Here is a 68,789-nt window from a genome sequence, read left to right as displayed (position 1 = left end):
AGACTAAGGGTTAGTTATCCGGCGGCGGCGACGTTAGCTCTTGACTTAAAAGCTTAGTATTTCAGAAGTTAGAAAATCTGGATGGTTCATACTTTGTATATAGATGCCTTATCTTACGAACTTTCCATCTGTCATATGATCAATGACCTTGACCTCATTTTCATGGTTCAGTGACTATTTGAAAAGAAAGTTAATATTTTTTGTTATGTTAGTTTCTCTCTTATTATAAGTAATAGGATAACTATATTTGGTATTTGCGCATCTTGCAAGGTCCCCATGCCTGTCAGACAGTTTTCACTTGACCTTGACCTCATTTCATGGATCAGTGAACAAAGTTAAGTTTTCGTGGTCAAGTCCATATCACAGATACTTTAAGCAATAATGTCTTCTATATTTGGTATATGGAATGGTTGTAAGGTGTACACCTCCAACTGGATGGTGTCATCTGACCTTGACATCATTTTCATGGTTCAGCGGTCAAAGTTAACTTTTTGTGTTTTAGTCTATTTCGCAGATACTATAAGTATTTAATCAATTATATTTTGGTGTATGGAATGGTTGTAAGGTGTACATGTCTGTCTGACAGTAATCATCTAACCTTGACCTCATTTTCATGGTTCATTGGTCAATGCTATTTTTTTTCTTGTTTGGTCTGTTTTTCAGATACTATAAGAAATAGGTGAACTATATTTGGTTTGTGGAATGATTGTAAGGTGTAAATATATGTCTGGCATGTTTCATCTGACCTTGACCATATTTTCATGGTTCATTGGTTAATGTGGAATTTCTCTGAAATTTTCTGTTTTTAACTAACAACTCTTTAAAACTGCCCTTTTTTTCATATTGATGTAAAAATGTTTTGACGTTTTATATACAGACAGTTCAAACTTTATGTAATCAATTTCCCATCTACTGCACAATGAGTTTCGTGTAAAAAAAAAAGTAAAAAAGAGTTATATTTGTCAGCATGTTATTCCTAAATTTACTTGATTGATTTGGGTATGATTAACCCATTTTTTAGAAAGAAGTTACATATTCCAAAAATGCGTCTTTTGTCTCTTTTACAAAAGTATCTTTGACATTTACATGTATAGAATAAAGAATTGAAACGGGGAATGTGTCAAAGAGACAACAACCCAACCAAAATATACAAATCAACCCAAGGCCACCAATGGGTCTTCAGAACAGCGAGAGGCAGCCCCGAGCTGGCCCCGAAACACAATGTACACTAGATCAAGAAATTGGACGCCATTCTATGCTACGAAACATATAGATGAACCAAAATTAAAAAATACACAAGACCAACAAAGGCTAGAGGTTCCTGACTTAGGACAGACGCAAAAATGCGGCTGGGTTAAACAGGTTTTATGAGCGCTCAGCCTTCACCTTCATCTCAAGCTAATGTAGACATATATAACTTAAGCGTCCACAATTTTGTGTGTCACTGCCAAAGAATAGATTTTAGGGTCCCTAACAAATATTTCCTCTGCAGCTGCCCCAAAGAGCCCATTCTTAACGAAATCTGCAGAAGGGGTCTTTTACATATATGTACTACAGTTTAGTTGCTATCTCCCTTTACGTTTAATAGGACGGTGCTAGCTATGAAATTCATTAATAATTAAACTACAAGCCATCCCCTGTATTTCAAAAGGCTATCTGTTTCTTCAGAAAATACTTTGCGTAGTGATTATGTAAGCAATCCTTTCATTTTTTTACACGAGACTCAGATGAAGTCCAAACAACAAAAAGAATCTTTCATTTATTTAAATTCATGTATGATAATATATAGTATGTGTTTGGAAGCAGCGGAATAAAAATAGTTCGTTAACAAAGACTGTATTACTAATAGACATATACAGAATTTCATCAAGCATCATACATCTGACACACTGTCAGGCTTTATTAAGATGTTTTTGACTTTTTTCGAATTGTTGGCACGTTTCTTTTATAGAAACTATATATTTCTTTACTCCTTGATATCAATATGCCGGCATTTAGTAAGCAAGCTAGTCAAGCTAGCTACTTAGACCTATAATTGTTCACTTTTTATACATTGTGTTTGGATGGAGAGTTGTCTCATTGGCACTCATACCACATCTTCTTATTTATAGTCAGTGCATTCAGCAAAAGACGTCATTGGTGTTGTAATGTTCCACTTTCACTTCAAATGCTGGACATCTCTGGTCATTTAAACGTTAAAAAACAATATATACCGTACTGGTATCTAGAAGTTCTTGTTGTACATAAATGTGATTCCTATATATATATAACTTTTTATGTCTTAGTCAACTATTTATGATATTGCACTTTTAAACTTTAATTTTAATTTTTACCACTGTTACCAGATTGGAAATAAATAATTATAAGATTCACACGACGTAATGCTCAGATGAAAACGAATGAACGGAAAAACATACTTTACTTAGTCCAATTATATGCAGAAGAGAGGCGGAAGATACCGAAGCATTAATCAAACTCATAAGTCGAAAACAAACTGACAACGTTATGGCAAAAAATAACGATAACGTCCAAAAGACAAACAACAGTATACAAAACACAACATAGAAAACTAAAGACGTCGCAAAACGAACAATACAAAACACTGGGTTGATATCAAGTGCTCTGGAAGGGTAAGTGTAGCAGGCTCCCGGTTGGCACCCGTCGTGCTGCTCATGAAAGTACAAACTTGGTGATAAGTCTAATTTGGTGATGACACATTAGTGTTATAGTTCCTTGAAATCCGACTACTCACTTACATTACAAGAACATAGTTTATCTTAGATAAGCGTTATGTTTTACTGCAATTAATTTCGACATTTTAAATTGTCCCGTACTGTGTTGCAACTATTGTGTTTCATTGTTTGTCTTTGTATTAACACATGTACAAGTTTCTATATTTCTATCTTTTATTTTAAATTTCCGTTTATGAAACATCAGACAATATTGTAAAAACTATTTATTTTTTTATAACTATTTTCACATTTTTAAGACGATGGAACTCGCTGTTTATACATGTTTTGCTATCGAATGACCAGATGTTTGCTCAAAGCTTTGTTGAAGGTCGCCTTTTGGCTTACTAAGTGCGCATCTAAAACGCCGCGCAAAACTTTTTCTACCAACAGATTGACAAAGACAATGATGGATTCTATGAGAGACTGAGTACGGCGTTGAACAACATGGTTAATGTTCTAAAATGGGTTTGATGATTTACTAATGACGTCCTCTTTTGCTCGATTCTAGATTAAGATTTTGTTGATGATTAAAAAAGAAAGATCTAAGGACAGCGCTACAGTCATGAGAACTAACTTTAACCGATGCGAACCTAAAAAAGATCTTGATTGTGACATCATAAAAACAGTAAATAAGAAAACAATCTTGACTTTCGTTTGAAACACTATTTTTTAAAGTTCTAGTTTAAAAGTCTATTATGATAATATCAATTCAGGGTGACAACTTTTTAATAAAATTCGAAGATCATTATCTATATTTGATCATTTTAACATATTATTCATTCAATCAAAAAGTCAAGTACATAAGAAGCTAAATAAAATGGTATCCCCTACCCCTACACACAGACACATTATAAGTTGTCTTGTAATTGACAAAATATATCTTGCAACGTTCTGAACTACTCCCCGTCGAAATTAATCATGTATTTCTCATTTATATCATCATACATGCTTTCTTTTTTATTTTTCAAGTTTTCTTTTCCAAAGCTTAAATTTGGTTCCTTTCTCTTCCTCGTTGCATTTTCCATGGCAATGGTGGTTGGTTTTCGTCTACAAACTGCTTCTCTGTTCTTCACGAATATACCACAGATGACAATTAAAACACTTCCAGCTGCTACACAGATGACGTAGATAACAACAGTACTGTTACCATTTCCTAGAAATCATCAATATATTATAGGATTAAACACATTTTTCTTTAGGTTATTGAGGTGTAAACTGGGGCGATTACATGTAACTCACAAACTGAATAAATGTAAAGTTTGTGAGTCAGCGGCCAAGTTAACTTTAGGATTAAACATATTTTTTTCTAGAGGTTATTGATATGTAAACTGGGGCGATTAACTCACAAAGTGAATAAAAGTCCACAGGACTGTTATGTAAAGTTTGTGAGTCAGCGGTCCAGTTTACACATCAATAACCTCTAGAAAAAAAATGTTTTTATTCCTTATAATTCTTAACCCAAACATTTACAACTTTTAATAAACATTTTATTTTCATTGGCATCTATTAACCGTCAAATCCAGTCGTAACTATAAGGAGTTAGCCACCATACTGACTGGCTGGAATCCATAAATGTTCAATTAATGCAATAAAATCGAAAATGAAGTAACACCTACCTCAAAAACGCCATGTTAATGAGATATTATCTGAATTTAAAAGCGTACAAGTAACAGAATAACCTTCAGCTTGATAGTTTTCATTCGTATGAGTATTTTCTTTAATTATAATTTCATACATTTTTCCAAGCTCTTATATATATACATTATTTCTATGTGTGATGCATTAAAACAGGAATAACAGTTCTGTAGTGTTTTTGTTTCAATATTTCAATTTCCGTAGAACCCCAGGATCCCAAGAAAGAAAGAAGTTTCGGCAGCATCTTCTATCGAAGTGTAAACCAAGAGAACAAATTCTAACGGACCAATCCCATTTAAGTACACATGTATTTAAAGATATGCAAATCAAATAAGAATTATTTATATCTCTTATTTATAATATTGTGAAATTCATAGAAATTGTAATTTACATTAAAAAAAAAACGGCCAATGTACCCGGCTTTTGTACTATCTATTTATAATATTGTAAAATTCATAGAAGTTACACGACGTATTCATTAAGAATGTAATGTTATTATAATTTATATAAAAAAACGGCCTATAGTATATACAAATGTATATGATCCGTCTGTTTGAACTTATTTATTTAAACGATGTTGCGAATCAGTTTTACATTCCAGGTGCAGTCGGCCTATGTTTCATTTCGGAAAAATAACTCTGAATCCCTGCCGTGTGGTACTGTCTCGTGCTCTGAACAATTTAGTAAGTATTGCTGCTACTAACCAGAACAGATTAATTTGAACCGTGTAGATTGATACACTTAAAAATGTCCTTACCTTTCACAGAACACCCACATATTATTATGACAGTACAAATGTAACTGCCCGAATCATTTACTTTGTTTGTAATAAGATTTTTAGGCTAAAAGTAAGGAACCATAATTCAACTATCCATTTAACTGAATACCAAACAAACGATCTGTCTTTCTTTGAGACTTGAGAAAATCTGCATTAATATACACGACGTAAGTAGCAAGACATACATGTAGTCCTCATACATATCATACAAAGCTTGTTTTTTTTTTTGCGTGCAAAAAAAAAACAAGAAAACAAGGTTTACTGATAGAAAATTCCTCTCTGGGAGATTTTAATTTAAGCTTCGTTTGCTTAAACAATCGTGAATTAAATCATACAAATAAACAAATGATTAGCTTACCTGCAGTCTGACCGCCAGCATTTAAGCCCGTCACTGTCTTGTCTGAATCAATATAAATAAACTTTTATTTTGATGAATTATGTTACTCATAACTTAATATACAACCTAGAAACTACGTAATATACAGTACTAAATAAATGAAATAATCCTTGAAATATTTTGCTTTGGCTTAATAGACGTATTGATAAAGTTATAATCATAATGCATTTTTTCGATCAATTTTTCTGCTACTAGTATTTTTTGTAGAAACGAAAAGGTTAACTTCACGCTAACTTAAAGTCTAATACCTGTATCTTCGCATTGCACAAGGTCATGTTTTTCTTTGACTGTTATTGACGTCTGAATACTAAATCCATTGAATCTTGGATGTGTACTGATTGATAATTAAAAATTAGATGCATGATTTTTTTATTAGTTGTTATTGGCGTTGAACTAGCTGTCAGTAACTGCGAATACTCTCAGAACTGTACTTAGTGTCTTTTTGTTGTGGGGATGTATAAGTACCCTGCCACGCCTACTCGATGTTTTTGTTAAATGTATTTCTATTTGTAGTCCACCTGACGAGTTAAGCCTTTTTCAACTGATTTTTATAGTTTGTTCTTATGTTGTACTGTTACACCACTGTTCCAGGTTAGGGGGAGGGTTGGCGCCGTTAAACTAGCTGAACCCCGCCACATTCTGTATGTGCCTGTCCCAAGTCAGTAGCCTGTAATTCAATGGTTGTCGTTTGTTTCTGTATATCATATTTGTTTTTCGTTCATTATTTTATACATAAATCAGGCTGTTAGTTTTCCCGTTTTAATTGTTTTACATTTGTCATTTTGGGGCCTTTTATGGCTGACTATGCGGTATGGGTTTTACTCATTGTTGAAGGCCGTACGGTGACCTATAGTTGTTAATTGCTGTGTCATTTGGTCTCTTGTGGAAGTTGTCTTATTGGCAATCATACCAAATCTTCTTATTTTTATATAAAGCAATACTAAAACAATGTTTAGCTTTTAAAACTGCACACAAAGTGTACCGTGTATGGAACATGGAACATCTTATTTTAAAACTCAGACTTTATAAAAAAAAAAAGTTGTAACATAATCCAAGCAAATTAATCTACAATTAAGACAGCCACATATTTTGTTTAAATTAATTAGTATAAATGTACGGATTTCTTCTATTGTACACTATTTATCAAGGGAGTGTTTTGAAACTGGTGGTGAGTTTTTTAGCGTAGGTTCCGTGTTCTGAACCTTGGTTCATAACACACTAGATATTTTATAAACTGGGAAGTGCTATGAAACTCCTACACAACAGTAAAACCCTTGTCAAAGTGGGGCATCCGTTGGGCTGTGCGAGATGTAAAAATACGCAGCCAAGTCCGGTCAGAATGGAGATGTTAATTACAATGCCTCGTGTAGAGAGAGTGTCATGCTCTCTGTTCGTTAAAACACCTAGCAATAACTCGTTGAGGGGCCCGGAGGGGGCCTGTTACAAGGCTAAATTGCTGTCCCTATTCAAAATACACTTATTTTCCAGGCGCATTCCAAATTTCTGGCCCTTCAACTCGGTCGACCCATATTACAGGACCTACTTATTGTATTTATTGCTTATTTGTTCTAGTCCTTAAGATGCATGAGATATTTGCAACTGGACATTAAGCAAACAACAATCAATCAATCAAATCTGAGAAGACGCACACATGTAATTTCAGAGGAGTTGTGATAAAAAGGGAACGTCCATAGAAATGAAAGTATTCCCTCCTTTTCTAATAGCATGGACCATACTGAATAATTGTTTGATTGTTAATTGCGTAACGTCAAGTGATCAATTTGTAAAGCATAATCTGAAAGACCTCGTGTAAAGTAAATGGAAAGACTGAACATGTAGGGGCGTATATTTCTGAATGTGTATTCTGTACACGACGAAACTTTGAAATAAATACAGGTTCCCCACAAAAAGGATGGGCGGAAACCCAAAATCTAGATGTGTTTGTGATAAACTTCACGTTTCTCCTCTATACAGTTTTGAAAAATTTAAAATTCCGTGGAAATTTTATTATTGAAAGAGATTATAGCTAAACATTGTTTTATCATTTTACAACGCAGCCGACATCAAATATTATATTGACGAATGTTGGTACTGCTGTCGGGCATGCTAAATAGCTAAGGGATAATTTAACATTTCGTTTTCGTAAATTTTGATCTCGGATTTTCTAAAAAAAATCCTTTCAATCGTGTCTAAAATTCTGCACTCTAGTTTTATAAAGCATATCGTTCATCTTACAATTTTTAGCTGCATGTTCCACTGTACATCGGTATCAAGTGGCGATATATTAATTAGTTTCTGGTTTAAAACAGCTGTAAGGGAACGATCAATGGCTTTTGATTTTCTGTGCGGGGTGAAGGCCGGGCAGGAGAATTTTGAAAATGAACAACTTGACCTGGTAAGAACTAAAAACAAATAACTTTGCACAAGACAGGATGAAAATGTATATTCTGCAACAGAAAATGCAGGAAACACTGAGTGTACAAAAGTGAAAATAAATGCGTAGCAACAAATGTAACTAAATGACCAATCCGCAAAAAAATTACCCTGCCCCCTCCCAGAATTATAAAAAAAGATCGTTCCCTATGTAATTTCGATTTTATTGTTTGTAGCGCTGTTTTAGAAGATGAATACAAACAATACTCGTCTGCAACCTATAGAGTCGTGAATGTACACTATGTACAAAGGTACGGTCCAGGGTGGGGTAATATTTTATTCATTTTGGACTGTTGAAAATCAAATTGTGTATACTAGTATATAATTTATTGACCAAGGTCACGGCAAATTTGGTAAACAAACTAATGCAACAGAATCAGTGAACAGCGCAATATCATACTCCTCACTTTTGCATGGCAGCATAGCATCTACTCATAAAACTCATTCTGTGAAATATCAAAAGTTGCGTTCTATATTTTGAATGCATGATTTATTCATAATTTAAATTAACTTTGATTAATTTGATTTTTTCAATTTTTATTTGTTTTCTGTTGTTGCTATAAAATAAGAAGATGTGGTGTGATTGCCAATGAGACAACTCTCCACCAGAGACCAAATGGCATAAAAGTTAACTACTCTAGGTCACCGCACGGCCTTCAAATATGTGCAAAACCCATACCGCGTAGTATGTTATAACAGGTCCCGAAAGGAAAAGTGTAAAACAGTTCAAACGAGAAAACTAACGGACTGGTTAATGTAGAGAACAATAAACGTAAAACAAATATGATATACAGCAATAAACGACAAATACTGAATTACAGGCTCCTGACTTGCATGGGACAGACTCGTACAGAATGTGGCGCGGTTAAACATTTTAACTTTGCTATTCAGACAGAACTTTATACGTAGTATTTAAAATTCAATCGATTTTGGTTCAGGAAAGACTATGTATAATGTTTTGCTAAATTTATCTATTATAATTTACTAATGTGTACAAAAATATCATTTATTCAAAACACGACGGATACACATGTACTTGTAGATATCGTCAAGAGGTCAGATTGTATTTCGTTTTATTTTTCCTAATAAATTGATCGGTGTTCTGATTTACAATTTAGTCTACATGGACGATTGTAGCAATTCAATATTTATAACATTTTTCTTCTTTTTAATCTTATTTTATATTGTTTTTAAAGATAAAAGCATAGATCGTCTTATTTTTTAGAAATCATTTAAAGATGTAAGGTAACAAGTTACCGATTGATGAGTTTTGATTTACATGTCTAAAATCGATGTGAATCTCTGCCTGTTACCGTTCCGTATATTACTGTATCTGACAAAAGCGGTACAAGATCGTTTCCGTCGGGTTTACTACAAGATGATAAGGGTCGGTTGTACGGTGTTAGTTGTCTACACTCACTAAAGTATGATCATGCATGCGCATGCAACGAACACTTACATGTTGTACGTCCATCTACAGCATCTACAGGAATGCATCCCTTCACATTATCACACCTGCGCATGGAAAATAATAATGAAACAAATTCCTAACTTTCTATATTTTTATTTATAAGCAATAATATCTGTAAACACGTTCTTTCTGAAATACGTGTTCCGTATACCATATTTTTATGCAACCAAACGACAAAAAAAAATTAAAGATTCATATCAACAGGTAAAATGTACGGACAATAGGCTAGTATCCACAGTATATTTCAAGCTCTCAGATCTGTGATCAACACAAAATATCCAAACAAACCAAAGTAAACAAAAACAAAAAACAAAGAAAACGAAATAAACACACAAAAAACATGTATATGGTATAACTCGAGGGTATAACGTGCTTACAATACACTGAGGTATTCAGAATTGGGGTAACAACAAATTGAAGCAATTCCAGAGGCAGTCCTGACGTTTCCAGTTTGGGGTTAGCTTTATTTGCTTTGTGTTGAGGGTATCAATCTGCTTGTAGATGGAGAATAGCTAAAAAGCACCTTCTAGGTTTTGCCCAGCTCGTTTTAATATGATTGTACCTGGTATAATTTAATTTAAAGTGGTGTTTCACTTTGATATTTTATGTTGTATCATACATAATTAAACAATTTTTAGGATTTCTCCTTCAATTTTTTCTTTACATAATTTAAAAAATTGAAAACAACACGTTTTATAATTTCATGCGTCCGAAGCGCTTTTCTGGATTTACCTTCATCAGGAACGCTCAAAGTTAAACATTTGAAATCCGAGGGATGTATAAGTACCGAAACAGTTGAAGAGCTATATGACAAAAATACCTAAAACAAATAGCCAAATCCATCTAAGGTCAACTTTGCCTGAGGGAGTTGAAACCTTAGTTTCTTTATAATTTCAAAATTTATAAACGGGCAATTTTAGAAAAGTTTGTTATAAATCATGTCAGTACCGAAGTACTGACTACTGAGCTGATGATACCCTCGGGGACTGATAGTCCACCAGCAGAGGTATCGACCCAGTGATGTAAAAAATTGAAAACAACACGTTTTATAATTTCATGCGTCCGAAGCGCTTTTCTGGATTTACCTTCATTAAATGACACAAGTAAATTTTGCTATTTATTGTTTATTCGCCAAATACAACTTAAGAGTAGGTTGGAATTTCCTCAGACAAAGATGATCTTGGTTAGTTTGTGCTGTAGTTTTTTTATACGATTAGTTATAATGCTTTGTGTTTTTCCATTTCAAAATGTTGGAATGTGTTTCTAGAACAAATTCGGCAGGAACGTTAGTGCCCTAAATCAACTTCACTTCCTGTTTCAGGCGTATGGATATCAGTAACATAGTTTTCTGCTACAATTGGGCTGTTACTGCTGATGATGTAGTACCAGTCTTCGTAGTTACATTGTGCCATCAAGCCCGATAGCCAATGCGCTAGTCCTAATATGATTGATACATTTTTATCCTGCAATCGACCATTGTAAAATACAAATGCAGGTGTATCTAAAGGTGAAGCGCCAGAGTTAATAATGTTAAGTATCCGTATATAATCTCCTTTCATCTTGTTTCCTCTTACGAGCGCGACGAGCCTTGATTGTCTTCCTGTTCAAATAATAACAAATCAGAGGTTTGTTCTATAATGCTTGAACATTGTATTTGTCTCTCTTTCTTCCTGATTAACAAAGATCAGAATCAAAATAGTTTGCTTTACGGATATTTCCAATTGAAATAGTTCAAGCATTATTTACATAAAATCAATTTTGATATATATTTTTCCCGATCTACTATACGTTAATATCATAACAAATATATTTAATATTAATTATCTTGAGACCTTTCCGTGCTGTTACATCTGCATTGCTCTGCGCATTTGATACCATATCGTTCGTCAATGCATTTTGTACAGTTATCACCTTTCGAAAAGTGACCAATCGGACATTCTGAAAGAAGTATTTAAATTTTAAAGACACAATTTTCATTTGGTGATGCGGTATTATTTAAGAGAAAACAAAAAATTACGGTCTTATTATCTTCAGTGATATTGGTGGCAAGTGTTGTTTCATTTCTTATTTTAGTAAGAAACAAAGTCTTTTTTAAAAAGTTTCATTTGTATGACGTTACAGACTGTTCTAAAAATGCAAAATATTTTTCACGGAAAAATACAAACTTTTTTTCTTTTACAGTTTGCTTCATCACGACAATTAATAGAGCAAATTGCCCTCTTATATGTTCAATTTGCTATAATACAACATCTTCAAACTGATAACCATGTCTTATTAATCAACGGTAAATATGTAATAATAAATGGACTTCTGGCTTTATATTATAAGATCGAAAGTGTAAAGTCACAGAAATGTCTTATAGTATGTGATGTGTACATGTAATCGTAGATCAGTGGAATATAACGACTGAATTATTCGGGTTATTGAACGGTGTGAACTTACCACTTATACTATACACCGTTACCGCATACACAATTCCCCGAACACCATATATATATATACACTTTTCTTTTCCCCTTCCTTTGGAATCACACACGATTTGCATCATTCAAAATTATACACAGTTTAAAATGTTTGACGGAATCGTAAGATTCACTATATCTTTTATACAACGAACCTTTTTCAGATATCATAGCAAAACAACTAAGCATTATTAATAACTATAATCTTAGAATACAAATATTCCCGTCCCTATTTAGACTAGCGAGTGTAATTCCTTGTTTTTGGAAAAACTATAAAAGCAGACTGAACAATTATCGTTCAATATCTCTTCTGTCTAACATGAGTAAAGTTTTTGAACGATGTGTATCTAAACTTCATCATGACGTGTTTTGACTTTTGAGCACAAGTCTTGTTTCATGTCTAGCGATTCGACCAGAAATCTAATTTTATATTTATGTCTTATGGACTTAGTAAAGCTTTAGGCTAAAGAAGCCTTAAAACACGATATTCGATTTGAGTTTGTTTATATCAGGAAACCTTTCGACTGTGACACTATGATCGCTCTATAACCTGCAAAGGATGGGCATTGTTGATGACCTTCTCCTAAAATGGCTAAATGATTACTTATCAAACAGAAAACAGACGGTTGTTATAAATGGTTAGCATCTTCCTAGGCTGATGTGAATGCTTGAGTACCACAGGGTCCAAAAAGTGGCCCCTTTCTGTTCCCCATTTACCATTCACCAACAGCATAACGAAGTCAGCTGTAATTATTAATTTGTTCGCTGAAGATAAAGGTAATTATGCATATTTAGATAATCCACTATTTTTGTCGATATCTCTTCATAGCAAAATCAAAAGTCGTCGGATAAATGGTTGGTAAACTTAAATCCATCCAATTTCCAAATTGTGTGTGTTCTACAGGAAGAGCGAACGAGATTTTAATTCAGAACTTAATTTGAATGACGTCATAATAAAAAAAATTGTCCAGATAAATAAGCACGCATGATTAACTTTCTCAAGTGATGGTACATAGAATCATCACATTGAAAAAAAATAGACTAAAGACGTTACCACCACTAATATTTCTGATTCGCCTAATTAAAAATTGAATCTTGAACAAATAGATATATTGGGTGCGTACGCCCATTACTAGCATATGGTGATTTGGTGATTTTGTATTTAACAATTGTAATGGTTATTAAAAAAACAGGTTGGATATATAAATAACAGTTGCTGCGTGCATCGTTAACAAATCTCATCAATCTACGTTTATTTTTGGAAGAATGTGGATTGGACAATCCCAAAATACGAAGAGACAATCATAATCTACTACAGTAACTTGTTAATTGAAAAACCCCATGTTGCTTAACCGATATTCTTCCTTTTCAGTTTAAAACCATACACCAATATAGACTTCGTAACGCTATTCATTTCTAGTCCGTTCCTTCTTGAACTGCAGTAACTTATTATTTAAATAGCTTTCTTCCATTAAAAGTTCGACTCAGAATAACCATCGATCAAATTTAAATGATTTCCCTCTCAATAAAAATTCGCAATTATTGAACAAAACAAGTTAAGTTTTCACAGGGCAACGAAATGATAATAATTTGAACTATCATCTAATATCAAAACTTATATGTACCAAAGGTATAAATATACGGACATATTTTTAGATGTTTATATTTTCTCTCTAATACATTTTAAACTTACCAACACATCTTTCGTCTATTTGGTAATAATTGTTGCAGCAATGCTTTACTATAACAGTCGTGTTAATCATACCTTGTTGTACTCTGAATTAAGAGGGATCTTTTTTAGTTCATAAATATTTAATTGTAATAAAAAAAAACAATTAAGAATTGAATGCTTCTTTTTGTAAATTTATTGGGGTGTAAAAGCCTTGACCGAAGTACATTTTGTATGAAGCGCGGAAGCGCTTCATTCTAAAAATGTACGCACGGTCAACGCTTTTACAACCCTATAAAATTACAAAAAAAAGCATTCAATACTTATAATTACATTTGTTTGCTAGGATCATGAATACACGATTTCTATCAAGTTTTTCTTTTATTTACCTGTGCACTTTAATGTGGAAGCTCGTGTCATTATGAATGTTACATTTCATTTTTAAATGAAGGTTAATTTGAGGAATGACGTGAAATTGCTGTTAGCCAATTAAAATAACGTATTGTAATGAAACATACTTGGCCGTACGGTGACCTATAGTTGTTAATTTCTGTGTCATTTGGTATCTTGTGGAGAGTTGTCTCATTGGCAATCATACCACATCTTTGGCAATCATACCACATCTTCTTTTTTATATTGTAATGTAATTATTAGATTTTGACACAAACGATATAGCAACAGTGGCGGATTAACCGGGGGCATAGGGGGAACGTGCCCCCAGTCCAGGTCACCAAAAAAATTTCTAACAATTTTATTGCTACTTAATCTGCTTATCTTGAGCGGCAATTAATCACAGCTTGATTTGACTTCTTTAATTTAAACTGGCTATTAATTAATCCCAGCTTCAACATGCGTGATTTATGACAACTTATCGGTGAGTGTGTAAATATTGACACCTGTGCGTAATGTCTCTTTACAATAGATTTTATGTAAACATGTTAGGATGAAGGTGGGTGCCTATTAAAACGTTTAAACCCGCTGTATTTGTTTGCACCTATCCTAAGTCAGGAACCTGATGTTCAGTGGTTGTCGTTTGTTGATGTGGTTCATAAGTGTTTCTCGTTCCTCGTTTTTTTTTATATAGATTTGACCGTTGGTTATCCTGTTTGAATGGTTTTACACTAGTCATTTTTGGGCCTTTTATAACTTGCTGTTCGGTGTGAGCCAAGACTCCGTGTTGAAGGCCGTACTTTGACCTATAATGACTTACTTTTACAATTTGTGACTTGGATGGAGAGTTGTCTCATTGGCACTCATACCACATCTTTTTATATCTATGTACATGTTGATTGGAGTAGTACGAATATTTTTAATATCGATTAACAGGTGAAATCTTCTGATCAGGAAAAAAATTACTAACTTAAATCTGTGTTTTTAAAGAATATGTACAAACAAAAAAAGTAAAGAACAAAAATACCGAACTTCAAGGAAAATTCAAATCACAAAGTCCCTTATCAAAAGGCAAAATCAAAAGCTCAAACACATGAAACGAATTGAAAACAATTGTCATATTTCTGACTTGGTACAGGCATTTCCTCATGTAGAAAATGGTGGATTAAACCGGGTTTCATAGCTAGCTAAACCTCTCACTTGTATAACAGCATAAAATTCCATTATATTGACAACAACATGAACAATGTGTGAACAAAACAAACAGACATAATATATAAAAATGTCAAAAATAGGGGTACATCAGTCAACATTGTGTTATAAACTTAATCACTATAAAAACCAACAAATATGTCAACAAAGAAAAGCAAAATGGCATATAGACAAAGCACGTAGGCAAAAGTGAAAGACAAGAATACACAAAATGACCACAGCACAACAACACATTGGCGGGATGCATAAGTACCTAGCCATGCCAAAAGGATATAACCAAAAATGAACTAAACAGTAAAGGTTAATAATTTACAAAGACAAATAAAATAACACTATAACACTTAATTAAGATAAATAGACGTTAAGTGTCAAGAATGTTGGTATCGATATATGGGATATGTCTTCATGCACAACAAAATACTCACATTACCATATCTTGTGAATTAATTTTTTTCGAAACTGTCTTTTTTGTGACTTTATTCAACAACAAACTATTTTTTTTTCAATATCATACAATATTTTTTCTAAACAAAAGGAATAAAATTGAGAATGGAAATGGGGAATGTGTCAAAGAGACAACAACCCGACCATCGAGCAGACAACAGCCGAAGGCCACCAATGGGTCTTCAATGCAGCGAGAAACTCCCGCACCCGGAGGCGTCCTTCAGCTGGCCCCTAAACAAATATTTATACTAGTTCAGTGATAATGGACGTCATACTAAACTCAAAATTATACACAATAAACTAAAATTAAAAATGATACAAGACTAACAAAGGCCAGAGGCTCCTGACTTGGGACAGGCGCAAAAATGCGGCGGGGTTAAACATGTTTTTTGAGATCTCAACCCTCCCACTATACCTCTAGCCAATGAAGAAAAAACAAACGTACAACAGTACGCACAGTAAAACTCAGTTTAAGAGAAGTCCGAGTCCGATGTCAGAAAAGGAAACAAAAGAAAATAAACAAAATGACAATAATACATAAATAACAACAGACTACTAGCAGTTACTGACATGCCAGCTCCAGACCTCAATTAAACTGATTGAAAGATTATGTCTTCATCATATGAATATCAGGCACAATCCCTCCTGTTAGGGGTAACCAACAATTTGTTTTAACCCCCCCCCCCTTTTTTTCCACAAAAAAAATGGATAAGCATGGTCTTACATACTAAAAAGTAAAATAACAAAAATACCGAACTCCGAGGAAAATTCTAAACGGAAATTCTCTAAGCAAATGGCAAAATCAAAAGCTCAAACACATCAAACGAATGTATAACAACTGTCATATTCCTGACTTGGTACAGGCATTTTCTTATGTAGAAAATGGTGGATTAAACCTGGTTTTATAGCTAGCTAAACCTCTCACTTGTATGACAGTCGCATAAAATTCCATTATATTGACAACGATGTTTGAACAAAACAAACAGACATAATAGGTAAAAATGTCAAAAACAGGGGTACAGTAGTCAACATTGTGTTATAATCTTAATCACTACAAAAACAATCAAATATGTGAACAAAGACAAACAAAAAGGCATATAGACAAAGAACATTAGCAAAAACGAGAGACAAGAATACAAACATTTACCATAGCACAACAACACAATGACGGGATGTACAAGTACCGAGCCACGTCAAACGAATCACTACAATAACAAGCAAATATGTCAACAAAGACAAACAAAAAGGTATAAAGACAAAGATTAGCAAAAACGATAGACAAGAATACAAAAATTTACCATAGCACAACAACACAATAACGGGATGTACAAGTACCGAGCCACGTCAAATATAATCAATAATGAAATGCGCTATTGTATTTTATATTCAATTCAATATTTTATTTACGTCTCACCTTATGCATACAATTACACAATACAATTATAAAAGCTACATTTTTATACATAAGCCAATCGGTACAGATTTATGAGAGACGATAACAACTAAAACAACATGTATTTACATTAATAAATACTAAACATGAATGATAAAAATATACAGCATAATTATTTATTTATTATTTACAATATAAAGCATCTCGGCGTCTTTTGATTAAAATTGCAGGTTTTGGCACATAATCTAAAAATTATATCTTGATTCGAAAATAAAAATAACATTTTCTGACATTCTGTAAAACTATTAAAATGTTCATCAATTTTAAGAGATTCAGTACAAAGAATTTGTCTAAGATCATTATAAAAAGGACAATGTAAATTAACATGATATTCATCTTCAACAGTATTAAAACAATTAAAACAACATCTCTCTTCCAGTGGCAAATTTTTATACCTCCCGGTTTCCAGCCTAATAGGAGCCACCCCACATTTATATTTTGCAAAGGCACTTCTTTCACTAAAAGGCATCAACAGTTTACAGTCATTTTCAACGACATAATCCTGCCTAAAAATAGTATACGTTCTCAACTTGTTTACCCCGTCTGGAATAGGATGAATTAACAATGCTTTTCCATTCATCAATATATTTATCAAACATTCTTGACATGACTGTATCTTATAAGACATACTTAATAACATAATCCGTGACTAATACATTTATCTATTTGTCCAAGCATACAGTAATATATGTATATTTTTCCTCTTTCAATTACCATGTATGAGGCTATGAATGAGTCACCATTCATAAGGATATGAATGGGGTTTACAGATAAGAGAATAATGGACAATAAAAGAGTGTTATTGTTCCAGGTTACTTTTATTTTACTATTTTTGTCATTTGTCTATTATTAAAAACATTGACTGATGACGTCAGATAAAAAAAAATATATTATAGTTGTACATGTAGGTGCTGTTTTTCTTCTATTTGATATCTAAAAAATGAAAACTACAACTGTTTATGTAGTATCTCTCTCTTTCTCTCGTTTTTCTTTTTTTTTGAAGAGTAACATTTGTTATTAAATTCACATGTATACGACTAAATATGTAGAAAGTTAAAATCAACTAATGCAGAAACTACGACTAAGTTTAAAAAGTTCAACAATGAATATAAAAAGTATGCCAGCAAATATATTTCTGTATACCAAAATACCCAAAATTACTATGCAAATCAATTTATTTTTGTCTTTTTCGGTGATTATTGATATCATTGAAACATTCAATGCATACCGTAAAGATTCTCTCCCAAACTTTAAAATGGATACCAGTCACGCTTGGGTACACGACAGCTCGGCCATGACTGATGTAGTATTTGATCAATTTGAAGACATATATTGAAGACAACTTGTGCTGTCTTATGAGACAAGCGGGGTTGTCAATAGAGACAACTCATTCCGTACGGCCTTCAACAATGACAAAGCCCAAATGGTATCGTATAGTAAGCAATACAAGACATCGGCCTGACGAATTGTGAAACAGTTCTAACGAGAAATCAGCAGCCTGCTTAATGCTAAAACAATTAACCAAAAACAAATATAACCGCAGATAGCAATCAACATTTACAACAACGACTTACATTTGCAGAAAGACTGTATAATTATGCACATTTTTTTTATTAAGGCAGTCTTTCTGTACTGAATCGCAATTGGTGTGATGGTTGGTAGCTTTTATGTAATAGCAAATTTCTCAAAAAATATGAGCATTGATATCTTGCAGACTAATGCATTGCTTTATGTCCATTTTGGATTTTAGAAAAAAAAATGGTGGCCTGATATTTTTTTCTACTTTTTAGGCATTTAAATATGTACGTATGAATTAAAGTTGCTAAAATCTTTTCTAGTAGTTTCAGTTATCACAAAACAAAGAAAAAAACATAAAAGATTACAATATATTTGATAAATAATACACTAGAATTGTCACAGGATTGAATTTTATTAAATAATTGATAAGAATTAAAGATAGCCGCGTACGTAATAAAAATCAACAAACAAAAATTGACTTTCTTCTGTAAAAGAAAAAAAAAAAAACGGGAAATTATCTATTGCATTTATTGTAACTTTTATGTCAATTAAAACGAACTATGAAATATAATTTCATTGGGTTATAAGACTTATATCATTCTTATACTAATATCTTGTACTCAAAAGTATAACATACCTCTGTGTTTTTTCACAAACGCCTGAACCAGGCGGAAGACCTCTAACTTGTATAGTAGTAAAAATAATAAACAGACTTTTAACTAGTATCCATTCCATCCTTTAACATGTTATGATAAAAAAAACAATGCAAAACTCAAGGAAATGAAAAATAGAATACTTGTGCATCATTGAACGAACATAAGGAAATAGCTTTATGTATTAATACGAGTCATGATCAAGTGTTTTTATTTTAAGGGCAGGAACTTCCGGTCATTAAATCTTTATGACGCGAAAACTCAATTTGCACTAATTTTGTCACAAGTGCCCCATTTAACCACTAAATATATTATTTTTTTTCCAAATGCATTTTGTGTTTGAATAACACTTACATACATATATAGTCTATCCTAAATTGAGGTGAATTATATGGTCTTCCAAATACCGTTTCGATTCCTAACATCACTGAAGAGACATTAATTGTCGAAATCCGCATATTGTGTACTAATTTTTGCACCATTTGCTTGCGGTATACCATCTTTTCCGCAAGTTTATTGCTTTCTGTTTGGTATTAAACTAATAGTTAAGATCCATTTTGTTACATCTTGTGATCCATTTATTTGGCAATCGTCAATGGCAGTCACCAGGGTTTAAGAACATCCGTTGTTCGACCTGCTAGTCAAATGCGTTTTGTTAAATTATACTTTTTCACTTTTTTGGTCTTTTGGAAAATGTTGTTTGTGCTGTACTTAGACCCCTCTACCATAAAATTTGCTTTGCATGCACACGTATCAAAATTGCGGTTTTTATCCAACGCAATCATACTAGGTTTGAACGTTGTTTTTAATTTAGACTTGTTTAAATATATATATATATATATATATATATATATTTTTGGTCTGTTGGAAAATGTTGTTTGTGCTGTATTTAGACCCCTTTACCATGAAATTTGTTTTGCATGCACACGTATAAAAATTGCGGTTTTTACATCGCGATGACCGTGAGGTCATATCGATGTATTGCTATCGCCTAAATATCCATTATGCAAATTAGTTTTGGGTTTTCAACCGATCTATAAAAATTATAGATCCGCGGTCACTTATCTAGTGCAAAATAACATTACTTATCGCTTGTTTCAAATTCATTTTTTCAATGGATACTTCTATAAATATTTTTATTAAAACACAAATTAATAATATGAAAATGTGTTGTCGTTAGTTATATATATATAAAAGTAAAAAATCATTGATGATATAAATGCACACGTACCGAAAAATTGTGTTAAAGCTTACGGAAGAATATCTCAATAACGTTTTGCGACACTCCCGGCAAGGACCGATAACTCTGTTATTGTTTTGCGGGAAAATATGAATGGCTTCTCATATCCAATCTTTTAGAAAAATCGTTTTTTTTACAGAAGAGTGTCCACCATGCACTTGCACTGCACTATAATTAGAATAGTAGAATAGAATGATATATAAATAGATGAAAATTATATATACATGCAACCGTAATATTAATATAATATATAACAACAAACCAGATGTGTATACTCTGACACTATTATCATATTAGTATAATAGTCCCAGGTATACTGATTTGTATCACTACAATATAATAGTTATTACGGTGCGGTTGAATTTCCTGTCATTTATTCATCATCCATGCACGAACTTGTATCAGAAAAAAATATATCTCTGTAAATTAACCTCAGTTTCAGGTATAGAGATGTGATCTATTTCTGTTACATGTGCTTTTGACCATCCACAAGAACCTGCGGTCATCCGATGTTCAGTACTTCAGTACTTTGATTATCCAACGCAATCATAAGTTTGAACGTTGTTTTCAATTTAGACTTGTTTATATATATATATATATATATATATATATATATATATATATATATATCAACTTTTTTATATGAGGCCTAGAAACTGGAAAAGGGCGAGGCTTACTGAGCCCTTCAATAGTTTTGTGCAGATTACAAAAAAAAAACATTGATATTTTACTTACATTGATCTAATATTGTTTTTATACTTAAGCCAATAGGTCTACATTTTATCAAATTTCACTGTAAACACAAAACAAAAAAACTTACTTCCTACCCCTGCACGATCCCAAGATTGATGAGAAAGGAGATGCGATACGACATCGAAATTGCACGAAATATCACTTGGTTACTACATTTTGTTACATGTATTTAATCTATCTCATGGCTCAGCGAGAGACATTTTTTTTAAATGTCACCGTCTCGTGCAGACCAATCAAATTACACCCGACGGACGCCAAATGATGACGAGTGCTCTCACTGGCCCCATGTGCCAGGTGAGCTAAAACACAACTTGCTTCACTTTTTTTGTCAGAACTGTAACGTTGCTATACATGTACACATGACATCATAGTTTATTACTTTTAATTTACAATATAAAAGACGATTATGACAGAACAGTATAATCAATAAATAACACATAATTGAGAGGGTGATAAAGCAGATTGTTACCCCTTTGCCTTGGTTGTGAATGTTTTCTCGGGACAACAATCTGCTATATCACCCTCTCAGCTATGTGTTATTTATGTAGTGTGCAAGCTGCAGTTTATGTCATTTGAAAACCTGTATTTCACCTTTAACACCAAGCTTCAGCATTATCATGGAAATATTTAATAAAAGCTGTTGAATCAAGCTTTATATAGAAAAGGAACCCTATAATTGTGGTCTTTTGTGTGATATGCGAATGTATATCATGTCTGTCTTATATATTATATATATATATTCTTGGAAATGTTGCACCTTCTATATTCAAGATAGCCAGTTAATTGAATATGAAAAAGGTCATTATTCAGTCTGAAAATCGTTTCCTTCATGGGCATGATTCAAATAAGGTGAAGGTGAGACAAAATTAGACAGTCCATAAGTGTGCTCTTGTTATATAGAAAATCGTCTTCTACAGCAAGCAATATAGGATATGAGAAAGCTGTAACAGGTAGAAACTCAAAGTACACACATGTATAATTGCTGTTGTATTGTGAATGTTAGTGAAGACTGAAAGATGTTTTAAAGATAAACGGACAGAAAGTCACAGGACAATAAGTCACAGGACATAAAGTCACAAATTTGATGGGACAAAAAGTCACAGGATAAAAAGTCACAAATAATTTGTTGACAATTGTTCGAATATATAAGAGAAAGTACTTGAAATATTTTCTTTTTATTACATACATTCATTTTTAAGTTTAGGAAATTGTTCATAAGCCTTGATAAATGAAAATTTATTAAATTTTAATCATGCTAAGGATATATTTTTTTTTTGGCACCATGAAGCCATTTAAGTACCAAGCCACTTTGACATTTTGTTTTCATAACAATTATTTGACCATTATTGATATTAATTGCATAAATTTTAATAACAAAGTTGCTTTATATAAATTGTTAAAAATACAAAAACAAAAATTTTCAAATTAGAGTTTTCTTGTTCAAATAAAAATAATCTCAAAACTGAATTGTGACTTTTTGTCCTGTGACTTTTTGTCCGTGACTTTTTGTCTGTGACTTTTTTCCTTTGACTTTCTGTCCTTCATTCCTTGAAAATATGCCTCTAAGCGAAATGAATGAACTGTACATGCGCTATCTGTTTGAACACCCTTAATCTCTTCAGTTGCAAAACGTCAGGAATTGGTTTAGAAACATCAACACCAAGTCGGTTAGTTAGTCGCTGAAATTTTCCAGAAAAACAAACAAAAATATAAAATTTAGCTTGTATTAAAAAGTTGGATGATTTGACAAATGATCAAAGTCTACACGCATATAATTGATAGGGAAACAAACCATTATACATATGTAATACCTTGCTTTCTTCTTGTCATTTATTATACATCACAGCCTTTCCATATATTATCTTGATTGACTAATTATTATTTGTTTAAAGATCGGTGGCAAATATTGCATGCGTATTGAGGACAACCAATTAACAATTAATGCAAGAGGTGTGAAGGTCGATAATGTCGACTGCTAGTAGAAAATGAGGATACATTCGATAGTGGGTTTTAAACGTTTAGATAATTTGATACTCTGTAAACTAAAAGTTCCAATTTCAACCGGACGTGGCTTGCTGTGTATTATTATATTCATAATATTTATTACGAATTTACAAGGGATTTACTGCCGGACGCCGGTAAAAGTCCAAGAAATGGCAATATTTTTTAAATGTAGGTTGAACTCGGATATAAGCTATAAAATACATCAGTATGTAATTGCTTGGTGATAATACTATAATTATTGATAATTATAAAATTATCTTTTCATATAATTATATGATGCCTCATAGTATCATTTTGTGACGTTACGCACGGTGTTGGTACAATCTATTTTGATAAAAACTGTTTTTGGAATCAATGCGTTGACTGATTAGCTAAATAAAAGTAGAGTCATACAACAGTAAAAAATGAGATTGAAAAAATAAATATCTTAAATATGACATTGGCTTACACCATTTTAAAACAGAAAGGTCATGGTTTACACTTCATTTTAGAGTTTAGTAAAAAAGAATGTTGTATCTAAATTACGATTTTTTTTCAGAACGTCATAGAACTGACTAGAATATTGCTTTTGTTAAACTTTTCTGACGTTAAAGCAGAATCAACCTCGCTTTAACCCAAAACCGACCTGTGAAAATGTTTTAAAAAATTATTATGAATGAAAGCTCGGCAAATACCCGGTTTGTGCAATTATATGAGCCGAAAACAATATTTAATACGGTTATATCTTGCAGGAAACATTGTTGGACAAACCAAAGCAATTACTTGAAAAAGCAAAGCAATCTTGTCAAACGTTAACAACTGATATGGTGATTTTTTCAATCGCAGTTTGATCGGCTGTATATCAAATACGCATGTTTAGATAATATGCTCCCAATGGAAGCATACATTAAGAACTGTCGATTCGAGTCTATATACAGCTACAGATGTATATGGCCCTGAAAAAAAAATCAACAAAATAGCGACGATATCCATGTAACTTCATTCCGGTTTTCGTTATCTCGGGATCTTTCATAAAACATCATAAAGGAGCATCCGATATCCTGCTAATTTATATCTGATTATCCTTTCATATGATATTTATAAGGCCTAGATTACACCGAAAGGAAGCAATCTATTCACGTGTATAGTTTGGTTAAAAGGGTTTTAACAATTAACGCCATATTACACTAAAATTTACAAAATCAAAATTTATCAACTTCAACCTCACTTTTAGTTATCTTCGATCTTTTCTAAAATAAGTAGACATGGCGTCATTGAAAATAAGCAGCAAAGGAAGCAGTGATTTTTAAAGGTGACCGATTGGGGGGTAATGGTCGATATAATGGTCTAGTCAATATTTAATTTGAATAAAAAAAAAAACTTCTGTGTGACTTTAGATATTGAATGAAGCATTTTTTTATGCGAATATTTGATTGTAACGCTTTCTGGAATCAATGTTGTGCATCACGATGTACAACACCATTATTATAATGGGTTAAAGGGATGAACAAATATGTCCCTTTTCTGTCACAGTACATGTATTGCAATATGCGTCTTCACATTAGGTCCTAAAATTCTATCTACGGGTGTTTTCGAATGTCCATACATGCTGACTGGTATTAATGACATTAGTATATTGGGGGAAGTTCTTATGCAAGCAATATTTTTCTAATTCTATATTCAATATCAAACATTTGTAGGCTGCTGATATTTTCAACTCCTAATTTTGCTTCATAGTAAAAAAACCAGCAAGTTTCAAACAAAAGTATTATATAGCAATATAATCATAGAAAATGGAATAAAATGGAATAGTAAATACACATCGCCCCCTACGTCTTTTAATGTCATATATGACGTATGTTGTAGGAATACCCAGATAGCATAAGGAGACGACCATTTGATATTCAGGGAGGGGGTGGGGGGAGGGGGTGTACAGGAGGATATTTTGCAAGATTTAGTAGTAATTTTGATTGGTTGCTACACATGCTTATATTTTTCCGTGCGATCATTTATTTTCACTTCTGTTCACAATTCTTGCATTTCTAACTTATAAAAGTACACACACATAATACTACAAATAATTTAGCAATTATATTAGCCTGATAAATTTTATCCTCGCTACAGTTTTCTTCTTTTTTAAAATTAATTTAATTTAACTTTTTCAATTATTATTTAGTAGATATTGTAAAAGTTAGTCTCCATAGCCACGTGAACATCAGCATGGTTCTGACAATTTTGGTCACACTTAAATCTACATTTTGTGTTGCAGATTATTCATTTTCATCCTGTCTCGGGCAAAATCATTTATTTTTCGGCTCTTACCAGGCCAGGATAGTCATTTTGTTTTACAAGTCGTCCAACCGCCCCCAACTTTTTTAATGTTATGAGGTATTGTGTTATTTCCGCTGAAACAATCATTAACCAAGGTTACTTCATACGTTTTTCTTTAACGGACATGCATGGTTTCGTTTTACGTTTCTATACTGAGTCTATACTTTAAAATGATTTTCCGAAAATTTAAATGTCATTCTACACTTGACCCTATCGTATGGTTCTATTTTTAGGAAATATTTTAAAGTGTTTTATTTTTAAATTATACTTTCAAAAAATGTCTAAGTATATAGTTTAAGTTAACACATTCCTCTTGTATACATCTCACGTTTTAAGTTCAACCAGAATGTGTCTGCTTGTTAATATTTTGTAGACATACATTGCAGTAGAAATAAAACATGGCACAGATTGAGTCATATTACACTACTTTACGTCATACCATAATCAATAGATAACGAAATGTAAAAATAGCTGTCGTAAATCTGATTAAAATGGTCTTTCACTGTCACGGGAAAACCGCCTTTAGAACCTCATTTATTTGACACATATGTTTACTAAGTAAACATACCACCATGTTAGTTAGGCAGTACACTTTTACTATTTATATCACTTTGATAAGGTAAGTTTGTTGTACCTGCATGAATAGTTTTCCAACTTAAAGGACTTGCTTGAATTAGAAATGTTAAGAAATTGATTATCAACATACTTGTTAAAAGGGTGCGGTGTGTGTACACATCCATGCATGAAATATAATACCTCAAATGGCGGCAGCTCGAATGGAGCGGGTTTTCTAATTTACACCATGATTTTTAGGGTTAATTCAAATGATAGTTTTCAACATGGAAAGGATGTCTTTCAGGAACTTGACCTTCTTGAAGGATAAATAATCATAAAGGCTAGTATAGGTATAAATCATGATATTAAAATGCTAGGTATCCAATTACATTTAATTGCATCATAATATAAATTTGATATACATGAAGGGCAACGTTCACGACTAATTATAGCTTAAATGATAAATTATTTATAAACGGATACGCACGGATATATACTTCTCTATATTGAGGGCTCTAAGACGTAAATTTACATGTTGACATGCAGTTTGCGTAACAGCTATTATATGATATGTATTAAGGACTTTTCTCTGATCGCGATGGTAAAATTTAAGAAAAAAAGGAAGAGTTTTATAAAGTGAAAGCGAAAGTAGAAATGAATTGATTACAAGATCATCCTATTTTATACCTTCAAATCGCAAGTACATGTTCTCGTCTTACATACTTTTTATAACAAAAATTTTGCGGTCGTATAATGTTATGAAGGCGTCGTCGTCGTCGTAAAGTAAGGTTTGGATTAATGTTGGTGGTTATTGTCCTAAATGATTAGGAATTGGGGGGGGCCAAAAAAGGAGCCCAAAAAAAAAAGCATATTTCTTATTTCAGGACTATAACATGTATAACGTTAACTTGTGTATAAGTGAATGGATATCTATGAAATTGTACTACAAGGTTCCATATTTCAAAAGGGAAGGTTGGGATTGATTTTTGGAATTATGGCCCTAACAGTTTAGGAATTAGGGGCCAAAGAAATAGGATTGTTTTGGTTTCTGAACAATAATTTGGATATAAGTCTATGGGTCTCTATTAAATAGTACCACACGGTTTCATACCATCATAAATTGCTTATTGCTTGACCAATTTCAATGTAGTTTAATTCAAAGTCTTGAATTCTTGAGGTTCTTTAATATGCTGAACCTAACCGTGTATTTAGATTTTGGATTTTGGCCCCGTATTTGAATTGGTCCACATTGAGGTCCAAAGCGTCCAAAATTGAATTTTGTTTGAATTCACCAAAAATTGGATCGTTGATGTTCTTTGAAATGCCGAATCTAACCGTGTATTTAGATTTTTGATTTTGGGTCCCGTTATCTAATTAGTCCACATTGAGGTCCAAAGGGTCCAAAATTTTTTTTTTTTTATTTCACCAAAAATTGAATTCTTGGAGTTCTTTGATTTGCTGATTCTAACCATGTATTTAAATTTTGGATTTTAGACCATAATAGGTAAATGTCCAATTTCAAATTTTTAAGTTTTTACACCACATTCCTTCTGTTTCAGAAAATATGCTTTGTCAAATATTCAACGACAATCCAAATACAGATATGTATTGCACAATAAATAGAAATTGGAAGTAGTTAGAAAAAGATGCAACATCAAATCTGATTTTAGAGACGAAAATTATGTATAAACATAGTTAAAATTGACTCTTCATTATTAGATATTTTGAAAAATAATTACAGGAAAGTTTTATAGATGTTTTAAGGACATTGCATTATTTTAATGTGGAATAATATTTTGGAAATGATTTTTTTTTCTTTTTTTTGTAAATTTGTAAAACTTCGCTGTAGGTTTGTTTGTTATTCTGTATAGATTAATTTTCAGAATGCTATTTTATATATATCTATATATATATATATATACAACTCGTCTAAACATCAGCCCAACAATGTTAGATCTGTAAATTTGCTTTCGCAAATTTTTTGTTCTTCCCTCGCCGGGATTCGAACTCATGCAACTGAGATATCGTGACACCAAATCGCCTGCACTGTATCCGACGCGCTAGACATATATATATTGATGAAGCGAACCCCTTTAAAAAAATATCTTATATTGTCAATTAATAAATAAATAAATTAGATTATTGGTGTACTTGGATATGCTAACAGTGTAGTTAAATTTTGGATATTGGACCATAATAGTAAAAGTCCAATTTCAATTTTTTTAGTTCTTTGACCACATTCATTCTGTGTCAGAAACCTATGCTGTATCAAATATTTAATCACAATCCAAATTCAGAGCTGTATTAACTTGAATGGAGTCTCCAAATTTGCTACAACTGGTGAGAGTTTGACCTCTGCGGTCGTATCAAGCTGCGGCCAGCGGAGCATTTTATTGTAAGTGTATTGAAGCGTAAAAGTTTTGACAGAAGCTTCGCGCTTCATACTTTAAATTTGCACACGTTTAACGCTTTCACAACCTTATAAAAGTACATTGTTATGCTACAATCGTGAAATTACTATAAACAATGTAAATCAAGGCTTTCATTTATTTTTATACGACCGCAAAAATTAAAAATTTTTTGGTCGTATATTGGTATGACGTTGGCGTCGTCGTCGTCGTCGTCGTCGTCGTTGTCGTCGTCGTCGTCGTCGTCGTCGTCCGGCGTCGTCCGGCGTCGTCCGAAGACACATTGGTTTTCGCACTCTAACTTTAGTTTAAGTGAATGGATCTCCATGAAATTTCACCATAAGGTTCAATACCACAAAAGGAAGGTTGGGATTGATTTTGGGGGTTATGGTACCAAAGGTTAAGGAATTAGGGGCCAAAAAGGGGCCAAAAATAAGCATTTTTGTAACTTTCAGACAATAACTTGTGTGTAAGTGTATGGATCTCTCTGACATTGTACCACAAGGTTCCATATCACAAAGGGAAGGCTGTAATTGATTTTGGGGGTAATTACCTCAAAATTTTAGGAATTAGGGGCCAAAAAAGGGGCAAAAAACAAGCATTTTTCTAGTTTCATGACAATAACTTGTGTGTAAGTGTTTGGATATTTCTGAAATTGTACTACAAGGTTCCATATCACAAAGGGAAAGCTGGAATTGAGTTTGGGGGTAATTGCCCGAAACGTTTAGGAATTGGGGGCCAAAAAGGGGCCAAAAATAAGCATTTTTCTAGTTTACAGACAATGACTTGTGTTCAAGTGTATGGATCTCTCTGAAATTGTACTGCAAGGTACCATACCACAAAGGGAAGGCTGGGATTGAGTTTGGGGGTGATGAATCATAAGGGGGTTCAAAAAATTTGGGGGGGGGGATTTTTTTTTTTTTTTTTTTTCTTTTTTTCCTTTTTTTTTTCTTTTAAAATTTTCCATTTTAAGTTGGTTATTTCTGATTTATATTTAAAAGCAAATAATAATGATATGGTAGGAGATACACACCAAACAGGATGTGTAAATTATTATATAATAAGTATTGTGAAATAGCAAGAAATTTTCAATTGCACAGTATTGCACAATAGCAAGAAATCTTCAATTGCACAGTATTGCGCAATAGCAAGAAATCTTCAATTTAACAGTATTGCGCAATAGCAAGAAATATCCAATAGCACAATATTGCGCAATAGCAAGAAATTGTCAATTGTACAGTATTGCGCAATAGCAAGAAATATTCAATTGCACAGTATTGTGCAAAAGAAGATACTTCGTATAAATTGCTTATTTCTTGATCAATTTCAATGGGGTTTTATTCTTGAATTCTTGGGGTTCTTTAATATGCTGAATCTAACCGTGTATTAAGTTTTTGGATTTTGGGCCCCGTTTTTAAATTGGTCCACATTGAGGTCCAAAGGGTCCAAAATTAAACTTTGTTTGATTTCATCAAAAATTGAATTATTGGGGTTCTTTGATATGCCGAATCTAACCGTGTATTTAGATTTTTAATTTTGGGTCCCGTTTTTTAAATTTGTCTACATTAAGGTCTAAAGGGTCCAAAATTAAACTTAGTTTGATTTTAACAAAAATTGAATTCTTAGGGTTCTTTGATATGCTGAATCTAAACATGTGTTTAGATTTTTGATTATGGGCCCAGTTTTCAAGTTGGTCCAAGTTGGGGTCCAAAATTAAACTTTGTTTGATTTCAACAAAAATTGAATATATGGGGTTCTTTGATATGCTGAATCTAAACATGTATTTAGATTTTAGATTTTTGGCCCAGTTTTCAAGTTGGTCCAAATTGGGGTCCAAAATTAAACTTTGTTTGATTTCAACAAAAATTGAATATATGGGGTTCTTTGATATGCTGAATCTTACCATGTATTTAGATTTTTTATTTGTGGGCCCGCTATCAAATTGGTTCATATTGAGGTCAAAAGGGTCCAAAATTAAACTTTGTTTGATTTCATCAAAAATTGAATTATTGGGGTTCTTTGATATGCCAAATCTAACCGTGTATTTAGATTTTTAATTTTGGGTCCTGTTTTTTAAATTGCTCTACATTAAGGTCCAAAGGGTCCAAAATTAAACTTAGTTTGATTTTAACAAAAATTGAATTTTTGGGGTTCTTTGATATGCTGAATCTAAACATGTGTTTAGATTTTTGATTATGGGACCAGTTTTCAAGTTGGTCCAAGTTGGGGTCCAAAATTAAACTTTGTTTGATTTCAACAAAAATTGAATATATGGGGTTCTTTGATATGCTGAATCTAAACATGTATTTAGATTTTAGATTTTTGGCCCAGTTTTCAAGATGGTCCAAATTGGGGTCCAAAATTAAACTTTGTTTGATTTCAACAAAAATTGAATATATGGGGTTCTTTGATATGCTGAATCTTACCATGTATTTAGATTTTTTATTTGTGGGCCCGCTATCAGATTGGTTCATATTGAGGTCAAAAGGGTCCAAAATTAAACTTTGTTTGATTTCATCAAAAATTGAATTATTGGGGTTCTTTGATATGCCAAATCTAACTGTGTTTTTAGATTTTTAATTTAGGGTCCCGTTTTTTAAATTTGTCTACATTAAGGTCCAAAGGGTCCAAAATTAAACTTAGTTTGATTTTAACAAAAATTGAATTCTTCGGGTACTTTGATATGCTGAATCTAACACATGTTTAGATTTTTGATTATGGGACCAGTTTTCAAGTTTGTCCAAGTTGGGGTCCAAAATTAAACTTTGTTTGATTTCAACAAAAATTGAATATATGGGGTTCTTTGATATGCTGAATCTAACCATGTATTTTGATTTTGGACATTGGACCATAATAGGTAAATTAAAAAAATTGAAGTTCTAAGACCACATTCTTTCTGTGTCAGAAACCTATGCTGTGTCAAATATTTAATCACAATCCAAATTCAGAGCTGTATCAAGCTTGAATGTTGTGTCCATACTTGCCCCAACTGTTCAGGGTTCGACCTCTGCGGTCGTATCAAGCTGCGCCCAGCGAAGCATTTTATTATTCATTGTTTTAATGTTGTCATGGATATACACGTGCACACATAGATGTCGCATGTTAAACAGACATAAAGATAACCTCTGGAATGCCTCAGCCAATCAAAATTACGGAATCGTAATACACGAAACTTCTACGTAATTTATTTGTTTAGAAATATATAAATATTACGGTAACCATATCTAACATAGTTTACATATCCTCTTTTATGAGTGATTTCTAAAGACTAATATTGTCTACAGAAGCAATTGGAATATGTAAAAAAAATATATGGCATAGTACTTAAGAAATCCATATAGTAAGATTTGTGTACCAGCTGTGCAAGGTATGTACCTGTAAACATGTATACATTGTACATGTATATGTCCAATCTGTTAAATTATTTACACCGAAATACCATATTTCTTTAAGTTGAAAGATAGACACGACCGGTAACTACATACAGACAAAACAAGTTTACTACACGACTCATTTTTAGCTCACCTGACCCGAGTTAAATAATCGTAAAATGGTGAAATATGAATTTTTCGGACACAAAAACATCCTCCTGTCCTTATCCCCTTGAAAAAAATACTTTCTTTTACAAAATAAAATTATAGTATAATTAGTGACATGATAATGGACACCAAAATGAAACCAAAACACAATTATACATTTACCATTATATGTACAGCTTGAATAGCGAATAAAAAAAAAGTATTCATATTTTATTATTTATATTGAAAGTTTGAAAAAAGGATAATGAACTCTTCATTTCTTCATATTCTAATTCTGCATTGTATAAAAAAAAACCTGGACGTACATAAATACAATTTGATAAAAACCTGTTCGATTACTTGTACTGTCATCTATTTGTTGTTTGTTGGATAAATTCACATAAAATCAATATGGTAGCGAAATCCCGGCTTCCACTTTATTCTGTTTACAGAAACAACACTTTACGTATAACTAATAAACCGGGTAAACGTATTGTTTGTATGTCCTTGGCTGATATCATATTTCTAATATTTTCAGCATTTAGAATGCGTTAACAACTGTTAAACATGTATATATGCAGTCTTTGTCTGGTAAGTTTTTATCATAGTGTTAATAAGGACAATGGTTAACTTTATTGAAACTATAGTTGGAATCAATTCTATCTTCTCCTCAGTACAAATAAAATAATGTATCATATAACCCTAGCTTTCAGAGTCTCTTATATGGTAGAACGGTCAAAAACTGTCCTCCTCTCTCTCTCTCTCTCTCATATATATATATATAGTAATACAAGAATAAAAATCATATTAAATTTTATTAAGATATGAATGTATTTATTTAAATGCTTCAGCTGTAGAGGACACATATTTCAAGTCGAGTATCATAATAATTAAAATATTTTCTTTGCAACGACAACTTTACAGTTATAAAAACCATGTCAAATGTAAATAACATGTACAATATTTTGACTACACATTGACCCTATCATTTTCTCCCTGAGTGGTAATATGGCTTTTTTGATTGAATATAATGACATTACACAACAGTTTGTGATGATTCATGGGTTTTAATTGTTTTATGTTACACAAAAAACAACAGTTTATTAAACTAATTTAAAAAAAAAAACATAGCACAAAATGCTTACTAATAGATAGATGATTTTATTAAGTAATATTAAAAAACGAACAAAAATGAACTGTTCAATTTAACTACGATATCCTAGAATAGTTTGCATGGTATAATACAGTCAGATAGAATTTAATTATATTAGTAAATAAACAGATAAATCATAAAAACAGTGGCTAATCCAGGGGCGCAGAGGGCGTACGTCCCTTTTAATCGCAAAAAAAACCCAAAAAAACAAAAAAAACAAATCATGTTTTTTTTTCGCCTCGGTGTGCAAGGCGGTATAATTATATTAAATAATCGTTAATTACGCCCCATCCCCCTTTTCAAATACCCTGGTTCCACGCCTGAAAACCTAAAACAAATAGAAATGTCATAAACTGTTATAGAATCTGTTCTTGATATGAACTATAAAAAAAACTCTCCGAACCTTTTCGAAAGTAGAACTCAGTCTGTCCAAATTGTACTTTGGAAGAACTGTCCTAGAGTAGATTTGTCCAACAATTTTCTTTGCTAGAACTACTTCTGTCAGAAATTGTTTTTTTTTTTTTTTCACTGTTATATGTTTTATTTAGTACTTGCATTTAAATGAAAATATCCTCGTTTTACACCACTTACCAGACTCAAGCTAGCGAATAATAAGCCAGCGACCAATAAGGTGTTTTCCAAAATTATTATGTTAGATTAAATAAATAAAACTACTAATCATGTTTGTCTTCGTGCAAATTCATTGCATGTCTTGTTGCTACTGGAAATAATTGTCAATAGGTTTCAAAGGACGTTTCATGTTATTGTATTGTAGTGCGTGGTTTTTAGGCATGATCACTTTGGCGCGTTTTGTCTTATTGTTCGCTGACTTATTGTTCGTTAGCTTGATACATCTAATTTTTCGTGGCTTATCGTTTTCTAGCTTGTCTTTTTCTCTAACAATGTCTTACATAGACTTGCATAATATGTTTTAGGCGCTGCAAACTATTCATGCATGTCAAATTACATTTAACTACATTATTTTTTCAGATTATGTCATTATGGAAGCTAACTGAATCCGGTGTCAGCTTTCATTGTCCTGTTCAATCGCACTGGAAACATAGAGCAGAAACGTATTGTGGTTCTGTGGACGGTTACTTCTGCTTATTTAATCGGAATGAACATTATTTTACTGAATTTTGTAGAAAACACCAAGATTTCGAGGCACCAGGTAATACGATTTCTCACGTTTCTATGTTATATATGTAATATCACTGTATGATCTATTCACTTTTTCTTACAAAAAATAATTGTTCTATATCAATGCAATCTTTCCTTTTCTCAATACCGACATTTTGTGAGGTAGACGAACGCGGCCGTTAAATAATCAAGTTGACTATCGTACACAATTAACATACAAGTCTTATTTTGACTTAAAAGAGAGGCGAACAATACCAAAGGGACATTCATACTCATAAGTCGAAAATAAACTTACAACACAATGGCTAAAAAAGAAAAAGACAAACGGACAAACAAACAAACAACAGTACACAAAAGCCAACATAGAAAACTAAAGCCTGAGCAACAGGAACCCAACCAAACACTGGGTGTTATCTCAGGTGCTCCGGAACGGTAAGCAGATCGTGCTCCACATGTGGCACCCGTTGTGTTGCTCACGTACGTACAAACATATAAGTCTAATTCGGTAGGTTACATTCGGAGAAAATGGGACAGGATTGTAGTTACAACAATTGGAACAAACCCGTCGTCATCTGTGAAACAGATATAATCTCTAACAGTCAACCAACTCATGATGGCGTCCGTAAAATTTACTAGGGGAAGACAATGTACTCACTAACTGCATTCGTTTGAGATTAATTTGAATGATAACAGCATAATATTAGACTGACAAAGTTAATTTTATGTTGAGACACACAACTGCTTCACCTTGCGAAGACGTTTGTGAAACTTATTTCGATGTTTCTCTCCAAAATATATCATGTTTAAATGTTAAAATATATCGTCAAATCAGCTAGGTTTACTTTAATATAAAGAAGTGTTGGCATTGGCAACTGGATCATTTCTATCCTTGGTTTTACCTGCCTGTTACTAGTTGCTAGTTTTTGTATTCGAAAGGACAGAAACTCATAGTTGCTGGGTCATCTAATGGAACACTGCAAGGTGCTGATTGTGATAGTGAGTTCTACCAACCTTTCAAATTCCTGTCTTCTGGAAGCAGTCGATGTGTTTATGAGAAGTCTTACTGCAGTGGGGAGGGACTAGTCACTTCTAGGAATGGTACATTAGAAAAGGACAGATCATGCCGCTGTGATTATACGAGAGGATATGATTTTATAGATCAACCAAAACATCGATGTCATTGTGTACCGTCCGAGGAAGATTGTTCCTGTCATCTTAAGATATGTCCATCTAACTACATTTTATCACCAGGTATGCAAGTACATAAATTGTAAATTTTCTTAGAGCCTTCTTCTCCAAAAATCTCAGCCTATTTCGCCTTTGATTTTATCATAATTATATTTTTATTCCGTTCTTAATTTAATTTTTCCTATAAGTCGACTTTCCTTCGAAAAAATTTGAAACGATATAGCAAAATTTCATATAACGAACATTATTACTAGTATATGAAATTCTATATACATTGTACACGTAAAGAATACCTCTGTCAGTCCATTATACTGCACTGTCAAAAAGTCGATAAAAGTGGGGATATGAAACCTTTTGTTAATTTAAATAAATTGGAGATTTGGGGCATTTTAAAAGTTCGAATTGTTAATTATCCCACGATAACAAACACACCGCCAAAAAGTATTCATGTGCAACAGTAAAGATTAAATGTGAATTAAATTATCTTTAACTGATAGTGTTCCTTTTCATTTTGTTCTATGTAAATAGAGGTAGGGCCATTTATTGTGTATTGTTGAAATAGCAGTACACTGTACTAACATATTGTTCCATGCTTTTAACATTCTTCATAATCATGGTAATACAGTATTGATCAAACAACCATTTCTTACTACGAGGTAAACCAATTAAAGCATGACCATTTTCGAGAATAAGATTGAGAGTATAGTACAAGAGATTTATATCTTGCTTCAGACAATTTTGAATCTGGCTCTGTTATTTATATCTTATTAGTATAAAGCTTTTTTTCAAAAGGAAGAAGACCTGGATGATTTATACCTTGTAGAAAAATGCCTTATGTTACGAAGTTTCTGTTTGTCATATGCCAATTGTCTTAGACCTTTTTTTATTATTTTGTTCTGGCATATGCATTTCTTACTTATTATGAGTATAGGAAAATATTATTTAGTATATGGGATTCTTGCAAGAGTATCATCTACTATACGCAGCTACACTTGACCTCGACCTCATTTTATAGGTCAGTGATTAAGATAAAAGTAACGTGATTTGGTTCGTTTCTTGACTATAATAAGCATATAGGTCAACCATATTTTTGTATAGAATGAGTGCAAGGTGTACATGTCATCTGGCAGGTTTCATCTGACCTTGATATCATTTTTATGGATAATTTTCAATGTTCATTTTCTGTAGGTTTGTCCCTTTGTCAGCTTCTTTAAGCAATAGGTCAACTACATTTGGTGTATTGAATGATTGTTAGGTGTGTACATATCAATTTGGCAGGGTTCATCTGAGCTTTACCTCATTTTTATGTTAAAGTTGTCAATGTTAAATGATCCTGTTTAAATCCGTTTCTAAGATATTATAAGTAATGTGTCAACTATATTTTTGTTCTATGACATGAGTCCAAGGCGTACATGTCTTGTCTAGCAGTTATCATTTGACATTTATCTTATGTTCATAGTTCATTGGTCAATGTTTTAAGTTTTTCATGTTTTGGTCTGTTTCTCAGAGACTGTAAACAATAGGTCAATGTAAGTTAATGTATGAATAAATGCAAGGTGTACATATCTGTCTGGTTGGTATCATCTGACCTTGACCTCACTTTAATGGTTCTTTGGTTAATGTTACGTTTCCATGGATAGGTCTGCTCCTCAGATAATATACACAGTAGGTCAACTAAATTTGGTGTATGGAATTATTAAAAGCTGTACATGTCCGTCTGGCAGGTTTTGTCTAACCCTGACCTGAATTTCATTGGTAAATGGCCAATGCTAAGTTTTTATAGTTTGGTCTTTTTTTCAAAGATACTATAAGCAGTTACTGTAGATTAACTACAATAGGTGTATGGAATGATTTTTAGGTGTACATGTCTTTTTGGCATGGTTCATTGGAACTTGGACTCATTTTTATGGTTCATTAATTAATGTTGAGATTTCGTGGATATGCCTGTTCCTAAGATACTATAATCAGTAGGTTAATTAAATGTGGTACATGGAATGATTTAAAAGATAGACATAGAATAGCAAAGGGATAATCAAACGCATAAGTAGATGGCAAACCAAACGGACAACACCAAGAAATCCACCAAAAACCGTGATTGTTCTCAAGTGTTCCTGGAAGTTTAAGCGGATCCTGCACCACATGTGACACGCGTCATGTTGTTCATGTAAATACAAACTTGATAATAAGTGTAATTTGGTGATGCCACATTCGCGTCTGTGGTTACGACAATTTTAACATATCCGTCGTCATGTGTGGAATAGATATTTTATAGTGATCGACGAACTCGTTATGGCTTCCGTAAGATTTTCGGAAAGATGACTTTAACATGTTCAACTTTACCTCTTGGAACTCCTGGTTTAATAGCTTCTTTGAAAGAAAAATATTGTATCAAATAGGGGATATATACTGTATATGTAGGTGCTACTGGAATGTTGCTTCATAGAAATTTAAAAAAAAAAAATCGCCATTTGGAAGCTGAAATCATCTCTTTCGTTCTCAACCGATCCTTATTGTCAATTTATATAATTATGTAAGTCAAGATATGAGGCAAATTTATAATCAATTTCGATGGTATATACATGTATGCGTTCAAAATAGTCACTAAACTCTGCAATATTATGTGGGAAGACATCATCTATATATCGAAACGTAAATTTACAGAAAAATGCTAGCTTCTTTTCATCCTTCATTAAAACCTCCGGTATGAAGTCTGCCTCATATGAATTAAGGAACAAGTCAGCAAAAATAGGTGTAGTAAGGGAACTTTCAATTGCAAACCGGAAATTATTCATCACATTCACCGAGCTACGGGAAGGACTGTCTAGATAGAATACCTACACCATCAATTTTGTAATTACAACCAGATGGTGTCGCAGTTCCCAACTTTCGAGCTCTGTACACATCCTTTAGTCCTTTAGTCTACGGAGAGGTGTTGAAAGATGAGGTTTGTTAGTCCTGTGATATATTTTTCGAGGATGCGAACTTGCATAGACAAGATGGGATGATCAAACGGATTAAAATTTTGATAAACCATGTCATTTGCATTCGTAAAGGTTACACAATAATCAGTAGACGAGATTTGTTTATTCACAATTCTGATCATCGTAGCTCCTGATATAGTACGATACTTTATTTAATTGCTGCAAATTTAGCGCATTTTTATAAAATTCAAAGATTTTGCAGTTTTAGTATTTACATTTAGAAAAAAGAAAATAACAAAAATACCGAAACAGAAAGTCATTTATCACATGGCAAAATCAAAAGCCCGAACACACCAAACAAATGGAAAACAACTGTCATATTCCTGACTTGGCACAGGCATTTCCTTATGTAGAAAATGGTGGACTAAACCTGGTTTTATAGCTAGATAAACCTCCCACTTGTATGACTGTCGCATATAATTCCATAATATTGACAACAATGTATGAGCAAAACAAAGAGACATAATAGGTAAAAATGTTAAAAATTGGGGAACAGCAGTCAATAGTTTATTATAATCTTGATCACTATAAAACAAATAACTATTTCTACAAATAAAAAACAAAATGCATATAGATACTCTAAAGACAAAGTACATAAGCAAAAGTGAAAGACAAGAATAAAAAAAATGACCATAGCAAAATAACACAATAGCGAAATGTATAAATACCGAGCCACGCCAAAAGTATATTACGAAAAATAGACTAAAAAGTAACGATTAAAGATATACAAGACAATTAAAAAAAACACTACAACACGTAGTTAAGATGATAAAAAACGTCAGTACCTAGAATCAATACTTCAAGACCATCATGTATTATTTGTGAAGTTGATACGAAATATTTATTAACAAGGTCTTGGTATCTTCCGATGAACTTTTTAGAAATGAGACAGCGTTAGTCAGTAAAGTCCAAAATGTCTAATAGTAGACTTCTACACGGCAAGGTTCGAAGATCATTGTTATTGTCATAAGTTTGATGATTCGAATGTGTCGCATACGAGGTATTTGACATGTCTGGTGGCAATGAGATACCAGGCATTTCAGATGTACATGTCCGTTTAGCAGGGTTCAGCTGAATTTGACCTCATCTACATGGATCATGGTGATACTCAGCTTGTAGTGAAACCTTTATCTTTAAGAATAAAATCAATCATGACTATGAGGCATGCAAGAAATTTCGGCGTGTGCAATCTTGTTTTAAATTTCTAAGTAAGTAATAGTGTATTAAAAATGAAATTATTTTAATTTAACCGTTTTAGATTATGACTGTCTTAATGAGAATGAATGGAAACCGAGCTTTTACTGTGATTCAATATCAACGGGCATGTGAGTATTTCTTGTAGAATATCAAATAGAAGTGAATACATAGTGAACACTCTCCTTAACTGGTCTTCAGTTGACGTCATTACTTCAATGTCCCCTTCAGTCTTCCAGGAACACTCAACTGAAAGTGATTAAACTTTGCTCTTTAAGGTAACAGGTACGTAAATGGCTTGTCCAGCGATTTTTTTTTAAAAATTGTATACACGTAGAACTTTTTAAAATTCAAAGAAAAATCGAAAAATTTAAGTGGGTAACCGATTTACTTTCAAAGTTACAGCCATTTGAAAATGTTAGGAAAACACCATAAAGTACATAGACATAACGTCAAATTTACGCCTAAAATGAGAAATTTCAAGCTTAATTTAATTTGCAGTTAAAGTCATTCCTACGATTTTTCTATAAAAATTAAATGTTTTTATGAAAGAATTTTCCTTTCTTTTGATATATAATTTTCATATGGTTACCGAACTCCCTTTTTATATATCAGCCGTTGAAAGGATGTTGCCGACGGGAAAAGATAGAAATTGCATGACGTCGCCGAAAAGGATTACGCAACGTCAAGTCTCCATCAGCAGAATCGTCGTCTACCAACATAGAAATATTGTTACATAAAGACAACGACCGCTTCATCCAGGTGCCTTTTGGATTATAATTTGTTCCTAAACTAATGCGCTATAGCGCCTATGAAATAATTATCCTGTTTGAAAAAAGTATAACTTACCGCGGATTATTATTTTTTTACGGATTTTATGAGACCCTAGGCATGTATAACTTATTTCTTCAATCAGTGTGGGGTTTACGTCAATGAACAACAACTCAATGATTAAAAGATTAAAACTAATGATTAAAGGACATCTTTAACAATGGACTGGTGTATATGTCATATGTCGAGATCTAAATTGAACAGTCTATAAAAGTTATAAACAAACTTAACAGAAACAATCAAAGATCTGTCATAAATATTAAATTCTCCGAATGACGATATACATTCATTGTTTACATTTTCGACCCGAAAATGCATGAAATAATTGCTGCTGCACAACAAGGGTAACTAAACATGTAATACAATAACAAATATATAAGCTTTCAAACAATGTTTTACTAGTTTTTTAATGACATAATGTGTTTTGAAATCGAGTCCAGTATTTTCTGGTCTTTTGTAACTCGTGGCTTCCCTTCAAACTGTTCGGTGAGCAATTCGCGTACACCATCAACACCTCCTCTATTTCCTGCAAGGATTAGATGGCTTAACCGTAAACCAGATCTTGCAATTTTGTTCAACATTGTCTTTGAACAGACAGTAGACGGCTTGTTGCTAAATGTATCCAGTCTAGATTTTGTTTGCTGCAGTTTAATGATTATGCTTACTGTGTACTGAACAGAGAAGCTGTGTTTTTCTAGAATTCTTGGAGAGACTTTTAGCGTTTTGATAAGCTGTTGCAGGGATTGCACATCGCCAATTGCATTGTGTGCATCATAATTGATGCCAACAATATCTTTTACAAGTGATTCCTGGTTGTATGGCTGCTTATTTGTCTTTCTGTCTGGTAGTATTTCTTTCGTTAATGATAAGGTATCAATAAATCCACCGCATTTCATTTCAAAATCTTTCATGATATTATTATTTTGTAAAGCTTTTGTCAAAATTCTGGAATCAAAAAATGCTTTTTTTGGGAAGCCAAGAAATAAACTGTTTAAAAATTTCACTTTCTTCATCCGTCTGCATTATTTCCCCGTTTTTATATAAAATTAAACCACTTTTTGAAAATCCGGTAACTTTAGAAGCAGATGGCGAAATACGCTGAACGGGTACCATATATCGATTAAAATTTTGGTTGTCATATGCTGCAGCTATTTGTATAATATCACAATCAGTACCTGAAAAAAAAAAACAATTCAAAATAAGTCTTTGATATTAATACTGGAAAAATTGCCGTCCGAGTATTCATCTTACGATACACACGGTAACAAACTACTATCTTTTATACTACTTAGCAATACAAAGGGAAACGGATACAGTCCCATACAGAACAAAATAATTTGTTGTTTTCCGTGATACATGATAGCGATTCTGGTTGTGAAGGAGATATTTTTATCTTGCAGTGTCTACTGAATTCCTTTATTTCAGTTAATTTTTCTATTCATTCGGTGCTTTTAATTTTCAGTTAAAAATCTCAGTTATAATTTAAATTGATTTATTGATGAGATAATGGTTATTAAACGTGCAGTGGTGCATATATTTATGTATAATGTTAAAGACATGTGATATTATTACTATATTCAAACTACTAAGTATTGAGATATAGAAAACACCAAGAAATTTCATATACTGTAATACTATAAAGATTTCTGGTAATATACTCAGGTCCTACAGGAACGAAACACATTACATTATAAGTCGTCTTTTGTCCCTTTTTGAATGACAATATAAACTATTTTTTAATGCATCCCTAAAACATATGCGTACATGTTACTTTAACAGCCTGGTCCGGACTAAACGTTTCTTGTTTTGTTTGTTGGGGTCCAATCAAAGAAGATCTGTCGGTTTAATAAATAAGAAAATAACATGCAGCCAAGGCATGACGATTCTATTAGCATATAATAAAAGAAAGCTAATAACAAAATCAATTAATATCTTACCAAACCCTGTAGTTTCAAGATCAAAGTAAACAAATATTTCGTCTTTCAAAGACACAGGATCTTCCGTCACTTCTGGTTCAAGATCAGGAATGTGTGAAATATCATCGGCATTCTCACTCAATTTTGCTGGTGCAGATATAGATGAAGCATATGTTACGCCTTCTCGTATTTCTTTGGCCTTTAGATTCAAGTTGAATTTTCCCTTCTTGACAAGTCTTTTTCTCTTCGCCTCACGGGTACTTGCATTTACTTTGTCATGCTTGCGCTTTTTGTCTATTTTTGTCGTATGCATTAATGTAAATTTTCCAGGTGACAATTTGTGAGCTTCATATACTTGTGGTATATAGGAACGACCTTCATTTTTCTGAATTACTCCAACGCATACTCTGAAAGGAAGGGATTCACTGCTCCCAAAATGCTTTGCTTTTGGTGCCTTTGACGAGATGATTTGATTTAATGATTCGTTTTCTTGTGAGCTGCCACTGTAAGCTATTTTATCTGAATTCTTTGCGTAGGTATTAAACAATTTTGACAAATCGGCAAACATTTCCTGTCCGTTTAAATCTTTGCCATATGGAAGACTTTTATGTTTGTAATTATCGGGATCTTTATGGTAGTTACACCACGATAAATCACATGTAGAATCGTCACCAAAAAAATGGGGAATGATTGACTTAATATTTTGACTTAATTGTTCTGCACGGCTCTTGTTTTGGGCTATTGCATAGTCTAAATTTTTTGTCAAGTAGCTGATCGTACTGGTGGACAATTTACCCTTGTGTTTTTCATGTAAGTGGTATAAGTCACTAACAATATTTTTTCTTTGGTGATTTCTGTTTGATCTTTTAACAATGTCAGAACTAATGCTTTGTTTTAACCTTGCCAAAGTAGTTGTATCGTCATCCATTATTATACAAGAAACTTTGCACCCTTTGCACTGCAGCTCCTGCACCATTTCAAAGGCTAAGTTTGACTCCATCGACTTTGCGCTTCCAGTATGATTTTTCCTACAATCGTGATTTCCATCTCCCTTTTCATCCACATACATACATTTTCTGCAGTCTGCTGATTTAGTTCCTTGACTCACACATTTTCCAGTTTTTTCACCTATCATTGTAGCATGACCTACCAATATAATTTTAAGATTAATTTAAAATCGATGTGAATTTATAACGTCATTCATATTGAAAATTTCTAAAATAAAAAGAAGAATTTGTCTGAGGACACAAATGCCCCCGCCCAAGCTTCGCAATTTTCCCAGTTAAAAAGAGCATAATTCTAGAACGGTAAATGACTCAATAACCAAATTCGAACTCTGTTTACGTGTTGTGGTTCTCAGCATTGAGTATTAGATTCATAAAATTTACATGAGGCAAACTTTAGATAGAGTGGGGAAACGAAAACATTTGCAATTTTCCAAGTTAAAAGCGGGCATAACTCTATAACAGAAAGCGACTTACTGCCCAAATTTGATACCTGCATGTCTGCAAATTGTGGTTTTTGTCTCGCCTTGACGGAGTCATAAAGCGAGACATAGGTATGCTGTTTCCGGCGTCGGCGTCGGCGGCGTCAACAATGTATTAGTTTGTGATTAGGTCTAGTTCATGGTGAACCACTAGTGGTAGGTCAATGATATTTGGTATGCAGTTGTATTAGCATTGGCACATCTCATTACCATAGAGATTATTTTGCCCCGCCCCTTCAGTCAAGGTCTATTGACTTTGAAACTTTTCATAGTTTACATGTATTAGTTTGTGATTGGGTCAATTTATGGGGAACCACTAGTGGTAGGTCAATGATATTTGGTAAGCAGTTGTATAAGCATTGGCATATCTCATTTCCATGGAGATTATTTGGCTCCGCCCCCTTAGTCATGGTCTATAGACTTTGAAAATTTTGCTAAGTTAACATGTATTAGTTTGTGATTAGGTCAGTTCAAGGGGAACCATGAGTGGTAGGCCAATGTTAATTGGTGTTCAGTTGTATAAGCATTAGCACATCTCATTTCCATGGAGAATATTTGGCCCCGCCCCCTCAGTCATGGTCTATTTAATTTGAAACTTTTGCTTAGTTTACATGTATTAGTTTGTGATTAGATCAGTTTAAGATGAACTGCTAATGTTAAGTCAATGATATTTGGTATGCAAATTTATTGGCATTTGCAAGTATCGTTTCCATGGAGATTATATAGCCCCACCCCTGTTCATGGTTCATTGATTTTGAAACTTTTACATAGTTTACGAGTTAACGTTTGTGTTAAGGTTTGTTTAAAGGGAACGACTTATAATAAGTCAATGGTATTTGGTATGCAGTTGTATTACCATTGGCACATCTCATTCCATGGAGATTGTTTAGCCATGAACCTTCAGTCATGGTTCATCGACTTTGAATATTTGCAGAACTTACATGTTAAAGTATTGCTATTTTAATTTCAACATTTGCATTATCAAAATTACAAAAAGGCGAGACATATCTCTGTGATAACAGTTAATTAACATTGAAGATTAGTTTTATAAAATTTGGATGAGGAAAATTTAAGTAAGATTGTGAAAACAAAAATGGGACGGACGGAAGGACAGTCAAGGGTAACACTTAATTCCACCTTAGCCTATCGGCTGGGCATAAAAAATCACTAGCCCAAATAAGAAGCATTTAGATATACCTGTCAAGCTACTGTAGCTTCTTCCACTTCCTCTTTTCTGCCAAGCACCATCAAAAGAAACTGTTATTGAAGGTCTATTTGAATGATCATCTTCATCTCTAAAAATATATGCTTCGTGTTAATGGGTCGTTTAGGTCTATTTAATCTTGCAAGCTGGAAATCAGATTAACTTTGTTTTCAATATGCCTATAAATTATCATCCATAATATATATTATTGACTGTTAGGAGATGCCTGAATTTCGTTTGATTTTTTCATAATGCTGAACCCATCGATACTTCGAGATTTAATTTTAAATGTTCACCATTTGCAATGATTTATTTTTTCAGAAAGACATATTCTAAAATTTGTTAATTACTTACTAGATACATCACGATCCCAAATTATTGGTAGGGTTAGCGCCTTCAAACTAGTTTAACCCCGCCACATTTTGTATGTGCATGTCTTAAAGTCAGGAGCCTGTAATTCAGTGGTTGTCGTTTGTTGCTGCATATCATATTTGTTTTTCGTCTATTATTTTGTACATAAATCAGACCGTTTGTTTTTCTCGTTTGAATTGTTTTACAGTATTTCGGAGCCTTTTAAGCTGACTATGCGATATGGGTTTTGCTCATTATTGAAGGCCGTACGGTTTAATAGTTGTTAGTTTCTAGGTAATTATGTCTCTCGTTGAGAGTTGTCTTATTGCATGTCAATCATACCACATCTTCTTATTTTTTATAGATATAAAAATTTTGACTTACCTGCTTAAATCTATATTTCTTCTTGTAGAGCTTTCTGACAAGATATTTCAGCACACTTTTCTATGGTTTTGCCGATTTCTCTTTCTCTTATCTTTAAATTCTTAACTGATATTGGGGGGATGTTAATGCCAGCAAGGAAATTGACTGTCTGGTGTGGGCCCATTCCTGCATCTAAATAGGCTAAACAAAGATTTTTTCTCTCATAAATATTATGTTATAAAATTTAAGTTTATTGGAAAAGCATTTTAATACAATGTTCGTACTTAAGAAATACGTATCGTAAAAATAAAACCTCTAATTATAAATTCTAATTGCAACATTTGTATACAGTTTTTACTGAAATCGCAATAACTAGTGACATAATTTTGCCCATTTCAAAATAAATTAATTAATGCACGCACAAATTTCTAAATTTTCAGTATACTATACATGCTATATGAACTTTGCTAATCATTTTTTATTTCATTTTGAAGCGGCGGTAAAGGATAATTGTCGTGTAGCGGAATTGTAATTTTTCCTTCGCGTATGTTCATGCTTGAAACTCATTATTCACAATATTCTTTTCAAATTGACTAAAAAGAAAAGTGTAACCTTTTTTTTTTATAATTTTTCGTTCAATTTAGAAGACCATTTAATTTCCGTTTATTCGTGCAGAAGGTCCCATCCCCATTTCGATTCGCATTCATTTTTTTCTTTCTTCATTTTCTCTTGCTTGTACCCTTCTGAAGTAATTTCCAACATTACATTTCGCAAATTTTATGTCAAGCAACAATTTAAATTTCTTGTTCAATATCTTTATTAATTTTTTTTTTTTAATCCTTTATTTTTTACTCTCGGTACTAGCACTTTCCAATTCTATTTATAGACCATATTGCGGACGTGAAAGAAAGCACTGTAAACAACGGTTTTTTGTTTGTATGAACATCCAAATGTTTATATTTATGTGAGAAAATGATTATCTAACACGAAGATCAAATCAAGAATATCATTATGAAGCATATAAAAGTGTATTTCCTCTTTTTTGTCGAGAGTTGAATACCTCTTAGTGTTGACAGCTGTTTTGAGAAAGGAATTTATTTCTTTGTATGCAACTGTAACTTGTAAGTGTAAGTCTTCGTCTATAGTATAGGCTATTTGCTATGGAATTTCAAAAAATAAAATGAAAATAAAAAAGCCAACATTATAGTGTGAGCTTTAATTTGTTATTGTGTGTATATTCAAGTGTTTGTAATATTCTTACCCATGCTACATTTTGTATTCACGTCCCATATCAACATTCCCTTTTTTAGCTCACCTGGCCCGAAGGGCCAATTGAGCTTTTCTCATCACTTGGCGTCCGTCGTCCGTCGTCGTCGTCGTCCGTCGTCGTTAGCTTTTTACAAAAATCTTCTCCTCTGAAACCACTGGGCCAAATTTAACCAAACTTGGCCACAATCATCATTAGGGTATCTAGTTTTTAAAATGTGTCTGATGACCCCGCCCACCAACCAAGATGGCCGCCATGGCTAAAAATAGAACATAGGGGTAAAATGTAGATTTTGGCTTATATCTCTGAAACCAAAGCATTTAGAGTAAATCTGACACAGGGTAAAACTGATAATTAGGTCAATATCTATCTGCCCTGAAATTTTCAGACAAATCTGACAACCTGTTGTTGGGTTGCTGCCCCTGAATTGGTAATTTTAAGGAAATTTTGCAGTTTTTGGTATTATCTTGAATGTTATTATAGATAGAGATAAACTGTAAACAGCAATAATGTTCAGCAAAGTAAGATCTACACATAAGTTTTTCATGACCAAAATTGTCAGTCGACCCCTTTAGGAGTTATTGCCCTTAATAGTCAATTGTAACAATTTTTTGTAATTTTTTGTAATCTTTTACAAAAATCTTCTTCTCTGAAACTACTGAGACAAATTTAACCATACTTGGCCATAATCATTTTTAGGGTATATAGTTTAAAAAATTTGTCCGATGACCCTGCCTTCCAACCATCATGGCCGACTTGGTTGAAAATAGAACATAGGGGTAAATGCAGTTTTTGGTTTATAACCCGTTGTTGGATTGCTGCCCCTGAGTTAGTAATTTTACAAAAATTTTGCAGTTTTTTTATATTATCTTAGATATCATTATAATATCTAATATCTAATACTATTAATTATGATTTTAACCTTATTTAACATGATTTCCAAAGCATCAGTAAATACAGGTGAGCGACATAGGCTCTTGAGAGCCTCTAGTTGAAGTATCTGATCTGTGCCGTTTACCAGTGTTTATTAAGTTTGTGTAGGGACAGCTGTCACAAGGTATATACAAAATACTTCCGAGACCGTATCTTTGTTCTTTTAAACAGTTGTGTAGAAACAATGGTGCGTAGCAGTTCTTGCAAGCTTTCAGTTAGTCAGCTAGTAAACCCAACTCAACCACTCTTCGACCATCACGCCATGCCAAATTATTTTCATTTTCGTGGGAGGGAAGTAATGTTTCACTCGAACTAGACATTTCATTTACAATAACTGCACTTTTATATTTTGATGAGAAGCTTTCAATACTTTACCACCGAATTGACCATTTTTCCGACGAAGCGGTGTATCTTCCGACATCTTGAAAATATTTTTCTGGTGTAAGGGAGATAACTCGCATAACAACGAACGCAAATTTTCCCGTTTTCCGCTAGAGGCGTTCATTTACGTACCTCTCACCTTAAAATAGAGTTAAAGTTTTCATTTTCAATCAAATACGGTACGAATGGTTTTTGTTCATGATTTATACGAAATGACAAATTAAGAATATGCAGTAATGTTGGATACTGAATGACAAAGAAAAAAAAATGGTTTAGGTACAAATTACTATTAAATAAGAATGGGGGAATGCTCATCACGTCAGTGCATGCATTGTGTTAAGGTAAAGCTTTAGCTCATATCTAAATATTAATCAGAGGATCTGTTATCAAGACTATATTGGCAGATTTTGCTGTATTTCAGAAGCTTGGAGTACTAGTCCTTAAGCAAATACGTACAGTAAGACACAGTTATGTTTTAGACTGATGATACTTGTTGTTTTTTCGAGTTCAAGGGCGAAACGTGGCATACTCGTACCTTCTCCTTAAACAATACTAAGAGACAACTGTTCGGAAATAAAATTGTTTTCAACCCGATGCCAATTTACTTGTTATTGTCATATAATGAAGCATGATCCTACATCGACCCATGCACACTACAAAGTCACATTGATATACATTATTTCTTAAAAATGACAGCAGAGTCTAAGAAAGTTGTGAATAAATTTTCCATCGACTATAAAAGATCTGACATTGACGCCGCCGATTAACAAAAATGCATGATATTCTAATTGAAATTACGCCCCACTACAATCGAATATCGATCGCTAGGCTTTACAGTTAAGATAAGACAAACTTTTTTACTTTCTATTCTTTTTTGCAAAGTTATAAATGAACAATTTACTTAGCTCGCGCGCTACGTAATTACAGTAATAAAAAAATATATATAGATATAAGAAGATGTGGTATGAGTGCCAATGAGACAACTCTCCATCCGATTCACAATTTGTAAAAGTAAACCATTATAGGTCAAAGTACGGCCTTCAATGTAAACATGAAAACTAGTCGAACCATGACACATGTGATCATTCAGGACAGCTTGCAAGTCAAGTAACGAAGACCTTGCAGTTTAATTGAAATTTTAAACATGATTTATTGTCCATTCAACAGCTACAGTTACACCAAAAACATTAAAATGTAGGTTTTACTACAATGTTTTGTTCTAGACCCGGACGATTAAGAGCTTGCTAAATTGTATCAGCACACCTATTTGTTATTGAGGACCTCTAAATGTGTGTTGGTGTAATTTTTGTCGTCAGTATTCTCTCTCATTGTATCATATAATCCCTTAATCTATTATATAGTGTACATATTCTAATTCTATACTTGTATCCTTATTTGTCAGGTTGCCCCAAAATCCGGAAATACCATTATCAACTGAAAATTCATTGTTGGAGGATTATGTACTAGGTATGTAGATCGTATATTATTTTGTACTTTGAGTAGTAGGACTCTTTAATAAAAAAAAACTACTAAAACAGTAGCAAATAAGTATAAGGTTCCTTTTCTTGTATCTGGATGGCCGCATGTTCAACCAGTTATTAAAAGACTTTAACAAATCATTGTAAGAACATGCATTGTAACCTTTAATGCACCTGTTCTGACTGAATTATTGTATTAATGTGCATCACATTCTGAAAACCAATCAATGTCGAGTGCTGTTAGCTATATTTGCACCAACAATTAACTAGACAAATATACTAATGTTAGATCATAAGCAAAAGGACGGACTTCCGCCTATTTTTATACGACCGCAAAAAAATTTTTGTGGTCGTATATTGGTATGACGTCGTCGTCGTCGTCGTCGTCCGGCGTCGTCCGAAGACACATTGGTTTTCGCACTCTAACTTTAGTTTAAGTGAATGGATCTCTATGAAATTTTACCACAAGGTTCAATACTACAAAAGGAAGGTTGGGATTGATTTTGGGGGTTATGGTACCAACAGTAAAGGAATTAGGGGCCAAAAAGGGGCCATAAATAAGCATTTTTGTAACTTCCAGACATAACTTGTGTGTTAGTGTATGGATCTCTCTGACATTGTACCACAAGGTTCCATATCACAAAAGGAATGCTGGGATTGATTTTGGGGGTAATTGCCTCAAAATTGTAGGAATTAGGGGCCAAAAAAGGGGCAAAAAACAAGCATTTTTCTAGTTTCATGACAATAACTTGTGTGTAAGTGTATGGATCTTTCTGAAATTGTACTTCAAGGTTCCATATCACAAAGGGAAAGCTGGGTTTGAGTTTGGGGGGTAATTGCCCTAAACGTTTAGGAATTTGGGGCCAAAAAGGGGCCAAAAAACACATTTTTCTAGTTTCCAGACAATAACTTGTGTTCAAATGTATGGATCTCTCTGAAATTGTACTGCAAGGTACCATACCACAAAGGGAAGGCTGGGATTGAGTTTGGGGGTGATGAATTATAAGGGGGTTCAAAAAATTGGGGGGGGGGGATTTTTTTTTCTTCATTTTTTTTCTTTTTTTCCTTTTTTTTTTCTTTTAAAATTTTCCATTTTAAGTTGGTTAGTTCTAATTTATATTTAAAAGCAAATAATAATGATATGGTAGGAGATACACACCAAACAGGATGTGTAAATTATTATATAATAAGTACTGTGCAATAGCAAGAAATTTTCAATTGCACAGTATTGCACAATAGCAAGAAATCTTCAATTGCACAGTATTGCACAATAGCAAGAAATCTTCAATTGCACAGTATTGCGCAATAGCAAGAAATATCCAATAGCACAACATTGCGCAATAGCAAGAAATTGTCAATTGTACAGTATTGCGCAATAGCAAGAAATATTTAATTGCACAGTATTGTGCAAAAGAAGATACTTCATATAAATAGCTTATTTCTTGACCAATTTCAATGGGGTTTTATTCTTGAATTCTTGGGGTTCTTTAATATGCTGAATCGAACCGTGTATTTAGTTTTTGGATTTTGGGCCCCGTTTTTAAATTGGTCCACATTGAGGTCCAAAGGGTCCAAAATTAAACTTTGTTTGATTTCATCAAAAATTGAATTATTGGGGTACTTTGATATGCCGAATCTAACCGTGTATTTAGATTCTTAATTTTTGGTTCCGTTTTCAAATTGGTCTACATTAAGGTCCAAAGGGTCAAAAATTAAACTTAGTTTGATTTTAACAAAAATTGAATTCTTAGGGTTCTTTGATATGCTGAATCTAAACATGTATTTAGATTTTTGATTATGGGCACAGTTTTCAAGTTGGTCCAAATCGGGGTCCAAAATTAAACTTTGTTTGATTTCAACAAAAATTGAATATATGGGGTTTTTTGATATGCTGAATCTAACCATGTATTTAGATTTTGGATTTTTGGGCCCCGTTATCAACTTTGTCCACATTGAGGTCAAAAGGGTCCAAAATTAAACTTTGTTTGATTTCATCAAAAATTGAATTCTTGGGGTTCTTTGATATGCTGAATCTTACCATGTATTTAGATTTTGGATATTGGACCATAATAGGTGAATGTCCAATTTAAAATTTTTAAGTTCTTAGACCACATTCATTCGGTGTCAGAAACCTATGCTGTGTCAAATATTTAATCACAATCCAAATGCAAAGCTGTATCAAGCTTGAATGTTGTGTCCATACTTGCCCCAACTGTTCAGGGTTCGACCTCTGCGGTCGTATCAAGCTGCGCCCTGCGGAGCATTTTATTAAAAATAATGACGAGAAATTTCGCAGCCAATATTTCTGTTGTGAATGTCTAAATGTAGTGTGCAGTGGAAATTAAGTAAATTTGGAATTAATTGCAAGCATTTTTTTGCAGCTAATAGAAAGGCTGCATGTATTGCAGTTCTGGTAGTTTGTATACTGATGTTATCCGTTTCAAGTAAGTATTCATAAGTTGGCTTAATCTCAGATATGTCAGACATAAATGTAGGATGTTCATCTGTCGGCGACAGCGTTAACTGTTTTGTATAAAGCTTTAAATCTCTAAAAAGGTATTTGATACTTCATATTTTGTATACATATGTCTTATGTAACGAATTTGCTGTCTGTCAAATGTCCGTTGACTTTGAGAATATCTTCTTTGTTCAACGAGTGTTAAAAAGAACTGTATCTTCTTTATATCACTTATTGATAGTGAAGGACATTGCTTTTGAAACACTTAGTAATCACAGCAAAGTCTACATGTTCCTCATGCAAAATCCATCAGATATTGACCTCGTTTTATAGATAAGATATCGAGTTTAAGTCCGATTCTGGTATTAAATATGACCACCAAGTGTGACAGGGGTATAGCCATTCTTGGTCTTCTTCCGTCCGGCAGTAAAACCCTTCCTGAAGAGGGGCGTCTGTTTAGTTGTACTGGATGTACAATTACGTAGTCACGTCCGGTCAGAAGGGAAACGTATAATCCGATGCCTCGTGTAGGGAGAGTACCACGCTCTCTGCATGTTAAGAATCCTTGCAACGACTTTTTTTAGGGGTCTGTAGGTGGCCTGTTTCAAGGCAAACTGTCTATTTCTGTTTCTTTCCACTAGACCCTCATTTTCCAGTGGCAGTCTAAATTTTCCCGGCCTTCATCCCGGACAGCCTCTATTATGGATCTATCTACGGTATTTATTGTTAACTGAATTGTTCTCGTTCTGAACATGCATGACATATTTGCCTATGGATTTTAAGAAACAAACAATCAATCAATCAATTCTTGAAATCAAAATATATATATTTTTTTTTTATTTTGATAAAAAAAATCATTGTTGTTTTTTTCTATTGTATTTATGTCACTCTAATTTTTCAGGGTAATTTGTTTTTCTGTTTATCGGTTATATTTTGGTATATCCTTAGGTGCATCTTTTCTACTTGTCCACCTATCGAAATAAACCCGGTAGAGATATGAGCTGGGTACACTAGTTGAACCCTGTTGACATGAATTATCATTGATATGGCCATAATTATAAATTAACTGTTTACATAGTATTCAATTTGTCGAAAAACTAAGAACTTTATACCACAGGAATAGATTTTCATTAGCTGTATTTGGCAAAACATCTCTGAATTTCGGGTACTCAAAGCTCTTCAACTTCGTATTTTATTTGCCCTTTCTTACGTTTTTTGTTCGAGCTTCACTGATTAGTATTGTAGACAAAACCCGCGTCTAGCGTACATAATTTACATCCTGGTAACTATGATGACTTTATATACATAATTGTGTACCTCTCCCAAGTTGGTCACCAAGCCAGTAGCTGACATATGCAATTTATAAGTGTTTTTTTCTTTCTTATTTAAATAATTTCGTGTTTTAAGACAGAACTGTAAAGTTTCTGTTTAATGTATTCATAACTCTTTTTTGACCTCTAACTTCTCACGTATTTAAGTGGTCTGTTCTACTATGCGGTAATATTGGCAGTTCCTGTTTTGATGTATGATCTTGAAAATATTAATATTAAAACTTGCAATTTTGAATCTACTGACTACCAACTATATTTAAAGGCATGACTGGACTTAGTACATAACCATACAATTGATTCGGTTATATAATTAATTGTTTATTTAATTCATTGTGTTAATGATCAAAATGCACTTCTTTTATTTTCAGTAATATTTTTGGTATTGCCTATCATAGAAGATTGTTTATGCAGAATGAAACGCCAACGCACAGGTTTGAACTTTTATGAAATAGATAGAACCAATAATCTCAATTTTGTTTGATATCATATAACATGCTAAAACGTAGAGAAAATTCTTTTTGGTACTAAACCAACACAGTGCTTCATTGCTAGGCGCCTATACAAATAATTGTTACTTTAATTCAGTAAATTGTATGCTCCTATTCAATAAAATATCATTAATACGGTGTATTCGTTAATAATCTGCTCGTGTTATAGGCAATTATGAATCAACACTAAGTGTTTTCTACCGTCGGGCATAGATTAACCGAGCCAGATTCGGGACAACCTTTTGGAACTTTTGATTTCAATGCTCGTCCACTGCGTTACTGATTTGGTTTTCTAATTGTTACGCTCAAAGCGCCAACTACGAGTCTAAATTTAAAAAACATGAAAACCAAGGATCAATGATCAGCTTGTTCCGTTGATTGATAGCGTTTGATTTTGTCAGTTTTTATGCAGGCGGAAACCCAGTTGTAATTAAACAAAAGAAATGAAGCTCTTTGTTAGAGAAGGTAAAAAAGGCCAATGGTAAATTTGAATGGTTTACATCTATGGGCTTTAAAAGTTTAATGAATGTTCCTAATGTAGGATTTTATGCATCTTGTGTATGTGTTTTTATCAAATTATGATATAGAGCTTTGAGATATTTGTAAACTTTTAAATTATAGACACATTTTCACAAAACTGTTGAGTGTGGTAGGTGCAAATACATGTGGATCTTTTTTGTGCATAAGCATAAATTCCGCAAAAAAAATGTTCCAAAGAAAGATAATAGATTGATCTTTTTAGAGCATTAATATAATCTCTGCCCCAGGCGACAGTTTTTGGGGGAAATCGCCCAAAAATGGGCAATAATTTCATCGAAAAGAAAGTTGAGTACACCTTTTTATGTTCAGGCGTGTTTGAGTTGACTGTTCTGTCTTGAAAGAGTATAAAAGAAAAATATTTGATTATCATCTCGCTTCAGATTCTATTATTTTTATATATTTGGTCTCAAGGTTGATATAACATTTAAAATTTACAGTACTAAAAAATGAAATTGATGGGTCAAGTAAAATACCTTTCTAATGAGTCATAACAACAGAGTAGGTGTGTTCGAATAACAAATTTTTACTAAAAGTACTTGACGACAGACTTTTTAAGTTAATCTAAAAAATGCATAACTTCAAAAAACTTTCATTTTTTTGTGTGTGTTATCTAGGGTAATTAGTCTTCAACCTCTGAAAATTTTTAGTCTGCACTTCCACGAAATATTTAATAAGAAATTTTTTAAATATTTTTGAACTTTCGAAAATTCCTCTTGACAACCGATCAGACAATAGTTTTAAGTTGATCAAATGCATAAAAGTACATTAAATGATCGGTTTTCAAGAGCTAAATTGACAGCGCGTCATCACTACAATGGCTTCCATTTTTACGAAAATAAAAGTAAGGTGGCGTAATGGGGAGATATTTTGACGAAGTAGAATCCTGACTGTATGGACTTCCCCTTTTTAGTCCCCTACCGTCGAGGTCGAAGGGGACTTTAGGTTTGCACTCTGTCCGTCCGTCTGTCTGTCTGTCTGTCCATCCATCCGTCAGTCTGGCAAATCAGTTTTCCACACCTTTTTTCTTCGTTCTTGAAGATATTGATTTGATATTTCGTATATAGTTTTATCATGACTAGTTACAGATCAAGTTCGAATTTTGTTCCGGTTTGATGATTTTGTGCAGAGTTATCGTCCTTGGACTTAAAAAAATTCGGAAAGTAATCAGTTTTCCTCACTTTTTTTTCATCATGCTTGAAGACATTGATTTGATATTTGGTATATAGTTTTACCATGACAAGTTACAAATCAAGTTCAAATTTCGTTCGGTTCGGATGATTTTTTCAGCAGAGTTATGGTCCTTGGACTTAGAAAAATCCACTCAAATAATCAGTTTTCCACACTGTTTTTGTTATGTTGAAGATATTGATTTGATATTTGTTATAAAGTTTACACCATGACAAGTTATAGATCAAGTTAGCATTTTGTTCAAGTACAATGAATTTTTAACCGGTAGGGGACTATGTATTGCCATGCAATACTCTCGGAATGTTTGTTAAATTTGAGTTTGGTTTTTTGTTATAGTTTATTTTCTTAACTGGTTTGTATCTTTGTATCTTTGTATCCTTACATAAGTTTTTCCAACCAAAACATGCAAAACATTTTTCGCAAAAGGTGTCCAATATTTGATTTTAATATATATATTTTAAAAACATGATAAAAATAATATTTTACTATTTGGTTGATTCCGAAGTGCTTTTAAGTATTAACCTTAATCAAGAATGCTCGTATCCAAAAAGAGTTGAAAGCACAACATGTATACCCCCCTGAACAAGTGAAGAGCTAAATAATCAAAAGGGATATAAAAGAATAACAAAATCCATCTAAGGTCGACTTTGCCAGAGAGAGTTAGAACCTTACTTGTTTTTTTTTTAATAATTTATCTATTTATCAACGGGGAATTTTATTGAAAAGCAAGTTATAAATTATTTCGGTACTCAGCTGATTTACATTTACCTTCAACAGAAAATCCCATACCAAAACAAAAACAACAAAAGCCAAAGATTTATAACTGTCTAAACACACGATGAGCTAAAATTTCTATTAACAGTATTAAAACACATACATTTGTCAGGTTAGACGTAAGAATCACTATTATTATATAAATATTATAGTAGGTATGTGTTCTGTAAGTCAACTATTTTTTCTAAAAACGTCCATCGGAAGATACCAAGACCTTGTTGATAAATATTCCGTATCAACTTCACAAATAATGCATGATGGTCTTGAAGTAAAGATTCTAGGTACTGACGTTGTTTATCATCTTAATAACGTGTTATAGTGTTCTTTCATTTGTCTTTGTAAATTATTAACCTTTACTGTTTAGTCCATTTTTTTGTAATGTCCTTTTGGCGTGGCTCGATACTTATACATCCCGTCATTGTTTTATTGTGCTATGATCTTTTTATTCCCCTACCGACGAAGTCGAAGGGGACTTAAGGTTTGCACTCTGTCCGTCTGTCTGTCTGTATGTCTGTCTGCCAGTCCAGCAAATCAGTTTTCCACACTATTTTTCGTCATGCTGGAAGATATTGATTTAATAATTAGTATATAGTTTTATCTTATCAAGTTACAGATCAAGTTTGAATTTTGTTACGGTCTGATGATTTTGTCTAGAGTTATGGTCCTTGGACTTAGAAAATTCACTCAAATATTCAGTTTTCCACACTTTTTTTTGTCATGCTTGAAGATATTGATTTAATAATTGGGATTTAGTTGTATCTTATCAAGTTACAGATCAATTTCGAATTTTGTTCCAGTCTGTTGATTTTGTGCAGAATTATGGTCCTTGGACTTACAAACTTCACTCAAATAATCAGTTTTCCACACTTTTTTTCGTCATGCTGGAAGATATTGATTTAATCATTAGTATATAGTTTTATCTTATCAAGTTACTGATCAAGTCCGAATTTTGTTTAGGTCTGTTGATTTTGTGCAGAGTTATGGTCCTTGGACTTAGAAAATTCACTCAAATAATCAGTTTTCCACATTTTTTTCGATATGCTTCAAGATGTTTATTTAAAAATTGGTACGTAGTTTTATCTTATCAAGTTACAGATCAAGTTCGAATTTTGTTCCAGTCTGATGATTTTGTCCAGAGTTATGGTCCTTGGACTTAGAAAATGCACTCAAATAATCAGTTTCCACACTTTTTGTCATCATGCTTGAAGATATTGACTTGATATTTGTTATATAGTTTACACCATGACAAGTTATAGATCAAGTTAGCATTTTGTTCCAGTACAATAAATTCTTAACCGGTAGGGGACTATGTATTGCCATGCAATACTCTCAGAATGCTTGTTTTTTGTGTCTTTCGTTTTTGCTTATGTGCTTTGTCTATATGCCATGTTGTTTTTCTGTGTTGACATATTTGTTTATTTTTATAGTGATTAAGATTATAACACAATGTTGACTGCTGTACCCTTATTTTTGACATTTTTACCTATTATGTCTGTTTTTATCGTTCATTAATTTTTGTCAATATAATGGAATTTTATGCGACTGTCATACAAGTGAGAGGTTTAGCTAGCTATAAAACCAGGTTTAATCCAACATTTTCTACATAGCGAAATGCCTGTACCAAGGCAGGAATATAACACTTGTTTTCGATTCGTTTGATGTGTTTGAGCTTTTGATTTTGCCATTTGATAAGGGTCTTTCTGTTTTGAATTCTCCTTGGAGTTCTTTATTTTTGTTATTTTACTTTTTTTCATAGCTAGATGTATCAATGACAATTTCGTTTTTGTGAGTTGAGATTTGGTGAATCATAATAGGAGGTTGATTACTCGCGTTTTAAGTGACAGTAAGAAGACAATATAATTCATAACGTCAGATAGCTTTTAGTTATACATAGACTTCTACTTTAAATTGTACAAAACATGGAAATAAAGTTCAAAAGGTTTTATCGTTGGAACTTGGTGAGAGAATTAATAGCAAAAGGCATAGCAATAAGTAAAAAAAACCAAAAAAAAACGTAAAATAAACCGTATTATGTATATTTTATTTTGTAGAGATTGACGAAAAAATTGCTTCTCGGATAGCCATTGAAAAATCTAATTGGGAAAAACAATTTGATGCAATTGATTTTGAAAAAAAGGAGTTAAAGGGCAAAATATGGAAACTCGAAGATAGTATAGGAAAAGTTCCATGCCATGTACGAGGTAAAATTTGTTCAAACTAGATTGTACATGATTTTACAAACAACATAAATGATATTTATGTTTAGGCTCAAGTTAATGTGTACAGTACCTCTATACGTGAAGCGTTGTGTTGCATTATATAAGGTACGGATAAAGGGAACATATCAAAGTTTAAAGAATCAATTATTGTCAGTCTATTTGAATGTTCATGTGTGTTTTCTATTACCTAGGTAACATTTCATATTTGTTCATTTACATGTATATGAACTCATATGCAAAAATCCAGAAATTCAAACAGTTTGTCATAGAATTATGAGCATGCGATTAATGGTTATACAGTATACATTATAACAGATCAAAACATTTATATGGGTTAATTCAACCTAATTGTATGAATGATAGTATTTGCTGATCAATAGGGATGGGTGCTCTTTTTAGAAAATGTCGCCATTTTAGTATAAGAACCTTCAACGATACTCAAATTATTACTGTTATTCGAATATATAGAAATATGAGTAAAAGGACAATTATCAAAATTCGCTTTCTAGGCATCGGAAGCAGTGAATGTGAAAGTAAAACAAATCTCAAATAGTAATTCCCATTTGTATATTAAACTGGTTTATATCCTTAACCACTGAACCATTTTTGTCCCCCGCGCAATAGAAACATAGAAATACCGGGCGTCCGTCCGTCCGGTCTTGTTAGCGCTCTCACGTGTACACTTCTAGCAAGATTTTTCTAAAACTTATATCATAGGTTTATATCAGCAATGTCTTGGAAAGTTCGAAAATGAGTCCCTTTGGAAATATTATTTATATGGAAAATTGCCTTATGAGCGCTCTAATGTGTACAATTCTTGCCAGATTTTTATGAAATTTATATTATAGGTTTATATCAGCAATGTCTTTGACACTTTCGAAAATAAGTACTGATCAAATATTTTAACGAGTTATACCCCTTAGAAGTATTATTGGAACTCTGTTCTTTTTATTAAATTAGTATTAATCATTCAGTAGATGGTAAAGTTGTTGTGTAATCAGTTTGTTCAGTATATTGACCTGAGTAAGGTTCGTTGACATATATCCGAGTACCATAACAAGAAAATTTGACCATGCTAGCCGAAGGTTGTTAATAGAATTCAAACTTGGATACACAAAGAATTCGGCTGAGTAACATACATGTAAAAACAATAAATTCTTATCTTTACCTCATGTCCTTATGCATTGATATAACAAATCAATGTTATGAAAAAAAAAACACCAAAGATACCAGGCTTAACATGTTGTACGCAATACGCGTGTTTCGTCTACATATAACTCATCAGTGACGCTCGAATAAAAAAAGTTAAAAAGCCGGAAGATTTTGCAAAATAAAGCTAAGCAAATCAATACATTAAGGTGGTACCAAACACCTTGACTAAAATTAATTTGGCTAGTTTAATTTTCATAAAATTTTGACAAAATATTTGCTTGACGCTTTGACAAAAATATAAAAATTTCAAAAAACTTGAACCACACACGCTATCGGAAAAATTTCATTGGATATATACCAGTTTGACAAACACTAATTTTGATCATTGAGAAGCTTAATATGTCCTTAACAATAGAACGTGATTAAAGCGTTGAGCTGATTTTTACAGAGTTATCACCCTGTAGTGTTATGTACCACCTTAATCAGATAACATAAGCTGCAAATACAAAAATCCATATAATTTCGCATATTATGATACATACTTCTATACAAATATAAATAAGAAGATGTTGTATGAGTGCCAATGAGACAACTCTCCATCCAAGTCACAATGTGTAAAAAGTAAACAATTGAAGGTTAAAGTACGGCCTTCAACACGGAGCATTGGCTCACGCCGAACAGCAAGCTATAAAGGGCCCCAAAATGACGTGTAAAACAATTTAAACAGGAAAATCAACGGTCTAATCTATATGAGAAACACTTAATGAACCACACCAACAAACGACAACCACTGAACATTAGGATCCTGACTTAGTACAGGTGCATACAAATGCAGCGGGTTTTAACTTTTTAACAGGCGCCAACCTACATCCTAACCTAAAACAGTAGTGTAGTAACATTACAACATAAAAAGACACATTTTAAAATAGCAATTGAAATGGCTTAACTCGATCAAAAAGACAAATAAACAATAACAAGTAAACATACACTGAACGAATAATTTTGACACAATGTATATACAATATTAAGATATTATACAAATGCCTATCACAAGACATTTCTGGCAATGGAAATTCGGTGTTATGCCAATTAAGCTTTTTGGGTATGTTGTATTAAAAAAATACAATATTTACATTTGTTCGACATATTATTCTCATAAACACGTAAATTTTACTCTTACTTCACAGAACTGCAAAAGGAAACACTATTGAATTGGTCCAATGAACTTACTAAATTTGTTGTAACACAAGCCGCGCAATCAGTATATCAACGCATCCAGACAGAAAAACTAGTTGCTATTATAGGACCAACAGGGACGGGTAAATCCGCATGTGCTTATCACATAGCATTTAGATTAAAGAACGAATATGGTTATACAATTGTGCCTGCACGGCAGCCATTAGACATAACTCAATACTATTTACCAGGTACAAATCAAGTATTCATCATTGATGATTTCATCGGGAAGTATGCCTTTGATGAGGCTGAAGCAGTTTCATGGGAAAAAGAAGGTCCATACATTCATAAGGTTTTAAGTAACAACGATCAAACTAAAGTAATACTAACGTGTAGAAAGTCTATTTGGCATCCTGAAATATGCGAACGCTTTAGATTATCAGCTTTCGTTTGCGATTTACATACAGACGAGTTAAGATTAACTCTGTCAGAAAAACGAACCATCTGTGAGGCATATCTTGAAAAAAGTGACCTAAATGCCACAAATGACGAAATAATAACGATGTATCCTTTTCTGCCCTCGTTATGTTCGATCTTTTCATCAAAAGACGTTGGTACAGTAGAACACTTTTTTACCTTACCCGTTCAATTCATCGAAGAGGAAATAGACAATTACAAAATAAAATCACCAGTACTTTATATTTCTTTAGCTCTACTTGCTATCGAACAAAAAATTACAAAAAAATCATTTTTTGATAACATTGAAAATGAAGAGTTGATAAAAAACTTGTTTGCAGAATCTGGATCTCAAATACTTCCATCAAAAAGACTTATTATCAGTCAACTCGAGGCTTTGACTGACACATACGTAAAGGTTGATAAAGAGTGTTTCGAATTTATTCATCAGACTATGCAAAATATTGTTCTTTACTGCATTGCAAAAACATTTATAAACTCCGTACTAAAGTACAGTAAAAGCTATGTAATTAAAAATCAGGTAAAATTGGCATGCCTCAAGGAAGAGCAGAATGTTGCTGTAATAAAAGTTACACCAGAACATGAAGAGGCTTATTTTACACGTCTTTCAAGTGACCTTAGCGAAGGACAGTTTGCGGATGTTTTTGAAAATAATCAAAATGCCTTTCCAATATTCAGACAGAAGTTTTTAGTCTATTTGAACAACGGTAGAAAGATAAATAATTGGAAAACAAATTCAGACGGTTTAACTATCCTTCATGTTGTTTCATCATTGGGCTATGTAGATTTTGCTTCTTATTTTATGAATTTGGACAAAGGAATGATTAATAAGACCGATGCAAAGGGAAACACACCTTTGCATTTAGCATCCATGAATGGTCATCTTGATATTGTAAAATTGCTTGTTGAAATCGGTCGAAACGTTCACATTTTAAACACGGACAAATTATCGCCTTTTTTCTATGCATGTGAAAATAATATTATCTCTGTCGTGAATTATTTGATCAATTTACCGAACGACGTAGCTAAGATCAACGAAACATATATGATGAGAGAACACAAAAGTGTTCTTCACATAGCTTGTCTGAAAGGTTTTACAAAACTTATAACAATTCTGCTGGACCATCGCGCTACTGTTGACATACAAGATAAAGGTGGATTAACGCCGTTACATTTGGCATGCTTAGGTGGACAGTATGATACAGCTTCGTTGTTACTTAAAGCTGGAGCCAACGTTAATGCATTGGACAAACTAGAAATGACTCCTGTTTATTATGCATGTACAACGGATTATAAAGATATTGTGGAACTTCTAATTCAAAATAAGGCAGATATAAATAAAAGCTCATCAAACGGTTCCACACCTTTGCATGCGGCATGTGAGAAAGAGAGTATAGACGTTGTGAATACTTTATTAAAAACAGATTCAAAAGTAGATGTCAAAGACAAAACAGGGGAAACACCTCTTCATTTAGCATGTAGAAAGGGAAATGAAAAAATCGTAATATTGTTAATTGACAACGGTGCTTCCATTAATGGGAAAACAAAAAAAGATAAGATGAGACCCTTTCATGAAGCTTGCAGAAATGGGCATCGTAATGTTGTAGAAATTCTTTTGGAGAATAATGTCAAATACGACAAGCAAAATGAGCAGGGATGGACAGGCCTTTTCTTAAGTTGTGCAAACGGATACAATGATATAGTAAAGATGATACTGAATCGTAAGGCTGGTGTAAATCTTACTGATAAAGACGGTGTTACTGCTCTTCACGCCGCTTGTATGAACAGTCATAAAGACGTTGTTAACACATTGATCGAGAAAAAGGCGAATGTAAATGTAGCAGACGTTCATGGGGAAACTCCTCTTTATAAATCATGCGACAACGGTAACATTGAAATAGTTAAGATATTGCTCAGTAATGGTGCAAAGGTTAAAATATGTGGAACCTCTGGATTGTCTCCTGCAGACATTGCAAAGAAAAACGGGTTTAGCCACATTTTTACGCTATTGAACAAGGAAAGCAACTGATCAAAATAGTGTAAAAGCTGATGTAAATTGGTATCAGAAATATAAGACAATGTAAATATACATTTCCGATATCTCTATGAATTTTCGCTTTTGTTGTATGCGCAATAATGTCTTTTTTTGACACAGTTTTAAATTTACAAAATCAAAATAATTTTTATGTTAAAAACAAATGTTTTCTTCATAATGCCAATCATCGTTAACACGATTTGATTTGTGCAATTCTTCTATTATTTCTTTTACACATCGATTACATAAATCCATTCAAAAGGTTAGATTTTTTTATTTTTGATGAAATACATTTTATTTTATCTTCATTTAGAGAAAAAAATATAATTGAAGTAAATGTCAATAAGTAAACTCATCATAGATACCAGGATTAAAACTGTGTACGCCAGACGCGCGTTTCATCTACAAACGACTCGTCAGTGAGGCTCAAATAAAATAATTTCCAAAGGCCAAATAAAGTATGAAGTCGAAGAGCATTGAGGATCCAAAATTCCTAAAGGTTTTGCCAAATTCATTTAAGGTAGTCTCTATCCAATGATAAAATATTATCAGATATAAGTCCATCTGGAGGTCAGTATAAAGACTACACAAAGTACCTATACAATATGTCAAGCTCTAAATTGTTTCTACTTGGTAAGAAAAAATGTTGAATAAAATAGCTGCGTCTGATGGAAATCGACCTTTTACAAGTGCACATATACATATACATGCACATGTATACGTCTTTGAAAAAAAGTGGACTTTAATTGATTTTGGAACATTCAAATTCGAAATAAAAGATAAATTTTGGTCTGTTTTATAAGGTTCTTAAGTCAACTCAATGTTCAAAAAGTAACAAACTTTGCATAGAGATGTTTTCATCCCGAAATAGGTTAACAGAATAGGTTAACAGATGTATTGATATCTTTTTGCATAAAGTCGATTTCTACTCGACGAAGCTCATTAGTATCAATCAAAGATCTCACATACACACCCAGTTCTTCAAATAACGAATAACATTAGGGAGCAACCATTTAACTTCAAGGGGGGGGGGGGGAGGATACGGCTTTTTGTCTGAGTCATAATTTTTTTTTTAGTTTTTCAACGCTATCAATCAAATTATTTTTTTTTCAAAATTTAACACTATAAGGTATGGGAAAAATCTGGATTAAGAATATTTTTTTTTTGTCATCTGCTTGAGCACAATATTTTTTTAATCAGATTGAGGATCAGAATATTCTAGGATTACATTTTTTGAAATATTAATGTCCTTCGTTTTCACGATTACACTTTTTTTCCGCAACTGCTCCCTAACCGATTTAAATAGTGTGTGATTTTTTTAACAATTTTTCTCGCGTAATGTACCTGTGCACCTTTTTATTACTTTTAATCAACGGATTAATTTTGCGGATAAACGTTGCGTGACCGTCATAAGTGCACTCTATAGTCCTTTTAATCAACGGAATAATTTTGCGTATAAACGTTGTGTAACCGTCATAAGTGCGCTCTATAATACAATTTTCTTTAATTGTATCGGTCTCGGATCATGAGTTACCGCTTATGCTTCGAGCAGACAAGACACATCCGTGTTCATGGGACAGACTTTCGACACCGTAAAAATAAAACGTCAATACTCAAATGATTTCAAAAATCTCTAAGAAATTGCACAAAAACAAACACCTCACAACCCGATAGTCCTTTAACCTTCATTGCTGGAGGCGAAAGCAGGTCTATAACCGCTCGACCTTGTTTGTCCATCCGTCCATCTGTCCGATAGACCTTGGATAGAAAAAGTTTTCTTGTCTTCTAATGAAGTGAATGATTTTATATTTGGTCTGCAGCTAATTAATTATGATGTTGCAGCGTGTAAGCAACTTTTACATCTGCCGATATATTAAATTTTACAAGACTCATTGCACAAGGACAATTTTCGTCAAAGTTTTATTGGCTTGTATGGAAGGGAATGATTTTATATATCATTTTTGGTCTGCATCTTCATAATGATAATATGTAGCATATAAGCAATTTTCCCATCAGTCATGTAGCCACTCCCTGTTTTCTGATAGTTTGAAATTTTACAACACACACTCTTGCCTTCAATGAAAGGGAATGATTAGCTGTGCTGTGGTATATATCCAACCTCAATCAATAACTTTCAGCGACGCAGGTAAAGACCCGCTATTGGTCTTGTTTAGTTTGAAAGTAAAGATAGTAAAATAACTATATGAGTACACATATTTTACATTTAAACAGAGTCTGACGAATACTAAGTAGTCTAGATTATATATTCGACACAAAGATGTTCATTGATAATTGTGTTGTGTTTTTCGTATATTTTTGATTTGTTTTTAGTACCATAAACATGCCCAATTCAGGGGGAAAAATATTCCGAATGGCAAGTATAATGCCGTGATGATGACGATGGATGGCCGCTTAACGTCCAGCGGCAAATTAAGATGCATATTCAGGACGAAATAATTCCGTGAAGAATAAACAGTTCTTAAACAAAAACTCGCTGTATTCCCTCATTCTCTTTTTACAAAAAAAAAAAAAAAAATGGAAAATGTATGTCTTAACATAAACATTAAATATTGTCAACATGTTAATTAGTAGATCGCCTTTTCTTACCACAAGTCTTGCTGAAATTTATTTCTAATTGTCCCTAGTCAACGAAAATCGCCAATTTGTTTTTCATGTCATGTATACAATTATATTTGTTTATTCTATCAAAATCCGTACATTTACAGCATGTTCAACCTCGTGTATATTGTATAATTGTTAATTTAATGTGTACACATTACTACATATATTTTTATTTACATCATAGGACCTAAGCTTTGTTTTGGAACGACGGTTTATATTTTCACTTCGAGACGACCCAAGATTCAAATGCTACCTGTACATGTAATTGTAATCCTAATCGTAGGTGTATGACAGTTTCCGCAAATGTCTAATACCCGTACAAAAAAACCGCACTTAGCTGTAAATTCACGATACACATTATACGGCAGCCGTACTAAAGAATGCTCGCAGTTACTGGAAGCAAGCTCGAAGTACTTAACCTGTAGATACATGTATGATATCATCATGACATGGCATCATAGATTAAACATCGGTTGCATTATAGACTTTGGGGACCACGGTGGTCGAGAGATTTAAGTAGTTCATCTACAGTGATTAATAAAATTTAAACACTGAGGTTTTGAGTTTGAACCCCACTATGGCAAGGTGCGTTCGACTCAAATCTTAAGTGACCACGATTGCCTGTTTTCTTGCCCATTTACTTTGGTTCTCGACTGGGTACTCCTGTTTTCTCAACCAATAAAAAAACTGGCCACCATGATACAGAAAAGTGTGCTGAAAGAGGTGTTAAACATCAATCAATGATATCGTATAATGTTTCATACAGTGACTTAATAAACACATGAAGACATAAAACTGTGCAATGCCATAATTTAATAACACAGAGAAAGTAAAAAAGATCATTGAACTCAAGTATTGCTTCAAACTAGAAATTAAAGAATGAATGTTGTTCCAAAGCATATGAGAGGCAGTTATTGGACAACAACACTACAATTGTAATCTGTATTACCAAGTTTATTAAGCGAAAGGGGCAGACTTGAAGGAAAATGTCTAATTATGTTGGCTTCATACACTGTAAATAAAAGTGTTAAGAATCTGAACACTTTTTGAACGCCCTTTTGTAACACTTCTGGAACGTGTAAAAATGTTCTGAATATTAACATTAGTGTTCCAATATTTAGTATCAGGCGTGCAAATCTTGAACGCTATGTGTGTACTTCTGGAACATATATTGCGAATCTTTTAACACATAGTGTTCAATTCTGGAACAGGTAGTGTGCACCTCTTTGAAGATATAGTGTTCGATTCTGGAACAGATAGTGTTAATCTTTTTGAACATATAGTGTTCGATTCTGGAACAGATAGTGTTAATCTCTTTGAACATAAAGTGTTCGATTCTGGAACAGATAGTGTTAATCCCATTAACACATAGGGTTCCATTCTGGAACACGTCCTTGTGAGCAAAATTGTACGCCCTTACTTACATGTTCCAAGCCTCGTAACACTTCTGGAACGCTCGGACTGTGTTCCAGAAAAAATGTTCCAGAAAAAGTGTTCAATTTTTAAAACATTTTGGAGGTTTTAAAAACAAACAATAATTAAATTCTTAAATTATTTTATTCAATAACAATATAAGCGTGGTAGTACGATATTTTGGGATACAGTCAACTTCAAAATTACAAGACAGTTAGAAAATTTGCATTTGATAAGCAGAAACTCTGATAATATTTACCTCCACTATAAAAAAAGGCTTATAGGGTGCAGATTCTCTACCTCTCCTATACAACTTAACTTAATTGTTAACCTTAGTACCATTTCAAATCTTATTAGTCTTATGTAAAATAAGATAAAAAAAAATGACTGAAAACAAAAATTGACCCATTATTATTATAATATCTATAATTCCTTATATGTAAAGTACAATGCATGTTATGAAAGCGTTTCATTTTAGTCCATGTTTTTACTTTTTTTTCAAAATTGTCTATTAAATGAATTATCATTTCTATTCATCTACAATACTAATTTTGTTAACAGATAATCTGAACTGTTAGTTAAGCTATAATTTTTAGATTATTCAGGTTTTACTATCAACATTTATACAATAGTGGTAATATTTAAGAAACTATTGTGAAAAAACTTCATTATTTGAAAAGGTAAATATTTTTGGAATTTAACAGTATAATAAAGACAAAATAACAGTTTACCTCAAGAAAAGAATGTTTACATAATGTGAAACAGATATTATATATTTGCAATTATTCATAATAACAACATGCAAGATATAACTAATGTTTTATACAAAGTCAAATAAAAAACAAAATACATGTATAACATGTCAGAGAAATCTTGTACAGTTAATTCAGAAAGTGTTGGGTGGTTACATATATTGAGGTGAATGTGAGAAAATTAATATAATTGCACAGAAAAAAGAAATACCTTGCAATAGGATTAAAATGAGATTTCTTATAATAAATATATATAGTGGTAT

General features: G+C 32.9%; 2 protein-coding genes across 3 annotated transcripts; one reads left to right on the top strand and one right to left on the bottom strand.

The window, feature by feature from the left end:
* Positions 1-3,440: 3,440 nt before the first annotated feature.
* On the bottom strand, positions 3,441-19,389 carry LOC127714501 (uncharacterized). The gene is made up of 6 exons (XM_052220573.1): positions 19,232-19,389; positions 13,602-13,684; positions 11,279-11,384; positions 9,435-9,490; positions 5,504-5,545; positions 3,441-3,885 (listed from the first exon to the last, which is right to left on the bottom strand). Exons 1-6 carry the CDS (start codon positions 19,327-19,329, stop codon positions 3,629-3,631), a joined length of 642 nt encoding a protein of 213 aa, XP_052076533.1. The 5' UTR covers positions 19,330-19,389; the 3' UTR covers positions 3,441-3,628.
* Positions 19,390-26,034: 6,645 nt separating this feature from the next.
* On the top strand, positions 26,035-64,005 carry LOC127714492 (uncharacterized). Of its 2 annotated transcripts, XM_052220549.1 has the most exons (10): positions 26,035-26,173; positions 32,574-32,626; positions 34,179-34,359; positions 35,265-35,579; positions 39,756-39,822; positions 49,826-49,890; positions 52,283-52,345; positions 54,059-54,121; positions 58,732-58,881; positions 61,239-64,005. In XM_052220549.1, exons 2-10 carry the CDS (start codon positions 32,603-32,605, stop codon positions 63,731-63,733), a joined length of 3,423 nt encoding a protein of 1,140 aa, XP_052076509.1. In that variant the 5' UTR covers positions 26,035-26,173; positions 32,574-32,602; the 3' UTR covers positions 63,734-64,005. The 2 variants fall into 2 exon arrangements, with proteins under 2 accessions (XP_052076509.1, XP_052076510.1); XM_052220550.1 differs by lacking the exons at positions 26,035-26,173; positions 32,574-32,626 and having other exon boundaries at positions 34,272-34,359; positions 35,270-35,579.
* Positions 64,006-68,789: the final 4,784 nt, after the last annotated feature.

This window comes from Mytilus californianus, unplaced genomic scaffold (assembly GCF_021869535.1).
Source record: "Mytilus californianus isolate M0D057914Y unplaced genomic scaffold, xbMytCali1.0.p SCAF_9, whole genome shotgun sequence".
Classification (NCBI taxonomy): domain Eukaryota; kingdom Metazoa; phylum Mollusca; class Bivalvia; order Mytilida; family Mytilidae; genus Mytilus; species Mytilus californianus.
This window is presented reverse-complemented; position numbering and strand designations above follow the sequence as displayed.

What these genes read in the sequence shown, in the direction of transcription:
- LOC127714501 (XM_052220573.1), bottom strand. Translation starts at nt 19,329, where the DNA reads ATGGAATGGATACTAGTTAAAAGTCTGTTTATTATTTTTACTACTATA. An exon ending in AATAGACGAAAGATGTGTTG is followed by an intron (nt 11,385 to 13,601) that starts GTAAGTTTAAAA and finishes TACTTCTTTCAG; the next exon opens with AATGTCCGATTGGTCACTTT. An exon ending in TGCTGGCGGTCAGACTGCAG is followed by an intron (nt 3,886 to 5,503) that starts GTAAGCTAATCA and finishes GATGATTTCTAG; the next exon opens with GAAATGGTAACAGTACTGTT.
- LOC127714492 (XM_052220549.1), top strand. Translation starts at nt 32,603, where the DNA reads ATGTATATATGCAGTCTTTGTCTG. An exon ending in TAACTACATTTTATCACCAG is followed by an intron (nt 35,580 to 39,755) that starts GTATGCAAGTAC and finishes TAACCGTTTTAG; the next exon opens with ATTATGACTGTCTTAATGAG. An exon ending in GATTCAATATCAACGGGCAT is followed by an intron (nt 39,823 to 49,825) that starts GTGAGTATTTCT and finishes CTTATTTGTCAG; the next exon opens with GTTGCCCCAAAATCCGGAAA.